Raw genomic sequence first — 60,562 nt, 5'->3', positions numbered from 1 at the left:
GAGTGTGTTGTCTCGTGTCTGGGCGAGACAGAACTTTAGCTTGTTGTTTGTTTGGAAGCGAGTTTCTATCGAAGCGGAGCTGTCTTCATGGAGTTCGTTCTTGCCGGCAGAAACACACGAACAGCCAATCAGCTAACAGACGGGCGGACCCAGCGTGCGGAAACAGCCTATCATATCCCTGGACGTCACCAGTAACAGGCAAACAGCCAATCATTCAGCAGCTGTGTAGTTCGGTTGTGGTTCCATGTTGGTTTGTTTACAAAGGAGTAGCATGCAGTGAGAAGCCGGGAGGAGAGCAGAGGCGGCCGCTATGTAGCGGAGACTGGCAACGGTAGTATAGTAATCCACGGTAGTACCGTTGTGTAAAATTTCTAGTATAGTAGCGACGGTTATAATTTGGCACCGCGGGGTACCGTGTATACTGTGGGTATCGTGCAACTCTAATATATTCAGACTTCATTCAATATATTCAAAGTTTCATTCAATATATTCAGAGTTTCATTCAATATATTCAGACTTCATTCAATATATTCAAAGTTTCATTCAATATATTCAGAGTTTCATTCAATATATTCAAGGTTCACTCCATATATTTAAAGTTTCATTCAATATATTCAAAGGTTTAATTTCCTGAATGGCATGCCATATATATAATATATATATATTATATATATATATATAATATATATATATATAATCAATATATATTATTATTATATTAAAAAATATTTTAAATACTAAAAACTATATACTGTGTGTGTGTATATATATATATATATAGTTTTTAGTTTTTTTGGGGGGGGCCTTTATTGTATAGACGCAGCTATTGTATAGACTGAGCCTTTGTACATGGGAGTTTTAAAGAATATTCTATTGGTGCAATTAGAATTGTTTTTTCTGCATTATACTTGATAACATTTATTATACATAAATATTTACATACATTCAAATATACATATAAATTCCATAAAATCCATCATGTATATAGTTCAATTTTATAATACTGCCACATATAGTGCTAATATATACATTTTGTTTTTGCACTAATTACATTTAAGTATCAGCCATCTATCAGACAAGCATCAGTACTATGAAAGAAATGTTTCTGCCAGATGAACTAAATTAGTCATGCTGCTGAACTGTCACATATATCACACTCTAAATCAGACTTCTTTCAAAAGCACATGTTGATCCCCAAAGACCAATCAATATGATTTCTTTTGACCCACTTTAATATCATGGAATAATGAGTATTACCTTTGCCAATTCACAAAAGCATTAGCGGCAACAGTAAAACAACAATGTAGAATAAATTGGCAGGAAGCCCACAGCAAACACTGCACAGTTAATTTAGAGCAAACAGACTATGTGGGAAAACTATCTTACTGTTCCTTCAATTATTTCACACACTGACACGCAAACATGAAATAAAGCTGTTGTTTGTTGAAAAGGCTCCACAGAATAAGCAGAAAATAGGTCAAACTGTGAAACAGGCAGCTCTCTGAGTTAGCACATTCCTGAGAAATACCAACACTAAAACACTTAAGACCCAACAAATATGCATTTTCACAGACAGACAACTTTCTTACCTTAGTTCTTTTTTCATATCTATCCTGTTATTTTAATCCCACCTTTACTCAAAAGAGCAGAGCAGCTGACAGCCTGTCAGTGGAAGCGATGGGAAACATCTTGCGTGAAAAAAAAACTTCCTGAAACATAGTAAGGGACACATTACTGGCACTGGCTGAACAGGTTTAGTTATTACCTCAGCTTCCTTGTCTGATTTTTATCTTTTATTTGTTTCGCCCCATCTTTTGTATGCATTAAACAAAGACTATAACTTCCCAAGAAGAGGTTATGGTTTAGAGATTGAGATTGAGATTATTTAAGTTTTTCTAAACATTTAAATTGCATTCTTAGAAAGTGGCAGCAAATTGTAAACACAGTTAAAAGGTAATAAGATACCACAAAGTGCCTGGGAGATCATGAATCAGAGTTCCACACAGTGGCAGCAAGATCAAAATCCAGATAAATCCACTGTAAAGTGGAGCAGACCGGACTGCCAGTTAGTGCACATATGAACTACTTCTGGTGCATGCATGCTGAGTTTAAATTGATTAATAGAAAGTGAATACTTAATTGTGTGCTTTAATTAGGAATCCTTTATGTATAACCAAGAAATCACAAGAAAATGAACAAGGTTTGACACCTAAAGATTCTGCTGGGAAACAAAGCCAACCCTCAACATAACTTGCCCTTCAGCAAGACACTCACAACACACAACAGTAAACAGTAAGGCCTGCAATATCTCAACAAGCATAGTCCTCCAATATTCACTTTAGAGCAGACCCTCAGTATTGAGATCATGGCATTATTTTGTGTCATCACTGACAAGTACAGACCACAGAATGTATAAAACATGGATGTTGTGTCAGTGACTTCATCCACAGGTTTCTGAAGAACTGTTGTGAAGCTCACAGTGTGGTGGCTCTGGACACTGCCATCTTAGTCATCCTGCCTCTGCTGCTTCCTGTCCCACCTAAAATTGGACCTGGAATTGTCAGTGGACCTGAGGAATGATGTCTGGTTGCTGAAACAAGACGCCTGTAACTGCATACACCTGTGAATTAAAGTAGCCATGCTATTAATCCTGCATAACTTTAAGCCCTAATATCATTCGAACAGGTGAGTTCTATAAAAATTTACCCTCAGTACAGTTGTCATGAACGGGGAAATTAGCTACAGAGACCAAAACTGTTTTTTGTACCAGGCTGTAAACATGTTTATTTCTGCTGTGAAGTTGAACATTTGAACATGGGGACTTATGGAGACTGACTCTTTCTGTAACCAGCCTCAAGTACACGTTAAGGAACTGCAGTTTTTGGCACTTCTGCATTGTCTTCCTGTCACAGCCACGGAGGAATGCATTCTCCCATATTAAATGTCACATGCCACTGGCTTCTTTTGTTTGCAGGGATTTTTAAATGTCAGTATGGGGTGTGAAAGCCAGCGCACCAGGTGGCAAATTGATCACCTGATATTGTTAGTATTGTATGTTTCAAATTATACTGTATTACTAAAACAGAATATTCACTCTTTGTACACTGAGCATTAACTGATTCTGAAGAATCAGAATGTGAACAAAAACTGCATTTCTTTGAACACTACATTTTGTTGTTTCAAACACTCTCTTTTGTGCATGTCTATTTGGGTTGGATATACTGAGTAACTGTAATATTTTAGGAATGAAATATTGATGTCATGTTAATATTATATAATATATCATATAATATATAATAATAATGTCTAAATAATCCAGCAACTCTCAAATAATTTCATTTTTTTCCCATTCTGTCTTTGTGGTTCATTTTGTGTATTTTCTCTTGTTCAGTTGTGGTTACATACCTCCCTACACTTGTATTTTGAGTGTAATTAACTCATGTTGTGTAATAATTCACTTTCATATTTTTACAGCTATCATAATATCGTGACATCCCTATCCACTCAACTGGTTGGAGATACCCAACCCTCGTTCTTATTTGTCTATAAACACCACAGAGAACTGCCCAGTCGGGGAAATGCTATCATTTGCTTTCATTAGCTTGGCTGCAGTTTAAGGGTTAAGAAGGATTTAGACCTGTGTTGTTTTGGGGAAAATGGTTCACAGCCCATTGCTCTGTCCTCAAAGCTGTGGTTTGCGCTTGTGGTTTAATGGAAACCTTCTGTTCTCTGCCCTGAAGCAGTCACCTACAAGTTTAAAGAGGTCATTATATCTGAGGGTAAACTTAATCTGAGACTGTCCACCCAAGAAAAACCACAGCATCAGCTGTTTTAGTTCCCCAAAACAACTTGTGTTTCAGGTGACAAAGCCGTGGAGCGGTAATAATGACATCATTAAAGTAAGAAGTGACGCATAGGAAATGAGTTTGTTTTCAGATTTGCTTATTTTCTGACTACAATCGTTCCCTAAGATTAACAAGAATTTTTATTGTAACCACGGCAACAAAGGCCACCTAACATTAACAAAGTAGATATCTTAAATTTAAAAAATTATCTTTTCTTAACCCTTACACAGTATTTTTAGTGCCTAAACCTAAACAAACCTTAATCATGGCATAAAACTTTAGTTTTAAACAGTTACTGTTTTGAATGCACATGTAAAATATCCTGCTGATAGAGGCTTTGAGGCATGAGGAAGCAAGTAGCAGACAGAAACATAAATTTTATGATGACGTGCAGCCATTGCAAACATTTTTATTACATAAACACATCTTATCCGTTTTCCACTGGCCTTAACATGTACTCGCTGTTATGGAACGCAAGATAAAGAAGAAGCTATTTACTTTGCACGAATGAACTGTCAGTTTTGATGTTTTGGTGTGGTCTACTGGGTGCAGTGTTGATTGTAAAGTCTGACAGTTTTTCCCCTTCACATGGCACGGACGAAGCGGCCTCTCTCTGAAGGAGCTGCCCAGTCCTGTAGTTATATGAAGAGTTTGCTTTGAATGTGAGGTTTCAGAAGCAAGCAGCACTTTACAACACTTGGCCGAATAGTTAAGCGAAAACTGAAAGGTGAAAAATAAGTTGGTCCTGTAGCAGGTAGTGTCTAAATTCAACCTCTTAATCTGCCATGCGTCCAAAAGAAAAAAAATCCATAAACAGGACACCCCACCCCTACCTACCCCTGTTGTGTTTGGTCAAACTCAGCAACAGACTCCATAGCTGCAGTGATGCTGTACACAGTGTCACTGACATATAGCAAAAAGAAACATAACCCCCAGTCAGCATCAAGGCTGGAATACTTGTTTAGCAGGTTTCACAGCTCTTCCAGTAATAATCTGACACTCTGCGTCTCTCAAACACATTTCTTCTTCTCATGTCAGTCAGTGTAATTTAAAACCAGAACTGCTAACTACTGCTGACACTACTGCTACTACAGCTGTGGATAGTAGTTGAACAATGGTACAAATGGTAAAACACAGAGACAACCTGTTATAATTCTAAAAAAAATTTGTCATGATATAGGAATTCTTGCTGCTGTTCAAGCAACTATTTGGCATTAGGAAATTCCCAGATGATTGACAGGTGCTGAGATGTCTAGTCATCTAATATCACAGAAACACACTATTGTCTTTTTGTGTACAAGGTCAGTGCTTAGAGATTATGATTAAGCATTCAAGATCACAATTTAAAGTTGCAGGTACACTGGACCTACGCAATGGATTGTACAGCCGAATTACTGTGCAATGCATATTTAGCTTAATATAGTATAAGTGAGTCGATATGGTCATGAGTGACTAATAGCAATAATTCCAGCAAAGCAACATTTTACGACAGATTAATATTGATTTTAATATGATTGCTCAGTGTCTTTACATGACAAAAGACAGTCACTGTCACTGTGATTGCAGTTATATTGAAGATATGAGAACATGATTCTATTGCTCAAGGTGTATTTTCAAACAGTCAAGGAATGCCAACAAACTTGTACCTGGTTACATATTTGGCACACTCTCCACTGGAATTAATTTAGCACGAACTCAACCAGGGACACAACCAGTAACTAAAAAAATATAATATAGTTGGACTACACTTTATTTGTTATCCTTTACTTGTTTTAGCCACTTATTCAGCTAAGTAGCTAAAATCCATTTAGATGCACAAGAATCAAAACTGTGCACAGAAATTACTGTATGGCAAACAATCCAATAAATTCAGTTAAGGGCCAGTTTTTAAACTGCAGTTTAAAAAAAAAGATAAGATTTGTTAAAACTACAGGAAACATATGTGCTTTTGGATTTGTTCACTAGCTACCAACCAAGTAACATATGCACATTATTGTAAACTATATGTAAAGTATATATGTTATAATGTGACAATTGCTCACATTTTTACATTTTACATTTACATGTAGCTCATTGGCTGTAGGGGTCATCCATAGAGTCCTGTACTTCTCTTAATGTCTGCCAGACATGCACTTGCTTTGTTTGGATGTTAACTGCTGAATTGTACCATTGAGTGCACAGGGACCATTGCCTTTACTTAGCTAACATTAACTATCTAAACATTCAGAATAGTCACTTTACTACCTGAAGAGAAACACATTACTAATTCAGGTTTGTTTCAGTCAGTTGAGACAGAGTTGTGCATCCAGTAACCTCCTTTGAGCTGTCCTTGGCTACTGTAAAACATCCAATATGGCTGCCAGCAGATATGTTACATTACTTGCCCGCCCTCTATTATACTCTGGTAAATCACAAGACCTCTGTGAATTGGTGAGGATTAAAGGCACTTTTGTGATTCTAACTTTCAACAGGTCCTTAGCCTGTTGTGGTAAACTTACACACCCACACCCATGTATAAGAATCTTGTTTGAAAAACGCCTAAATCAGTGTAACTGGAGACACACTGACCTTTTCAACTGCCCATTGTCATTGAGAAAGTACGAGATTTTATCAGACCAAAGTTCCCTCCGAACAGTTGATGTTGAAATGTATTGTATCTGCTGCTTGAACTCTGTGAAGCATATATGTGGGCTCTAATTCGAGCATCAATAAATTTCTGTTGGTTTTTGCTACTTGCTGTTGAAGAAACACCCAAAGTTCCTGAAATTTTCTGGATTCATTCACTCCACAAACTAGACTGACCACATTTAAATGTCTCTTATGTAATTGCAATTAACATTCAGCTTTAAAAGACGTAGCACAGCATCTGAAAAACAGCATTAACAACATTTGTTTGTGTATTTCAGGGGTGTTCATTTAAAATAAATATTTATGGTTCATTTCAAACTCTTCACTTAAAGCCTGCAATACTTGAGAAACAGGGGTCGGGTTTGGGTTTTTCTGTTAATGATTCTGATCCAGTATCCAGATTGATAGTATTAGGGCTGAGCTGTTAGATGATTTAAGTACAGATTACTTAGGTTATTATAGTTTTAATGTTCAGGATTAAAATTACTTTTAATGTAATGTTGAGCTCAAAGTTGCCTCATGGTGCCTCAGGTAGAACATATTTATCTAGTTTTCTAGTGTGGCTGAACTTTTGCAAGGGCTTGACTATTTAATAAGCAATGCTTCTGTCCCTCTTATCTATCAAACCATATCCAGCATAGAATGATAGCTGCCAAATAGATCGCAGAGACTACACCAGATTATGCAAATCACTCATAAGCAAGAAGAATAGGAAGGCCAGGCTGGACTGTGCCATAAAGCATAGAGAGGAACCTTAAAAAGTTTTATGAACTGATGAAACAAAGATTAACCTTTACAGAAGTGATGAAAAAGCTGAAGTTTGGAGAAAGAAAGGATCTGCTCATGGTCCCGGACATACAAGCTCATCTGTGAAACACAGTGGAGGTAATGTCATGGTTTGGGCTCGCATAGCTTCTGGGATGGCCTTATTGAACTTCACTGGTGATGTAACACATGATGGCAGCAGCAAAATGGACTCAGAGGTCTACAGAAACATTATTTTTGCCAATTGAAATAAACCAACCAAACTTATTGGGAAATCCTTCATCATGCAGCAAGGTAAAGACCGAAAACACACTGCCAAAACAACAAAGGAGTTCATCAGGGGCAAGAAGTGGAAGGTTTAGACTGGCAGGTTAATCTCCAGACTAACCCCCCCAAAACAAACAACAACTAAAAGAGGCTGCGGTGGTGAAAGCCTGAAATAGCATAAAAGAAGAAGAATGCAAATGTTAGGTGATGTCAGTGGGTCACAGACGTGGTGCAGTTATTGCAAGCAAATAATTTGCAACTAAATATTAGGTTTTATTCACTTTAATCTATTTTAAGTCATACTTTTGCTCACATGAAAAATGGTTGGGTTCAAATAAAAGGTGCTATCTTCGCCTATCGTCTTACTATTGTAGTACTTTTGGCGGGACTGTACCCTTCATCTGATATGTGTGCAACCTGAGAGTTTGCGTGTTGCAAGTCAGATGATATAAAGAATGTTCTTACGTGTTCTTTCGATTTCTCCGACCATGGATGACTAGACTCGCCCGTATCACCCTCATCCACGGTGATGACAGCTGCAGGTAGTACTTCTTCTGCTTTGAGCATATTAGGTTTTATTTCATGCCTTAAACTGTGGATGGCAAAACTACTTGTATTTTCTGATCAGCGGGGTGCCCCCTTTTCAATTCTACTTTATTTATGTATTTATTTATTCAGGGACAGTTGAGTGGGAACCTCTGTGGCTGTGAAATAAAGCCAATGTGGTAGTGCCAAATACAAATGCAGTTCCCCGAACGTCTATTTGAGGCTGGCTATGGAAGGAGTCAATCTCCATAAGTCCACATGTTAAAATGTCCAACTTTACAGCAGACATAAACATGTTTACAGCCTGGTACAAAAACAGTTTTGGTATCCAAAGCTAATTTCCCCATTCATGATAAATGTACCAAAGGGGATTTTTTTAATAGAACCCACCTGTTTATATTATATTAAGGCTTACAATTCTGCATAATTAACAGTGTGGCCGCTTTGATTGACAGGTGTATGCCATTGCAGTTGGCTTGTCTGAGTACCCAGGGCCCATCCAGACCCTTTCAGGTCCATCAACCATCCACGTCTTAGCCCATTTTTAGCTTAGCTGGTATATATGATAACTGTTATCATCTTTGAGTATCCAGAAAAGTGCTTTTAAATAAAATGTATTATTATTATTATTATTATTATTATTATTATTATTATGATTATTATTGTTGTTGTTGTTGTTGTTGTTGTTATTGTTATTGATTTAACTTGGTGCAGGTTTACACAAATCTTAAATGAGCTGACAACTACACACAGAGTTATGACAAATGTTTTGAGCTTTAATTGGTTGATTTTAAGAGGTTACATAGTAGTAAACATACTGGTTACACACGTGAAATTTGATGAAATCATCCACTCAAGCCGCATGTACGTTTCACATCTCACCTTCATCCTTTCAGACTTCCTTAGAAAATAAAAAGCAAACACCCTTCAGTTTAAGTCCCCACAGCATCGTGGAGAGTAGGCTCACACATTCTTATCACCATCATCATCATCATCATCATCATCATCATCATCATCAGCACTATAGACATCCAACAATCCACAGCAGCACAACCCTCTTCTTCACTCAGTCTGGAATTCTTTAAATAGTCATTAATCCGGAGGTTAAGACCCCCTGTGTCAGGCCAACTGGTGAGAGTTCACATCTAGCACCACTGAAGCTTTGATAGTACATCACTTGGTGCTCTCATGGCGCCTGCAAAATCCTCTTCGAACGTGGATGAGTTTTTGGTGGTTCTTTTCAGTTCTATTATTATTTTTAAGAATGTTGAACTTGGAAGGAACTGAAAGAGTACATTATTTCTTCCTCATTTAAATCAAGTAACACAAGTAGACAGACTTCAAGTAGAGTATGGAATATGCATATCTTACATCCCAGCCAGGTCATCTTGTCTCGCAAAGGGGTGGGGGGATACATGTGAATGCCCATGTCAGCATGAGATACAAAGAATTCAAAATGATAACAAAGAAATGCTACAATAACATAATAAATCAGACTAAAAGTAGAAAACATAACAAAAAAATCAAATATTAGTTAACAGCATTTCAGGGTAGAAGAAAGAGGAAATGAAGGACACAATACATGTCTGTCTCTCCAATAGAAAATAAGATTAGTGCATCATTATTACATTTTAATATCAACCACAGAGAGCGCAACACTGCATGAAAGAAAATCACTTGTAGTCTATTAGTATTACTATAGCACTGAAACACTCAGACGCCCACCACACCGACATGAAGCTCCAAAATGTATCAGGAACACTTTATCAACGCTACATTTGTTAAGGCGAGACAGGGTTTAGCTAGCAGAGATCTGAATGTGCGTACTGGTAAAAGTAATACCTGTTGTTGTATACTGTCCATGAGTCCAGCAGTGAAAGAGCATCCAAAGCAACGTATCTAAACTGTTTTAGATATATGGCTTTGGTTCCAGATAAGCAGGCAGGTAAATGCTGCACCCTTCCTGTTCAGTTCATTTTCCCTTTTGGAACCTGTGTCCAAAAGCAAACAGTTCAAAAACAAAGCCATATATCATGATATATACTGTAATATTGGATCATTTTGATGTTTAATCCAGTATTTTTGATATATGGCTTTGGTTCCAGCTGGACAGCCCTCTCATATTACACTGCCCCCTGCTGGTCTGGTTAAGTGGTTACGAGACCCACAGATGGTCTGCTCCAGGTACAAGCAACTAGAAGGTGTGGAAGGGCCAAGAAGGGCAAGAAGGGGAAGAAAAGGGGACATATAACAAAATCAGGCACATGACTTGTGGGTCAGTTCACACCTGGGCTAAATACCTGTGAATGTGGTTTACAAGGACCTTGAACCATTCAAAACCCCAAGAATAATACCAGTGTCATTTCGAGTTACAGCTTATTTACTATCTCGTCTTAAGTAGTTTCTTTTCTTGCAATGATTTAGCAACAACCACCATGTGAAATGAGTTTTGTTTGAACACTGACATGATGTTAAAGGCAAGGGAAGCCTGTATGAATGGCACAACCAGCAAAAAACGCCGGTATTATCCTTTGAAGGTGAAGGCATAGGCCAGTTAAGATAAACAAAGTGCTTTTTGTGTTTTTATATGTAGTCAGCTTTTCAACAGACCAGCTTTTTTTGTTTGTTAAGGTCACAATGCTCACCTAAAACCACTTTAAACAAGGCTCAACATACTTAGGTAAAGTGAAAAGAAAAAAGTCCTTGTTGTGACACTCAGAATGCTTCAGTTACATTGAGCTTTGACCCTGTATCATGGTAGAGGATGAAGGTGTTTTCAAGGAGTAATAGTGTGTGCACACAAGACAACAGAAGAGGATTGAGAAGGTTGAAGGGTAGTACCAGTAAAGATTTGAAAGAGGACCTTATCTACAACACCAAGCTCAAATTGTGTGACAATCAGATCAAATACCAACCCAAACTTCATTTATCAGATTCATTCCTCCTACTGAGACATTCCTTTGTTTTCCTGTGCCGATTCTCATTTGTGTGGTTTCTTGCTCCTTCCTCCACTATAACAGGTCAGGGAGGTGGCTATAGACCGAGTCCAGCAGTGTCTGGCTGGCCTCCTGACTTTTGACTCCTGCTATCTCAAATAAACGGTCTAGCTTGTCCTCGGCAGCTGGGATTTCCTCGATGATGTGGAGCTCCTCTGGGTTCAGGATGTGCAGCATGTCGTCGAAGATGGGCTGTAGGTCACACGGGTCCAGGCGCACTTGGCGGAGCACAGTATCTTTCTTTTCTGGAGGGGAAACACGGAAGGGGAAACATTGAAAATCAACTGACTTGGTACAATATGAAAGAGGTTTGCTTGTGGTCAACTCTGGAGTTTACCTCAGCTCTATGGAGCATTTCACCATCCTTCATCTCATTTTTGGGATCCTTGGACCCATGACATAACAATTTTGGTTTACACTCAGTGTGCAGTGTATATGTAGTGTATGTATATGATGTTAACCATCACAGGGTATAAACTGCTCTGTGAGATAGGAGTTGATGGTATAAAGACGTCTTTTGAATACATTTATAGTTGTGCTAGTGACTGGGCTAACTAACTTTCTAACTCATATTGCTTCATAGTAGCTATAAGAGCTATTTCCCCATGTCAGACACTTGAATTAAATGACTGATCAGTAAATAGAACCCAAATAAATATAATTCTGTTAACTGTATTTAACAACCATTTATCTGAACAGGCCAAACATACTTATCTCTGAATGAGAGCCAAGTTAGCATGTGCAACTGCTAGAAAACATAAAACAAACCTACAAAAGTGTGGATAATGTTTATTTTCCAACCTCTTTAGAATTGAACTTAATTGCACAATTAAAAAATAAGTATAACATTCATTTATCATTATTAGACAAAAATAATAGACAATAATAATCTTTCTAATACAATTATCTGTTCCAATAGTCCCCTGTCAGCTGTCACTGATTAATGAAATAGGGAATATGAATTAAAATATAGCATTATTCCTAACACAATATTAGATTTAATAACAATACTCAGAGTGACCATCTGAGGGTAGTCATCGTCCATATGTCAATGTTTGAACCCAGTGCACCCTACACAGTCACATCATTTTCAGACACATCAGTGAGCGAATAATTTGCTGTGGGCCTGGAGAACGTGAAACTGCTGATTCTGAGTGTTTACGCAGGCCACTGCCAACACACCGAGTGTCTCAGAATAATTAACTGGCTCCGGAAATGCTTTGTCAGATAAAAATGGGGGACATTTGGAAGTGAGCCTCTAGACATTTGGGATGTTAATAGTTTAACTGTCTCTTTTAACTAAGTTTGACATGTTATGAGTACTCCTGAATAACTGACATTGATGCTGTATGCTGACAGTTTCCTTACAGACACCTGTAGCATTTACATATTTCAATGAAAGATACAATTAATGACACTGTTCATGGGAAAAGTGATGAATCACATCGAGTCCAACTCACATAAAAGAATATGTCAAATATAAAACCCGGTCTGCTTGGTAAACACTGTCAAACTGTGTGTAGTTTATTGATGCCACATTATAAGGCATCACTGGTGATTCAGTCTCAATGTGTTATATTTTTCTGCCAGGTGGGGGCGCCAACATACAAAAAATGTTAACCCAGCATGAAACATTATAAATCCTGAGCTGAATATCATATATGCTAGCTATATAGCCTAACTATATAGACTAAGTGAGAGTTATTAACATAGTTATTTTGTTTATCCTGTTCTATTGTACTCTACAGAATACATAGATAAACAGATTTAGTGGTTTGCTTAACTGTGGACAAATTTGGAATGTCTGCTTTGTTCCTTTTGGTTGCTTTTTCTTTTTATAATCATCTGTGGTGAGTAATTAAATTTTGTACAGGAGAGTAATTTAAGATTACTTACAGAAAAGTAAGTAACAGTAAGAAGTAAGTAAGAGAAAGATCATGAAGGAATCATGTTCTTTTTGAACCAAAATGGTGGAGAACACATGCTATATTCATGAAAAATGTGCACTAACCAACTGGGCAACAAACCCTGAGCTCTGTCAGCTTTGCTAATTTAACTCAAATTTGTTAGGGAACTTCATCACTTAGGACGTATCAGCTGACATGCGTGGGTTCTTCTTAATCATCTGATTTCATGAAGAGGGGCCCACAGTCTCGTTCAGCTTCACTGTATTGGGGTTTTTGTGCTTACTGTTCATGTTGCATATTTTAAATTCATGCGTTTCACCACACAGCAAAACTGGAGCCAGGTTTTATTCTATAACAGAAAAAACTTCAACAAAAGGGAAGAACTTGTGGTCAATCATGAGCCCAAAAATGTTCTGCTCTGGAGCCTCCAAGCACATTCAGTCTGGCCGTGCCTGCTGCTCAAAGTAATGTCAAAGTAAGAGATGCCAATTTTGATAGATGATGGAGGGTTCTCTACTGATGATGCACTCAATCAGTGATTGTGTGTAAGTTTGAAAATGTTTGCTGACAGGACTAATGAAATGGAGCGTCTTTGGTCTTTATGGCTGACTCGCTCACCTTTGGTAATGAACGAGCCGTTCCTGCTGAGGGCGGAGTCTTTGCTGGAGGTGGAGTCGCAGCGAAGCAGAGGCTCCGATTCGTCGGGAAAGAAGCCTTTGGTGCGGTCCACAGGCGACTGCTCCACACCCACACCGCTAGCCCCACCCACGCTACCACCGCTGCTGTTGTTGCTGCCGGTGCCAGTGCTGCTGGGAGACTCGAGCGGCTTGTGGATGGGACTGAGGCTTTGGCTTACATTCACCAATGTCATCAGCTGGTTGATGTCAAACTAGAGATAGAAACAGAGATGAAAGTGAGGAGGGGAACAAGGGGAGACAAACAGTGTGTGACACACAGGCTGTTGTCTTTTGAGGTGTGGCTGTGTTCATGTGATGCTTTCGGACACAGTATTTGCTGAAAAAGAAGATTTCTTGTAAAAGAAGAAACAGTAATACAAGAGGAGTCCGGGGACATGCAACGAGAATCAAGTGTCGGTTTATGCAGATAGAATCGAAGTGTGAAGTTGACATATACCAAATGTCAACTTCATACTTATAGGCCCCAAATACACACACACACACACACACACACACACACACACACATTTACAGACTTGCAAACGTAGACGGATGGTGGACTGATAGGCAGCCATGTAGTAGTGTCCTAGGAGAAGTTAACATCTATCTACATCTATCTACTGTATCTATATCTATCTTAAGGATTCGGCACCATGCTCAAGGGCACCTTGGCAGCGCTCAGGAGGTGAACTGGCGACTTCTTCAGCTACCACTCTACCCTCCATATCTGCTGTTGAACCAGCCATCCTCTGGTTCCCAAGCCAAGTCTATATGGACTGAGCTACTGCCGTGAAATACAACAAAGTGAGACATTTTACTCGTACAAATAAAGGCACTTAAAACACAAATGGACTGAACTGGCAGTGATTCTGTTTAGTTCATGCTGAAGATAGAAAAGGCAGGATGGGACGGGAAAACGTGAAGACTTACACCATTGATAAAGATAAAGTAACACACCTTCCTCTGGTAACAGGACATAATCAACCAATAAACAGTTTGCACTGTTGCTAAAGATCAATAATAAACCAAAGCACACTGAAATGACTTCATTGTGACTTCATTAGGGCTCCTAATAAAGTCAAATATGTGAAAGGTCATACAGTATGCGATGAATGGATGAATCCACCCTTTTCTGCATCTGGGTACATACTGACTAGTACATATTCTTATTTTCTGGCATTTAAAGCTCCCATCCTATCATTTCGATGTCAGTTTTGTTGCTGTCATTATTCCTTTCCTGACTCCTTCAACTATATCACTGTTTCTGTCTTTTTTCTGCTGTCTCTATCTCCAATCCTTTTTTTCAGTCTCCATGTTCACCTAGATTTCTTCCTCATCCGCTCATCAACTCTTTCCCCATTTTGTTTCAGTTTCTCCCCCTATCGCTTCATCTTCCTGTGTCTCTTTTTCCTCTCTCTCCTTCCTCTTTCGTTACAAACCCCCTCCTCTCCCCCCACTCTCTCTCTCTCTCTCTCTCTCTCTCTCTCTCTCTCTCTCTTTGGTGTGGTAATGAACCTGTGGTTTGAACCAGTAAGGACTGGTTTGGGGGATGAGATCATGAGAGCACATCTTGTTTTTCACAGCGTGAGCCCAGCCGGGCCTAAGAGGTCGCAACAGCAGAGAGGTCATTTCATTCAGCGCACAAACTGGAAATGGAAAATGGAGCTGGAGGAAAATGAGACAGAACAACAAACAAACAGACAGACAGAAATGCAACTGGGCTAAAAACTTCTCTTTTGTTGAAAATCCATTTTCATGCAGTGGTGCATTGGATGTGTTATTATGATTTTCAGTTCACTCTCAGGCCGAATGAATGAACTCCAACAGGACATGACACAGAAACACCAGTGCTGTTCTCTGTCTCTTGTGTTTTCATTCTCTCTTCCATAATGTCTGGGTCACTGTGCTGCAGTGTGACACAACTTGTGCGTGATTCTGACAGAACAAACATGCTCTGTCTCACCCACAAAGGCGTGCATACATACATGCACGGAAGCACACAACACACCGTGACAAAGACACACAGCAGCAGATGTAACTGGAATAAATATTTTTTAAAAGAAGATGCAGAAACCCCCCCACAGATACCCATGTGGGATGACACATTTAGCAGCCCCAGGAGACAGGAAGTCAGTAATATGTGAAATGCACAGTTATGCAATCTGATATTGAACTGTGCGGCAAAGAACTGAACTTTTTGCAGTTACTAGTTCTTCACCATTTTGGCTCAAAAGGAACAAAAATGTGTTTTCAATCAAGATAATGTTAAATTATTCTCCTATAAATTTTTTGGGGGAAAGTCTGCCTTATAATTTCTTGCCACAGATGAACCTAACAAATTAGGAAATCAACAGAAAACCGTTTTAAACAATGTGAAAAAAATTACATTAAATTGACATTATGTAACTTTATAACAGCATTGCTACCATCTGACGCTATACTGACTTGTAATTGGATGAATGGTGCCTCTGTCATTGACTGTACGCTTGTCCTCGCACTATGCAAGTCACACATTACCAAAATGTTATATTCATATTCATATTTTATAGAGAAGATGTTTTCTGGTTTTGTCCTCTGGCTGTTCCACCTCAACTCTCTGTGATTTACAGTTTCCTCATGGACTCTAAAGTAAACTACTGCAAATTATAGCTGCTGTTAGCTAATGTTAGTTAATTCAGTTAACCGTAATCATATTGCCTATCCTCAGTGCTCAGAGCACCAGCAAGCACAGGAACTTTGGACCACCAAGAGGAGAAAGTTTGCAGGGCTGGTAGGCATCAGTGTCAGGCCCGGAGCTGGGCAAGCAGGAAATGTAACTGGCCACAGTAGTTTCTACGGACATAGCTAATGGCAGAGGCGAAGAGACCAAAGAGGATGACAACAGGATGCGATGCTTTCCATTCAATTGAGTGGTGATCAAAGAAATATTTCCTGATTGTTTCACAGCAGTTACCTCACTGCAAGTATGTATGGAGTATGTTTGCAACTTTCCAGCAACACGCATCACATTCATCCATCTCTAAATATTCACCTGCACAGTGTAACTCCAGTTTCTCCTGCCTTCTAACAGAAACAGCCAAGCCAACCTTGTACTAGAGCTGGATCAGGTGCTGAGGTCAGAGGCACATCTTCCTTTGGATCAACTAAGTTTAACCATCAAGTATTAACAATGATTAAGAGGTTTACTTAATTGGTGATGGGATAGAGAGATCAAGACCTTTAAAATTGTCATCAGCATGCAAAAATAGCAACAAAACTGCTGAAAATGTGCAACAGGGCTTATGGTTGTAAAAAGAAGTCTCAGTTCTGCTGGGAACCTTCCAGTAAAACACAGCCTGTTGGAGTCTGCTTGAGGAGGCTTTGTCAAGAGCACTGGACAGTAGTGGAGGACAGTCACTTACTTGCTTTCCACAGACATATATTCACTGTGAAGTGAAACCCTCCTGTGGTACTGTAAGTACACTTCTCTAAAGAGTCTGTTAACACAAATTACAAAAACACCTCATGTGCTGGTATCTGTCCATGCAGGCAGTTTTGGTTCTATGTTTGAGGGACTGAGATGTACATATATGTCTCTGTCTCCACATCATTTCTGTCAGTGTCACTCATCAATGCTGATACTCTGTATTCATTTGAAGGTGGAAACCTCAAAGACAAATATCTACACTAAAGGAGTTTCGCTGTTCTGACCTCACCCTTAAACATAACGTTTCTGACAAGGCTGTGATTACGCTGAAATTACATTACCAGCCCGCTGCCATATGAAAAACTCTGTCCCTTCTGCCCACCCAGGTAGAGCCACTCTGTCTGAGAGTCCCCACAAAACACCACACAGAATCTGATTTCCTGATGCTGGCAGCCTTGAACAGCTCTCAGCTGAGCTACTGCGGAGCACAGGGGTCACCGGGAGGAAGAACAGCACTGCTGTTCCAGAAAGTTCCTGTGTTTGTGTGTTTTTGTGAGAGCGAAAAAGGATCAGGCCGAGTTGCTGACTACTCCTGTCAGCACAGCACAAGGCCCTGCTGGGGACAGGGACTCAGACAGACACAACACACACACACACACACACACACACACACACACACATGCAAACACACACACGGAAACACACACACCTAGGCACACAGCCCGACGCTCATATGTACACACACATACAGACTGAGCCAGCTTGCTAGCCTCGCTGGCAGAGTTAGCAGATTGCTGCAGTATGAAGGACACAGGGGACAGACAGGCACACTGGGGATATTTTGATTAATTAGAGCAAAAATGTTTCAGCAAAGAATCTCACTCAGCTGTAATTATTCCCAAAACAGATGAGCTGTTAACTAAGATGCAGCTAAAATGGGCACAGCATCAGCCCCACTGTTAGAAACACATGATGTCATGCTATGTACAGCCTTTTATTGCTGATTCATCTATGACATTTAAAGCAGATCTTCAAAGGATAAGCCTGCTCCCAGACTGCATTAAAGCATACTTAATGTCAAATACAATTGCAATCATTTACAGACAATCTCTCTGAATTCCCTTAAAAAGAATCAATCAGCTTCTGGGAAATTTTTGTCTTTTTTCTCCAGAAAGTACTGGATGTGGTTTCATTTTATGATTTCATGAGGCTCATTATGGAAGGACCGAAAGGCGTCTAATGGGATCTGAGTCATTAACACCCAATTAGGGAAGAAATTGCATTTGGTTGTGCATCATTGTGGCAGGAAGGCAAAATGACTACTGTATGTAGTAGTGTTTTTGTGCATTCAGAGAGTGAAGAGAAGAAAGAGGAAGGAATAGGACAAACAAAAAGAGTAGGTGAAGGAGTATGTTTGTCTGACTCTTGCTTTGTGTGCCTTCTTTGAATAATCTAATTACTGAAAGCCAGGCCTCATTTCTTAAAAGCACTGTATAATGCACAAGACAAAAAGTTGATTCTTGAGCTGCTTAGACTAAACCTTACAGCAACATTGTGTAACTTTTCGACCATAAAAGTCTCACACCTCCAACTATTTGACTGATTTTGGTGAAAATTGATCATAAATATTCTCTGGCTTTCCCTCTTATGTCCTTCAGTTGCTCGACTCTTACAGAGTTTTCTGACGGACAACAAAGTAATCTGCTGCCAACTGTAGCTGCTGTTAGCTAATGTAAGCTTGGTATGTTATCACCAGTGGGGGGGTTATGGGCCCCTTCAGGCACAATGCGATCTCAGGCACAATGCGATTTGCAGTGTGCTCATCGCTGTTCAGCACACTCCTTGGCCAAAGCTCAACCAGCAGTGCACAGCACACCACCGGTGTGTGCTTTGCTTGATGCAGGGAATCAATTGTGGCACAGCATAAGCCACTGAAAATAATTTCAGAGCACTGTATAAAAGGGCTATTAGGGCTATTATTTGCTGTTGTCTGCTGTTAAAGTGCCTGGTCATCTTATTTTTCTATCTTAATAATACTTTATAATAATTGCAATGTCTATATCTCATTTTATTTAATTTTCTGGCTTTTGTCCTCTTTTCTAGTTCATTTTAGTGAGGCTACACTGAGAAAGGCCATTGCATATTAGTTATTTGACAATCATATTGTTGGTTTGGCACTGTGTGGTTGAACATTGACATTTGATTGCACTTCATTTTGTAGCCTTAAGGTGTTTTGAAAATGTTTTATCTTAAAACATCATAGCACAACAGTACTCCATTCCTGCCTCCAGTTTGACTAAGTCTAAGCTCTGTAGACTTTGAAATTCGCAGAAATCATTAAAATGATGTAGAAGCAAGTATAGATGTGCATTTACACAGGCTACAATGTTCCAATGATGGGAGTCTTTATTTATTGTATTTCTACCACAAAGATTGGCCAGCTTGCCTTCCTTCTCGCATAAAATCATAACTCATAACTGAGTAGTTGACTGCCTTCAGCTGTTGGTCATTGGCCATCTTCTAATGATAATTACCTGGGGTACTTCTTGTTAAAATACAGAGTGAAATTATGTTTTCTGAGCCAGAATTCTCAGCACTTGGCCAAGTAACCGTTGAGTCATTAGAAATGACCAACAATCTCATCAACAGACTGCTGCAGTGGTTTTTGTTTCTTTTTGCTTTAGACCAGTAAAAGTATTGGACCCTTTCAAATAAGATAAAGAAGATACCGAACAGTTTCAACCCATGCTTCACCATTCATCACAGAATGCCACCCTCAGGTATAATACTTGGTCAGCACCTTTGACACAAGTCAAACAAAGTTTACTGCCTAATAAATACATTAAATACATTTTACCAGGAACACTTGTTAGATGTCGACTCTCCCAAAAGCAACCATGACTTACAACCACAATTTTTTTTAAAGGCAGAGCACTGTGTAAATGGGTAAAGAGGTCTGGACTGCAGGCAGGCCAGTCTAGTAACTCTTTTACTACAGAGCAAGGCTGTTGTAATACGCACATAATGTGTCCTGGCATTGTCTTGCTGAAATAAGTAGAGAGGTTTTATGTTCAGAATTCTACAGCTAGTCTTGCGATGACTGTGGACACTGACCAGCCCGTTGTTTTTGGGAGTTGGCTTGCTAGCCTCCCAGAAGACCAATTAGTCTTAATTGGTGAGTTTGGGAGTTCTTGTTGATGCAAAATACATTCTAGGGTACTAGCACTGTATCCAACGCAAACACACATGGCAATCATCTCGAGTCCACAAAAGCCCTGCCTCCAACCCAGCATCCACCTGTGGGCTCTGAGTCTATTTTCTAGTCAGCACTGTAGATGTACATGTATATTTAACATGACCCAAATATTGGTAGTGAGAAGAAACGTGAAGCCTGCATTGACTCATACAGACAGATTTATCTCAAAATTTTCATGGTGGCCTGTTATTTCTTTGCCCTTTGAATCTGACATTTAGAAGCCTTCATACATTCTTGACTCTTCTTTGTGTCGATAAATGGAAAAGAAAAAAACCCTGAAAAATTTCTACCCCGAACCTGTTTTTCACTCCTCCCTGAGGACAGCGGCTCTGCGTGCTGCAGTCCTTGACATCATGCATCTATTAGCCACACACAGGAGACTTATCGAAATGAAACAGCATGGCTGCTCTTTAATCAGTTATTTGTACATACTGATGCAAGGGTCAGAAAAAAGCAAGCAAGCACAGCGGTATCGCTATTAAACATTAATTTAACATATGAATAAAACATGTGTTTTTTGACTTTACTGAATTCGACTATAATGCCACGAGTTATGTAATTTTGTCAAAACACATTTTGTCGCTTTCTAAGTGCAAAATTAGAAACTACATTGTAGCAGAGCTTTTGGTCTTTGATAAATGTGTTGCTTTCAACTGGATACAGATCAATAGCATTGTGGTGATTACATCTATTCAAGGTTGTATTTTTGATCTCAGAGGATGCCTCATAGCTCATAGTGAGCAGCAGTCACAAGCGAGAGGAAAGAGAATGAGGATCACATCTGCTGTCTGGTTTCAACTCTCATGCAGCAGCACAGATAAAAATAGAAACATCCATCAGACAGCTGACACTCCGTCAGATGGGAATACCATCGATACACCCAATGTTTCTTTTTTTCAACTGTGTTCAAACATCAATGCCATTGTCGCTGTTCTGTGAAATATGCTTCCTATTGGTAAATCACATTGACCTGGTGTGAAATGAGTGAGAGCATCGACTGAACGTGACCTTTTTAAATTACCATGCACTGTGTGTCTTGCAAAAATGCATTCTATTTCACTCCCAACCATTTCTCTTGTCGTTCCGCTGCTTTCTCGTCTCTAACTATAGCTGTGGCTTGCATGAAGTTTCTTTCACAGTGAGGGCAGATATGGGTACCATGAACTGGTCTTAAGTTGGTACCAGCTCCTGATTGGTCAAACCATAATACTGTTAACCTCCTGCACATTCGGCACTGTTGTCAGTACTTGAACATGCAACATATGTATGCAGTGCAGTGCAGTTGTCTGTTTCAAGATTAATCTCCTGTACCATCCAGACTAAGATTGGTCGATTCACGAAAAGTGACATTGACAAGCGCATTGACTGTATGAAAGTTGAATCTGGGCTGCTGTTCTAACCCTAGGACAACTTCATCAACCTTAACATTGTTGACTCGGTGGAGCTGAGCAAATGTTAGCAGCCTCTTCCTCAGTTGCATCACCTCCAGTACTTGACTGTTTAAATAAAACTTTTTGGCTTTTACTTTCCTCCCTGACATATCACAAAGTAGCTATGTCACTGACTGCTTGGCTAACTAGCTAAAGTTGCTAATGACGTTAGCTTGTCATGTTGAAATATGAAAAACACCCCCAAACCAAACCTACACTTTCCATCTTAAATCATGTTTATTAAGGATGAAACCCATCCCTAGATTGTTCCACTAGAAAGACTCCCACTTCCTGTGTTCCCTCTTTCATACACTGATTACTACATAATCACCATGCCTCCCCCTCAACAAACAATTTTCATCATCTGCTATCTTATCCACCATCAATCCAGCAAGACAGAAAACTATTGCTGCACATGAACTGCTCATTATTAAGTTGTGATGAAAGGTCAAATTACTGTTCAATGACTAAAGAGCTGAGACACTGAGCTCAGACAACCAGAACAAGGCTGTAACTGTGCAGCCTTGACCTTGGAGAATGAAGTCAAGGACACACGTCTGAATCATTAGAAAGTTAACAGAGGGCAAGAAGGAGGAAAGTAAACAGTGATGAAGGATTCTGTGTCCTCTGTGTCCCCTGTATTCCAGATTTGTTCTATGATTCAAAACAGTGTTGTGCTGAATCATGGCTGTTAGAAAATACCACAACAGAAGGTCGGATTAAGAATAAGGGATATCCTGTTTCTACTTAGCTAGTTACCAAGCTACATTTATGTAAAATAGCAACAGTAATATAGAGACAAGTGTCAAAGGACATGTTTCCTTGATCAGTGTGAAATGTGTCAAAGGTCCAGTGTGAAGAATTTAGTGGCATCTAGCAGTAGAGTTGTAGACCTCAACAAAATAAAAACTGCACAACACATCATCCCTTTCCAAGCATGTAAGAGAAATTACAGTGGCCGCAACATGTGAAAACTTAAAATGATCTATCTAGAACCAGTGTTTCTGATTCATTCTGAGCTACTGTAGAAACATGGTGGTGAACCTGCTCCCTCTGTAGACAAACTCATTCTAAGGTAACAAAAACATAACTTTTTTTTTTTTTACAGGTAATAATAGAAAAATATAAAATAAATGACTGTATTCCATTTTTTTTATTATTATATATATTTCTGCCAATAGGTCCTAAATCTTACACACTGTCCTTTTAAATGCTGCCTAGCATTGGCTACTGAAACTTCCATGTTGTCTGAAAGTTGCAATACAGTGCCGAACACAGTGTCAGGCTGAACAAATTAAGTGAAACAAAACAGCTTATCAGGCTAGTTTGTAGTAGAATTAGATTTTCATATTTGTGCCTCAGTGTGATGAAGTGCCTTGATTAGTCAGATATTTAATTTGGTGGAATAACTCAAACAAATGTTCCTTTTCATCCACAAAATGTTCTACATCCCAAGAAGTATCCATAATGTGATAAAAAGAAAAAAAAAAACACTTCCACTTCCTCCAACAGTAACTCACTGACTCATCCCAACAAGCATTTCCATCTCTCCAAAAGAGAGGCAGCAACAGTGAGTGCAATTACGGTTTGAACATCAAATTGTTCTCCTAAAGTGAACTGTTGCTTTAATGTGAGGAATGCTGCTAAACCGCAGGGATTGGCTCCTGAAACCAGACAGCTTTCCCCACAGATTAGATTTCAGTGGAGAGAAATGCAAAGAACAGGGTGTACTACAGCTTGTGCCAGTGATGTTGACAGAGTTGAAGATGGAAACGATGTGAAGCCAGGAAAGGTCAAAGATATTTTCATGCTTGAATAAACATTTAAATTTCAAAACATGTCCATCCAGCCTACCTGTGGGTTGTCCTCCATGACACAGCGGATCTTCTCCACCACGTCAATGCGACGCTGTCGGTGCAGGGCGTTGATCAGCTTGGCTAGGTTGGCGTCGCTGTCCCGGATAGTCCAGTGTTGCAGCGCGGCATATGCCCGCTCATGATCTGATGAGTAGCCATTGGAGAAGGCGGCCACCTCCCTCTCTGTGGCATTGGCCAACGACTGATAGATGTCGATCCACTGGGTGCCCACCTGTGCTGCCACCAATTTCAGGATATCCACCCCTGAGCAGAGAAAGACAAAGAAAGGTTTGAGAAGATGTTTATAAATGAAAGAAGAAGGCTTGTGATGATTTGTTTAACTGCTAATCAACCATTCAGTGTAAAAAAGGGAAAGGAAATGAGACTCAGATGATTGTTGGATTTCCTCTTAACTGAAGAATGTAGGCCAGTAGCTGTAAGCTGCGATAACTAACAGGATGCCGCAGCAAACAAATTGCCTCATTTCTAACTAATGGAGCCCTCATGCTATGCTCCACACAATACACCATTGTTCTCTTACTAAACATCTATATGGTGAGTGTATGAGAGTGTGTCAGTGTGTCTTTCAGCGTATGCAACTAGTATCTCATATCATGAAATAGGTAAATTCAACTGTTCACTGTGATGAACACAGTTGAGAACTCAATCTCAATCAGTGCATCTCAATCAATGCGTCTCAAGCAGCGTTACCTATGTCAATAGAAGTTCTTATGAAGAAAATTCATGCTGTTTGTGAGATTTCTTTTAAATGTAGATGACTTCCAAAGATTGGTTGGAAAGTATTGATTTGTTTTGCCTCACACAATCACAAGGAGCCAGCCTGTTTTCTCGCTAAGATAGCGTCTTTAACATGCTGGGTTCAAAGGGGCACTTCTAGAAATGTACATGTCCAACTCATGTCTCTAGGTGCAGCACTACTTAGCCTATGAAAAACGTTGTGGAGAAATTGCTTTAGTCAAAGGTCAATGGTGAGGTCAGGAGGGAAGAAAGTGTTCAGAAGCCTCTGATGTCTTATGCTGTAGTATTTATTGACACTTGGCCAAGGAGAATTAGAGACACTCTCAAAGTACATCAGGAGTGTCTGAGTTGGTCTCACATTCTGGCAAACTCATGCTGGTGGTCATACTTTAATCCCCTTCAGATAACACCACAAATATTATACGCCCAGAACTATTTAAAGAGAATGTATTTACCCATGTTTGTGTTACTGTCAGCACATTCTAGTCTGGAGACACTGTTGTCTGTTGTCTGACACGTTAATGAAACCTCAACTGCAAGCTATCTATTATGTCTAGGAAGGCAACATTAGGTTTCTTCAACCCTGGCCACCACAGTGTTGAGATCAAAGCCAAACAACCACTACAGCCGAGGACCTCAATGCCCACACGTGACCATGTGTAACCTAAGGATAAAAAATGCCATAATACTACTGACCTCTCACACCACTGTAAAGTTCACATTTGTAGTTTTGAGTGAAATATCTTGACAACTACTCAATGGATTGTCATGAAATATTGTACACACATTCATGTTCCCCACAGGATAAATTGCAATAACCTTGGAGATTGCTTATGCTTTCATTTACTGCCATAGTAAACTTGTTTATGACCAAATACCTGCAAAGGAATTGTTAGATTGGAACTAATAAACTAATGGTGAACATGATACATGTCCTGAACATCAGCATGTTAGAATTGGCATTGGGAGTTATTGTTAGTATGTAGTTCTAAAATAAAGTTCAAGCAACAAGGTGGGAATGCTTTGGATGATTAAAATCATTGGACACTTCCAGACATGAACTACATTTGCTTTCCTCATCGGGTTGTCCAGTTAAGTCATGAGGACAGTGGCACTCAAGGAGCTCAAAGAATCCACTCGGTGCAACAGATCCACCTCTTACCCAACACCTCAACTTTCCACCTCACATGTGAAGAGGTTGCACATGCACACACACAAGGTGATGCAAGAAGCAGCATGTCATGCCATTAGTCTTGGATCTCCCTGAATCAGGTCAGGCAATCTCCTATTTTGGTATGCAAACACACACCTGCTGGAGGTTTCTGAGTACATGGAAGCATTCATCTTAAAAGCAGACAGCTATTGAGCCACTGCAGGATCTGATTCTCAAAAGCTTTTGTGAGTACACCAAACAGGTCAGGTTGGATCTTGTTCTAATCAATCGCAGTGGAGAGTGGTTGATTTATCTTCTTGTGAACCTTTCAAGCAAGAATCCACTTGCCAGCGTTACATGATTTTTGAGCATGTTTCCTTTTTTCCTGTCACATGTTGTTCACACCATCTCATCTGTTTTTCAAGGAAAATCAGGGCTTGTAAATAAAAAGTCACATGGACTCACAAGTGTTTTCTCGGGTAACCAGTACAGGAAGTCAAAGATGGTATGGAGAGCGGTCAGAACAAATACTTTCCAGTCCCTGCTGGGGTTGATGGACCTGTTTACACTTGTCTACTCTGTCATTCATCTGGTACTCATATCACCTAAGTATAACTGAAGAAATACCAAAACGTGGGCATCAGGAATGACTGCCATTTGCTCTTGTAGCATTTTGTTGTGATAGTCTTCGTATCTACATCTCACAAATCTACATGGAATTATATTTTGCCCTTTAAGGGCGTCAGTATCTATTTTAAAGAGAAAGGCCCATAGTTTGGATCCGTCTTATAAATACTCCTTCAAAGTGTAACTATGTCACCAAGAGGTCTGTAGAAATAACCACTCACTTAGCCCAATCTCTACTTACTCAGGATCTGTCCTCTGGGATATTGGCAGCTGAAGCTGTCACATCCTATAAATCTACAGGAAGAAAACCCCTAAGAGCTCAACACGTGCGGTTTGGAGCATTTATCTGATCCCTGATCAGTAGGAACACTGCATGGAAGCATGCTTGAGTGAGCGTTGATATATATGGAAGAAGGGGTGATGTGAGAAATCCACGTGTTTACATTGGCTTATAAAATTAGCTATAGATAGATAAACTGTTATAGTTGGAACTAAACTGCTGGATTGTGTGGTTATTCCTTTGGCTTTGTTGGCAATTACCAAACATGTCTAAGAGCATGATGTTTTACCCTGGAACAGGTGAAATGTGCTAATGGTAAATATGGCAACTATCAAGTCATTCATTCATTGCAAATTGAGAAAGGTATATTAACTTGTTTTGGATCTACTTCAGAACTTAATACAATGCATGGGTTGACTGAAACTGATAGCTTGTTAGCATATACTTCCCAGCATGCACTGTAAGTAAAAAATTCCCAGATATCCTTGTTTCCAATCTAAGAAACATTATGATTGAGGTTTGTCTCCCTAATGAGTCACATAGTCTTTTGCTTTGAACAAAATTAAAATAATGCAGACTATGATCAAGATAACTGTCCACTTCAAACACTCCCTATACACTTCAGTCACAGATTCAACTACACAAATCTGCAACCTCATGTTTTATTTGCTCTGGTAGATGTGTCTGGTCCCTCTCCTGTTCAGACAGATTTACACCCCGGCCTGGATCTAATCGAATACAATGACTGTGCAGAGGAGCACAATCTCGTTGGCCATTATGTGGTTTTCTAAACAACCAAAATGGCTGCCACTGATCTGAAGTTGTTTCTGTTGAATCTGCTATCAAATCAAACAAACTGGGCGATATATTTTATCTAAAAGAAGTACAAACAGCTGCACCAAAAACTTTTGTTCATAAGGAAGATGTGTTTGCCATATTTCCTAATGAGAATTTCATAAATTTAATTTACCAATTACACAACATTACGTTTCATTGCTCTGATTGGTTGTAGGTCTGCACCCATTGATAAAGCCCCTTAGAACTTGAAAATAAACTGAGGTGCTCATATTTAACATCATGTTCCACAGATTGATGTTTAAATGTGTCTGTTAACAGGCACTGGGAATCAAAATGGCAGATTCAAACATGAAAATGCTTTACCAGTGAACATTTATCAATGAATTAGATACTAGCTCTTGAAACTATCAGTACTGCTCGTCTCAGCTCAAGAGTATAACTTAAGGTGACATAACACAAGTAACTCGTCCTTGCAGCTGTTTTAATAATTTATTTGGGTTTTCTCAACATCAAATTTTTTGCAGTGTACTGCACAGCCTGATTTGCATAATGTTTAGAAAAATATGGAATCAAATCAGATCTGTGATCTAATGAAGACAGATATATGTGGAAGGTATAAAGTGAAGTTACACTTGGCCTAAGCACAGATCATTAATGCCACCTGATTCTCTTTTTGGGTTATTGGTCCAGTGTGTTAAGATTTAGGCTCTATTTACAGAATATATATGTGTATATGATACATAATATTACTCTGATCAACCTATCTCAACTAAAATGTCTACTATATTAGAAAAAGAAACATTAGCTGTAACTTGTTAGCATGTGTTGACATTATTCTGCTTGTCTTAACTTCCAGAACCTTTATAACAACGTGGCCAGGAAGTGGCCTCTGAGGAAGCACACATGACCATTTAAATTAAGATTAGGTTGTCACAGTTGTATCTGATTACTGGAGCATGTTAACATGGAAATACAGTGCTTAAGATAAGCTGTTTGTCAATGTACACATGTCAGCAAATTTTCATGAATTCATATTTTTCACAAGCAGACATTCTGCTGCCTGTTCACACACTCTGTGCTGTCCCTGACTGTTGTGTGACTTGACAATGACTGGGCTTGAAATATAAATGCAAACTCATCTGTTTATCAAACAAAATTATACCATCTCAGTTGCTTTGTGTGAAGCATAAAGGGCTATGCTGATATTTGCGTGTGCATCATTCATGCTTTTGTTGGTGCACATGTTTTTATGACATATCATCCACTGAGGCACACATGACACAGAAACCCAATAATAATTAGTGATTGATGCGGTTCATGTTCATGCAGCATGAACAAAGTATGCCTCATCAGAGGGTTTGACATGACAGGATTATGTCTTTATCCATTGATTATTATAGGAATTAGGATGGTGGTGACACGAACAAATATGTTAGGTAGCATCTCTTAACACAATTACCTGAATGGGTTTTTGTGTGTTGCGTCAAAGTGTTTCATAGACTGATGCTTGTTCAGATTATACTTATTTGCTGAAAACTATTTACACCAAATCCTGGTATGAGCTAGATATTAACTAAACCTGCAATAAGCAAGACTTTTATTTAACTTCCACCACACCTGTCACCTATTCGAGACGGATAGCCGTGGGATCCAAAATAGAGGAAGCTATCGTAACTTATAAGCTGTGTAATATACCCTTCACTTTTATTTATCCTCCACTGTTCACATAAAAATTCAAAAGAAAAGAGCGTGATGGTTTGATTGGAGCCGATATTGCAAATATGTCTTTTGAATAAACTACATGGACTATTACTGACCAAGCTAAGCTAACAAGCTAACCAGTCTGCTAACTGACCATTAGCAAACTAGCTTGAAGAATTCCTGTTCAGTAACTTGTTATTGAACAAACAGTGGTAGAAACAAAATGCTAGGGGAAGCAAGTGAATGTCACTTTGTGTATTTTTAATCGTGAACATGAACTCAATTCATGGTGCGGTTATGTATGTACGTATAATTTTCGACATAATGCTCGTCACTTCTCCATGATTTTGTGTGTTTCTGCTAAAGGTCATTATTGCTGTTTTTTATCTAATGTAAAGCCCTTTGAGGCATGCTCTGTGATAGTGGGCTATAATAACCTAACTTAACTTAAGACTTAAGACTGTCAACAGTATTTCTGACACAGTAATTTCAAAAATCAAATGTTGAAATGTTCTTATGTGAAATACACACATGGACCAGCTTTTGTCTTGTCTTTGTCTGCCTGCATATACGTTGTTTCCTGTGAAATGGGTGTATACTTTAAATCCCTGTGGAGGAATGGCAGATTCTGCAAAATATGACAAAATGTCATGGAACAGCATACAGTTTATGTGACTTGCACACACATATGTGCATATCAATATCTGCAGAATATAACTCTTAATATCACCAAGTTTATTCTGTGTATGATGCCTAAATATATTCCTAACCAACTTTTCATCCAATTTAAATATAAAATGTGAATTTTTCAAATTATGGAAAACCAAACTACATTTTACCCACTGAAGCTTCCTGTCATTACACTCCCACAGCATCAATACAAAAATAATTCCACCACTTTCGATAAGCATCAGGTTGATCCCTGATTACTGTTCCGTGTAGCAAACATGCTAAGTGCATAAATCCAGGATGAGAGATTAAATGGATGTAAGCCAGTGGTTGTAATACACGGCTCGACACACACATATATACACTCACGTGTCCAAATGTACACACAATGAAATGCAAGCAGGCTCAAGCCGAGAGGCAAGTATAAACAGACATGTGAAGCCTTACATGCTTACACACACACACACACACACACACACACTGACATGCCACACAGGCTTCATGAAAACTCTACCCTTCAAACTCATTCTCCTCTTACAAACCCTCACATGAACCCTCACCACAGCATGGTTAACCTTTACCTAAACTGAATTCTTATTTTAACCCTCAACCCAAGTCCTGAACCTGAACTAACCTTACCATCAACCTTTACCCTGAAACTAAAGAACCCAAAACCAGATCGAGCCCTAATCCTAAACTGTTGGAAATGAAAACCAGCTTTATCTGACCTCATTTTGCAAAGTGTCCTCACGTAAAATGTCTTAAAGACTAAAAGGTAACAACAGACACATACACACACAGTCCCCTACCCATGCTCAGGATTAATAAACTCGCGTGAATGCCAGAGGGACCCAGAAGTCCTCGCGTGCCGGCCTTCGGGGCCGAGAGCCTGTCGACTCTCATCCGCAACACACAGCAACAGAAGAGAAATCCCCTTGCTCTGCATGCCACACTGTTAGCTGACCACGCTCAAATGACCTATATAAGTCTTGTGATGATTCAGTATGTCAGCCTGCGGATGTGTTTATGCATCTGCATCGGGATGTAGTAGGATGAGTGAGTGCACTTGTTCTTGCATTATGTGTAGACTTTAAAGCTCACCAAACTATAAAAAAACTGAAATGTCAAATTGCTATTATTGATCCAAACTGACATGTTTTGTCAAACTGTCATATAAAGCACGGTACAGCTGCCTGGAGGGGACAAACTGTGAGCTATCCTAAAGTGCGTCACAGAGGAGAGTCATTTCTGCATGTATTCTGCACATAGGGACTTGGTTTTTGTTCCCATTTGTTGTGTTGAACAGTAATACAAAAGTGTCTTTTCCTACTCATCCCCATTATGTGTTGAAAATGACTCATCCTATTTGGCAGTGCAGGTGATAATGACTTCTGTTGTGACACAAATTGCTAAGATTTTTTTTCCATCAACCAAGTAAAACTAAAGAGAGCCCAGAAGAGAGGGAAGCAAAGGAACTATCGATGTCCTATTGAAAGCAAGAAGAAAAGAAGGCCAGTGGATACTCTGTCTATCTTTGTAGATAACTGGCACAGATTAACAGTGATGTCCTTGTGTGAATGGGTTTTTAATATGCTGAGTCATTCAACACATCCACTTCTTCACAACTACAAAACTACAACTGCAAAAGTACAAATATTTGTTATAAAGTATAATTTTTTTAAATCTGTTGGAATATTCAGTCAATCATCAGAATATTGAACCAATAAACAACTTGTCCTTTCAGTCATGTATCAAGAAACAAGACTACAAGTTTACAACCACACTAGCAGCTCTGTAAAAAAGAAGATTTATTTTTTATTAATCCTTCAATTTTTACACATATAGGCTTGAAATACAACCACACACACCCACAAAGAGTTTGTAGACATGCAAATGTGGAAAGATGGTGGAGTGATGGGCAGCTGTGTAGCGGCACCATGGAAGCAGTTAGGAGTGAGTTTGGTGCCTTATTCAAGGGCACCATGGCAATTCCCAGGAGGTGAACTGGCACCTCTCCAGCTAACAGTTCATACTCAATGCAGTGGTCCTTGCTGGAATTGAACTGGCTACCCGGTTAAACTAAAAATGTTAGCAATAAAAATTTATATTTTCCACAACTGCTCGTCCTTTACCAGGGTTGTGGGAGGCTGAAGCTGCTCCCAGCTGACATTGTGGACAGGTCGCACTTCATCACAGGGCTGACACATAGAGACAAACAACCATTCACATCTATAGATCTAAATATTATATAATTATATGATAATAAATATTTCATGGTGATCTATGCACCATCTCTCCATAGAGATATTTTGATCTGGACCAAAGTAATGGACCAACCAACTGACGAAAAACATTAGAGTCATGCCGCCAGCACTGACTGAGAATGCCCAACATTTGCTGGTTCCTGCTTCTCAAATGGGAGGATTTCCTGCTTTTCTCTTTTTTATATCACACCGAATATTTGGGTTCAAACTATTGGATGGACAAAACAATGTGGGAACTTTATAACAGCTGAATAGAGGAATAAATACACTTGTGTGGTGACGGGGAACAGAATAGACATACAGTTCTCAAAAAACAGTGACTATATTTAAACAGCATAGATATGCCTTTGAATATTCCTAATTGAACCTCATTTTGTAGTAGCAGTAGTAGTAGTAGTATTCTGAATAAGACATGTGGGATATGCTGATATTATACTGGATTTACGTGCACATTTATACAGCGCATTCAGAATATGCGTCTTAGCCCACATTCCTGGTCAGACAGAGAAACACACAATGTATACTGTTGATTTTCTTTCTCCACAGCACATAGGTCTATACACATGGGTGTCCAAAACCAACCAAGTAAAAACATTTGACCCAACCTCCAACTGCAATACAGAACTCCCTGTTTGACTTCAACAACCCACCTGGTTATCTCAGGTCATTGATCTCTTGCATCCCGACAAGAAAGCACTTCTCCTCTGTAATCACTATCGCATTCACCTCTGCTATTGCCTCATAATTACCAACATCAGAGAAAAGCTTAAGATTAAGTAGATGCTGCAAGTGAGTTTGGATCTCACATGCTATGAAGGAAAAATTCCAGGTAGCCATGTCCTCCAGCTCTTCCTGGGGGAACCAGTGTTTCCAGACATGTAATCCCTCCTGTGTGTTCTCGGTCTGCCTCAGTGTCTCCTTCCAGTTTGATATGCCCAGAAAATCTACTAAGGGAAGCCTTAAGGAGGCCTAATCAAATGCAAGAACCACTTGAAGTGGCTTCTTTTGGCGCAAAACACCCAAACTCCTTCCAGATGTTTGAGCTCAACACACTATCTCTAAGGCTCTCTGATGCCTAGCCACCATGTGACATAAACAAATTTCAAACAATTGTAACCCATGATCACATTCTTTTGGTCATTACTATGTGCTCAGGACCACAGGTGACTTTTAGAATGTAACTACAGCAATTTGTCTGTCAATCTCTTCTTCCATCACTCTTGAGACCCCATGAACCCCTTTAGTTTATTGTTTTTGGGTAACTAGGTAGACACTTTAAATTCTGTTGCCCACTCTGGCAACACATCAGTATTATTTGTCAGGAACAGAGATGAACCCTTTCATCTTGCTACATTGTCTGAGACACTTAATAAAGATGTTTTGTTTCAATGAACTCAACCCAATGAACTCTCACTCAAATGAGAATTTTTAAATGAGGAAAAAAAAACATATGAATCCAACAAGTGTCTTCAGCCTGTTATTGTGTGTAACATGATGGGAAGCAGGGTGCTGTGTGCGTCAGCATCTTTAAAAATACCATTTTGTTAATCACATCACGTGGTCCTCTCGCATTCGTTACGATTTGGGAACACACAACATTAAATTGGTGAAACGTGTGTGTGGCTTTGTGAGAGCACAACAGGCGCTGTATACCACCAAACAGGCAACAACCCCCAACCCCCTCAAACCCTGCTCTTCACAATCAAACCCAGGCTGAACTGAAAGCAGGCTACCTCGGCCCACCCTGGTACTGCACAGGGCAGTATATTCTAACACGTGGCTCCCCGCTGGGCTTGGATGAGGAACTCGGCATCATTAACAGTGTGGATGTTTAACGAGGGAGGATGGTGGGCAGGTAGAGTGTTGTTTTCCTTCATGTTTTCCTCTGCAATCTGCATCGTGCTTTGGAAATATATGTTGTAAATAATATGACTGGTGACCACACCAAGCACAACCTGTACCTCTATCTGATGTTCTCTTCAAGGACCATTATGATGTTTTTCCATGTTTATGACCATTAACTGCAAACTGCATACAATCGACATTACTGCTGAATGTTTTCCAAAGTATACCATAATGTTTTACGAAACGTTTGCTACTTTCAAGGCTGTTGGTGGTTTTGTTAATTTCCTGAGGTGTTAAAATCAACTTGGAGCCAATTAATTTACTTATTGTCCTTATTTTGATGCTTTTTTCTGTTTTATATTGTCTTTATGTCTTTAACTACAAATGCTCAACAGAAGGTTGTATCATATGATGATGACACCTTCACAATGAAGAAGTAGTAAAGGTATGACGGTGTGCTGATCATTGATGAATGAGATAAAACTGCTGCTTTACTGGACCACCACTTCGCTTACAGTTTACCTTCCAGGTTTCATTTTTGGACAGCAAGGCTATTAAATGAGCAGCTGATTCTAACATTTGTGATTTTCCTGTGTCTCTCCAACACGCCAACAACAAGGGCTAACAAAATACTCCCCGCTTACAACTGCATCACCAAGCCACAACGAGTAATGTTGTGGAAAAATGTGTCCACTAAAATGTTCACTGTGATGGATTCCGATAACAGACTCTAGTCTTAAAGTTGAATTTCATATTATGGTGAGATTAGGAAGCAACTGATACCTGAAATTTGCAAATTATTCTTGAAATTGAGGCTGCTTTCAGACCCAGTGTAGCCCTGCATGAAGAAGTGGAACCCTTTCATTAATTTGAATGACCTACCTTTCGTGGTAGATCACTTTGTTGCACCTTGCAATCCTTTTGATGATGAAATTCTTGCTGTCATGATAATGTTCAAAGTTGTAAATCCCTCTCTGTGAGTATTATAAACTGCTGTGTCGTGTTTTGGCATGTGATGAGTCTTAAACTCATGGATCTGTTACTCAAACTTGATTTTCCGGATCATGTTCTATGTTTCCTCGGCACATTAAACGACATACCCCAAAGCAACCTCTTGCGCTATTTTAACACAAGACTGTTTTCAGTCTGCAACCAATGCTTAGTCATGTTTATGCAATATAGTTAACAGGCTGAAACATCTTAAACCAGCAGCATGGTCCATTAAAGCTTCAGTATGCTCTAATCAAGTCTATTTATATCTGTTCCAAATGGCCACACTTGAAGGCAGTGTAAAAGAGCTTGCAGCCTCCACTTGGCTACGTCTTACTGTGTCTCCACGATCTGTCCAGCAATTCTGTGTTTTTAGTGTGTTTTTGTAGTCTTGATGCAATGAATAACTGTGGATAAGGAAGTACACTTTCTGACAGTCTCTTCTTGAAGGCATCCATGTTGTCTACAAATCTACAAACAAAAACTGACAGGAGTGGTTGTGTTGAAAACAACAAAAAAAGACCTTGAGAGAGAAGTTGAAATTCTTGTCTCCTTTTATATCTCTGCTCACCTGAGCAATCACGGAGTAAAGTGGCTTCATAATGTTACAAACGTGTCTGATTAGGTTGGGGTTGGTTAGGTTTAGGAAAACATCCTGATGATACATTACTTAAATTATGTGCAGAAGTTTTAAGTCAACGGTGACTTTTGGTTTCACACGAGACACGAACTGTGATCTCTTGGGTGAAAGTCCTTTGTTTCTTTGTTTATTTACTTGTAGCCTCAAGCTGACCTTTACACAACATTTTTGTGATTCCCTTTAGATTCCCTTTTATTTAATTTGACTGCTGCACCCTTGTTTCAGATAAACAAATACGTTTTTTTCAGATCCTGTGCAATAAAAACCTGGCCCGTTGCCCTGGAAAGCCCCATTCAGCCCGGCTGTGGAGGAGTAGCAGTTTTCACTACTTCCTGATGGGTTCTGAGCAAATGCCAGGTACTGTATGTGTGTGATCTGTGCTTTGACGTTTCCCTTCCCTTTTTTTTCATTTATTGCCTGAGTGTTTTAACTGCTCTAGTAAAGGGGCATTACAACCTTCAAGGGGAGCCAGCCATGCACCTTGAAAGGATTAAGAAGCTGTTTTGTTTTAGCTTAGAGAGTAAATAGTTGTGTAAAATGGCTATTGGGGTGGCATGTGCATACATACATCCCCACATAAATACATACACATGGGCACACCATTACTCATCTAATCAGGATAACACACATGCACACACATACAAACATGCACGTACACACACACACACACACACACACTGAAATGTAAAAAGGTCAGTTTAAAAATCAGTCAATAACTGATCTTAGTAAAAAGAGGCAAAGATGGCCATACCCACCAGCACTCGTCTACAGACATGTTGACATGCTGTGTCACAAAACCTCTGACAGTGTGTATCCATTTTCAGTTAAATTGATTTGACCCAACTTTAAAGCAGCATTCATTTATTTTTGGGCTACTAGAAGAGACTGTAAACCGAACACTGACAATGACTTGATAAAATGATCATGCCGTTGAACACGTGCAGTGCTGAACGTAACTACTATGAAACAATCAGAAAATAACTTTTTTTTTGCTGATGCACTGTCTTTCTTGATATTGGCACTCCCTCAATCTCATTCACTGTCTATGTCGCTCAACCAATGCCATCTCTATCTCTTCCTTAAACTATATGAGACAATCCGAAGAGAATTTCTCTGCTGGAAATGTTTAAAAAAGCTAGAACACAACAGGTTTGGTCAGAGTTTGGTCCATTAACTCAACCACTTGCTAGGTTTCAGTCATATTTCAGGCTGACCGTGTAGTAGTCTGACTGGTCCGATCATCTGTTTGGATGCGGAAGGGTGATGTCAAGTCTCAACCTAAAGTCTTAACCTGCATTTTTGCCGCAGATTTGGTTGGAATCAGGCCTAAAGCATTCTGTAGAGCTGAGAGGAACTGTTGGATGATAATTCTCTGGGTGCTCATTGTGACAAGTGACACATAGTGTAGTGTTAATATACAAACATTAAACAGCTTTAAGAAGAGGTTGTTCAGTTCAGTATACAGTAACTAACTTATGCACTGTCCCCCCTTTTTTTGCAGTTTATAGGCTGGTGAAAACCTGTACTTATCTTTTATAATGTCAAAAATGTATTTAAATTTACTCTTCATACATCTTAATAATCCTTATACCGCTCTTTGTCAGACACACAAGTATCCGAGCTAACAAGGGCTGCTAGGTAACGGCAGGAAGCCCCTCTGTGGATAGGCAACAACAGTACAATACAAGCCCCCCACCACCACCACCTCCCACAGGCATATACACAACTCATGCACCTTCTCACTCTCTCTCTTCAATTCCTTCTGTCTTTATATGTCTTTGTCGCCCTGTAAGAGACCCGATTGACCCACTAATGTGCCTTGCCAACCAAACAGCAACCCTGATGCAGCTGAAACCAGATTATTCCAGTTCTCTGTGGTGAGGCACTGAGGGAGCAGAGAGAGGGTGGCGGGTGGCTCAGCTTTATCACACACACACACACACACACACACACACACACACACATACATACAGAATTTCAAAGTGGAGAGTCGAGTGCCTCAGGCAGGAGGTGTCCCTTGGGTTTTGGTTGTCTTTCTGTGTGAAATCAAGAGCTCGGCTGTGGGGGAAAACATACTCTACCTGTTGATAGTTGATAGTCACAGTGTCAACAGACAGGAGTTAAAGAGGAGTGCGGGGGGTAGAGGTGTGAAATTCAAAATTTAAAGCACCAGGCAGAGTAAATAAAATGAGGTGAAAGGCATTAAAACAAGGGTTAGAGAGAGGTAGAGACACAATGTGGCCAAAGAAGGTGTACAAAAGAGATATAAAAGCTGGAGACCGGAAGAGGTAAAAATAAGCCATAGTGAAGAATGAAACAAAGAGGAAGAAACAAAAACACTGAGTGAAAGAACAAAACAGGAAGAGAAAATGAACATAAATAAAGGTGATGTGACAGAGGAAGAAGGAAGCAACAAAGAACAAGAAGCGAAAACAAGAAAGGAAAGGAAGGAGACACCAAGATGAAATTGAAGAGCTGAGAGCAATGAGGAAACCTGAGTGTGTGTGTATGCATGTGTGTGTGTGTTTGGAGTGGATAGTGACAGCAGGGTCGTACTACAACAGGGTCATGTCCTTGCTCGTGTAACTACTGCCCTCCACACCATGTGCTGTGGGGCAGAATTGATTGGATCAGATACCCACATGGGTTTTGCGATCACATCAACAGATGGTTCTACGTGGCTCAGGAACAGTAATGACATTACACTAGACTGGGACATGCAGAATGCAACTAAACTAAAAGTCCATGACCTTCCATGTGGCTGCAGATGTAGGCCATATAGAGCTGTGCTGAGATTAGAAAAACACCATGGCAGAGCTGTGATTGGACACTTCCTTTGAGGGTATAACATAGTCTTGCATACAGTTGTGGACATCACTATGATGTTAATATTGTTTTAAATATGATATCATCATGTAATGCAATGCAGCTTTGTAGGAGCTTTACTGGTAGAAATAAAACCTTAAAACACCACTTCCCAACCCAACTTAACACATATCATCATCTCCAAAACATGGAATGAAATCTTTTGAAAGGATACTGTTCATACCTCAAGTAGACCTCAAGAATCTGTGCCAAGAAGCACTGAAGCTCCGGAAGCTTGTGGTGGCCAGATAATTGTTGTTTCTCTTGTCACCCATTTGTATGTCAAACCAGTTTTCTATAATTTTTCACTTTTACTTGTTGAAATCAAAGATAAAGCGGGCTTACCCTGTCCGTTGGAGTAGTAGATCCACTTCTCTTTGACCTGCTTTGGAGGCGCTGATGGTTTCTTCTGAATTGCCTTCTCCATGATGCTGCTAGGGTCCTGCATGGGACCCTTCTTCAGCACACGAGAGCTCCGCTTCACACTGCAGATCACAATCACCACTAATACCAGCAGGAGCAGCAGCACTATCATCCAGGGGAGGTGCTCATTGATGTCAAAGTCATTATGGGTGCTGGGTCTTGGGGATCCCCTGCGAGTGGGCCTGTAGTAGCTGGATACCCCACCTCCACCACTTCCGCTTCCCTGCCCGGCGACCTTGCTGACACCCGTCCCAACCCTGACTATCTCTGCACTCTCCAGACCCTCCATTGCCCTCTTGCTGGGGCCTGGCACAGGGTCAGAATTGGGCTGCCCCTGTTGGTACTCATGGTCCATCAGTTGCTTGCGAGCTGGAAGCGGTGAAGTCCTAGAGGGATAAAGATTTGGCGGGGTAGGAGAGCCGGACTGGCTGAGGAGTACCCCCTCTACATGGTGGTCTTTCCCACCCGGGTTACCCTTCAGTTGAATGGCTGCTGACTGGCTGAAGGTGTCTGTGATGAAAGACAGGGGGATCAAAGGAAATCAATGGAAAGATAGAGCAAGCAAGCAAGTAGAAGAGAGATGAGAGAGAACACAGAGAGAAAAGAGACGAGAGTAAAAGAAGTATGAGAAACAACACAGAGAGAGGGAATTAAATTCACTCACTTGATTTTCTTAACTCAGACAATAAAAACAGAAGGCATCACAGGAGGGAATCCTAACACCTTAATCCATGCAATCTGGCACACAAACAGAAGGAGGAATAGCTTCGTCCTTCTCCTCTCACTCATCTGCTTCCCCTGCTGACTTCCTGCATCATTGGGTAGGCAATGTACTCCAAACTAAAGCCAGACTGATACTGGATTTTTGAGGCTGACACTGATATTTGAGAGTTACAAATTTACAAACCGAGATGACAGAATTAAATTTACAAACCATTTCACTGACTGATTGTGGTGAACAAAAAGGCGTATAAATCTGAAGGAGTTCTCACAGTTGGGTATCACTCTAGACTTGCATTAGTGACTTGAACTTAATGCTATTCCTACAGATTTCAGATCATTCAAAAAGGTTTTACTGTGCATGCTGGCAGCCCTGCTAATCGGGCGTTACAGTAGTAGAGGGTGATGATCTTTGCCTGTACAAGGAGTTGGTCCGGAAATATTATGAGATGGTTCAAGATAAGCAGTTGACAGTGCTAATTCTCCAATCTGGTGCTATTAAACCAAATATGACATGAACTCTATACCAGATGGAGGAGCATGTTCATTACAGTTGGATAAATTACTCTGGGGATCCACAAATAAAACAAATACCTGAAAACTTGCATGATTCTGACATGGATACCTGTGTTATAATAACTGCTCTTGACTGCTCTGTATAATCTAAAATTATGCCAAAGTGAAATCATCTACTGGAGACGTCAGTGTTTTATTATGACACTAAATCATTGGTGAAACAAAGTAAACTGCAAAGAAAGTGCAATCTGCCTTTACTCCTTCCACCAAAATGAGGCCCGGTTGTGCTCTATCTCCTAATCTCACAGCAGATGAGCTCTGAGTTGCTCACACCACAGTCTGCTCTTTGATTAAGCTTAATCTAGGGCAAATCTAATCAGACTCAGGCTTCAATTGCAATAATAATTAGAAAAAAACTTGAAAAAGAGAACTCACAGCCAAACAAATCTGTCGTCTGTTGAAATTGGGGAAAGGACAAATTGGATTGTCCCGTTTGACAGAAAACAACAGCAGGAACAGTGTTTTCCAGACATGGGAACAAACTGTAAAGGTCAGTCGATATCAGTGCGCCATTACCCCTGATTATCAATACGGCCTCTATCACCTCCCTGTCATGCCCGTGTTTCTGCTAATGGGATTGGTGTTGTATAATGACATTAGATCATAAATGGGCTACTGCTTTTTTAGGATTGTCACTTGGATGCATGTTAATCCCTCTTATCCTCTCATCAACAAACAGGTACACCATGACCAGAGAGGACTTCCTCGGCTTGTGGATATGTGCACATCCAATATGTAGTGGGCCAAATGCAACAAAACATTCACACTAATGAAATAGTCACATTAAATGTCCAAATAAGACGCAAGATGCTGAATACACACAAGTTTCAATACTTTTCTTTTTTAATTAATGACATTCAAATCATCCTAGGCTGTTTTTAGTCAATTCTAGCATATCTAAGCGCTTAAATATATCTTGCTTTTAACACACTGTGTTAAAACACTGATTTAGTCCAGTGGTTATAAATAGAAACTGGTTTGACCTGGCTAAATCGTGCTGACCTTTCTTTCGCTAAAATTCAGCTTGGATCCTTTTTTGTTAGTCACTTTATACATTATTATTAATGATTGATAAAAAAAAAAAAGAAAGTGGTGTGGGGGCATGAACTGTTTTTGGTCTCTGAAGGGGGCAAAAGGGTTGAGAACCACTTGTTGGGGGTTATACTGAACTGTTTCACTCCTTAAAACTTCTAAACAGATTTTATTATTTGTCAAATCTGCACTTTTAAGGTATGAATGAATATACGTTGAAACAAATTCCGTTCTGTGTTTTTCTGCCTCTGCTGAAAACAACACACTTGTTTCTCCACCTTTTCTTCTGATGAATGTGGATTCACTAACATGGTGCTGTGTCCAGTCCAGTTGTGGTCACTGTTTTCCAGGTTCTGGTATCCCCCTTTTCTGGGACCCATTTGATATATATTTAAACATTCACACACATTCTTTGCTGAGCATCAATGGTTGCTATGAGATTTGTGATATAACTTAAAGCCTCGTTACATCAAGAGAATTACATAAAGTGAAATATGTTGAAGAGAGTTTCTCTTTTATCACAGCTGTTATTGTTGTATAACGTGCTTAAAGACATGTTGGTGTATTACAACAGTATCTTTGTTCCTTTTCCAAGGCGGTCCTTCCCATCCTCTTAACTGACAGTAAAAGACGGGTGAAAAATAACAGTCATGAGTGCGTAACACCCACACCCGCCCACCCCCACTTTCCCTCTTACAGCGCAGACAGGGTCAAATTAACTGGCTGAGGAGCCATCGATCCCATGGTGACACAAACAATGGTGACAGTATTATAGGTGTGGGTGACTATGTGGAGAGGAGGGGTATAGTGTCTATAGATGGTTGATTCTGAGAAATGACTGGCCGAATGACTGAGACAGGACGGATGTTAAAACAACAAAGAGTGATGACGAGGGAGGGAGGAGGACAGAGAACGGGGGACAAAAACTAAAGGGAGGTATTTTTCACATTTTTTCACAATACCCATAACTCCTCCTGACCACAAATAGTAACATTCCTGAGACAGGGAGCTGTCACCAGTTTGTTTCCATGTCTACGGATCTCCTTCCTTTTCGGAATTCCAACAGGAAAAAAACCCTGCGTGTAATTGATGTAATGATGCTGCGGCAGCAACTTGAGCAATAATGTCTAAAGAGGTGTAAAGACAATCTAAACCTGTTATCAAATGATAAATATCATGTCATAGTTATTCTATATCAAACTGATGCTAGTTTCTTAAAAGGAAAAAGTATAAATGAATGTTATACTGTCAAGACAGGGATATATTAAGACAGATTCATTCCTATGGAAGTTGCTCAGTGGGACATGAAGCCAGAAAAAAATCTAATTCTGGGCATAAAATTACTGAAAACTTTCAAATATGCTTCCACATTGCGCCCCATAGAGCATGCACACCTGAAACATCTGCCAGCCGTGCTACTAAGTATAGCTCTCTGCTAACTGGAATGGTGATAAAATGATTTAATAATTCAATTCTTCTAGACTTTCCAAATGTTATTTGACTGAATTGATGTAATTCTGTCATCTCGTGTTTGTTTTTGAGCTTCAAATAGAGCGAGGCTAGCTGTTTTCCCCTGCTTACACTGTTTAAGCTAAGCTAGGTTTATAGCCTCCTGACTCCAGACATGCGAGATGTACCTACACTCAGTGAAATTCCCAAAATGTCATCAGGAGTAATAACCCCACTGTTTGATATTGAGCAATATGAATGATATGGAACACATCTTCACTTTAATTGAAGGTCCAGTGTGAAGATTTAGTGGCCACTTGCAGTGCAGTAGCAACTACACTAAACTACAATTGCAACCATCTTGGTTCACCCTCTTCTTTCAAGCATGAAGGAAAAACCACAGTGGCCCACGAAATGTCCTATCTAGAGCCAGTGTTTAGTTTGTCTGTTCTGGGCTACTGTAGTAACATGGAGGTTCAATATGGTGAACAAGGAAAAGGACATGTGGTATCTGTCGCTATAAATGTCACATTCCAAGGTAACAAGAACACAACAATACTTATTTTCAGGTGATTATACACTAATGAAAATGAATAATGTATGCCATTTATATCACATTCTTTAAATAGAGCTCTATAAATCGGACACTACATTAACTACTAAACAGAGTAACAGTGAAAAAACTGGGTTTCACCTTTATGTGCAGGTTCAGTCAGTGATAATGATGGGGAAGATGAAGAAGTCATGGGTTCCTGTAGATGCACAGCCTGTGCAGGCACCAGTAGGGTGGTTATGGAGACAGATGAAGATGAAGAGGAGACTGTAGATGCAGGTCCACAGACATTATCCGAATCTTTAGTCCCTGGTGTGAGCAACACCAGCCCCTGAGCTTGGCAGTTTGTGTGGGTTCGGCACTTCATCTCATTTGACTTCACGCCTGAGAAAGTCCCCTTAGTGCACGGCCTACAGAACACGTCTTCTGTTTGAGTGCCCCGCTTTTTCACCCTGGTCCCCGGAGGGCACAGTGAGTGGGGCTTACACTCTGTGCCACCAGCCTCAGACAAGAAGGTGTTGGGGGGACATGTGCAGATGCGGTCCTGGGTGGCTGTGCAGGGCGCTTTCTCAATGAAGCCCGCAGGACACGGAGGCCGACAGCGATGGCATTGCTGGACCCCGTTCTCGCCCCGTGTGAAGGTTCCTTCAGGGCAGGGGCTGCACTCCCTCACAGCTGCCAGGGAGCAGTGGACTGACACGTAGGTGCCTGCCGGGCACTTGTCGCAATCCAGCTGGGTGCCTGAGTCGGGGTCAGTGTGCTGATAACGGCGGGGAGAGAGGACAGCCTGGTCAGCTGGGCTGTTTGTGGTCAAAACGCGGGCTGAGACCAGCTGAGCCAACACTGTATATAAGAGCTGAGAAGAGAAGAAAGCATGGAAGTTAAAGAGAAATCTAAAAACAGACAGACTTTAAGATGTAGACAAGATATTTATGCAACAAGACTAAAACCCCATGTTACATTACTCACTAAAACCTGCAATAACTGATTATTTGGTCCACTTGGAAGCAACAAAAACAAGTGCTGCCTTCCAATGGGGTTGTGTTTACCATGTTTACAAGTAGAATCTATATGAACGTCCCCATTTGTTGTACTCATGTTCTGAGTTCATGAGTTTGTGTCCACAACTTCCCATGTCGTAGCCACAAGCTCACAAGTTCCATTTAATGGAAGCAATATTGCCATTTTTTAGGTTGATATGGCAACCCTGTTACAGCAGTTACAGTGCAACAATATTATTCCTTTAGAGATGTGTTCCTGGTCATGGGATACATATATGTTCACTCTTCGTTTAGTTCTGTTTGTGGTCTTTACCATCTCCTGATCAGAATGTAGCTAGTCGCTAATTTTGGGCATGGCCAACATGAGAATCCACAGCAAATATCACAGAAAAACAGCCATCGGTTATCATGGGTAAAATTTAATTGGGGCCATGAAAGAAAAGTTGTTGCAACTGTCCACAACCACTCAAAAAATAAATGGGAACTTAAGCCAGATGCTAGAAGACAATCAAGAAAAGAATCATCATCTGGAAACCATAATTGTCCACTGTTTTAATAGCACGGGTTGTTAAGATACTGTATCTTGTTCTTGATGAAAGGGCTGGATGGATGGACAGACAGATGGACTGACGGACAGATGGACTGACAGATAGACAGCTGGCTTGACAGAGAAAAAGATAGAAAGACACAGCAGTCTAATTGAGACTCCTGTTCACTCTGTTTGCCCTAATTAATTTTTAATACTGGCTTTGTACACTTATGTGGTCATAAAGTACCCACAAAACTAAAATCATCCGAATCCAGAACTGTTTCCCGACCAGCACTGAGCAAGCCTTACGAAGACACCAATTTCAGATTTCTCACTGTATAATTTGGTCTGTGACGTCATAGGTCAGGCTTGCAGACATGAGTATATGGTGTGTCAGATTACATGGATTCTGGAAAGTCCAATTTTTGATGCTGCAATTTAGGAACCCAATGTATGAGGCTGCTTTGATGAGAACTGCAGGGGAATATCTCTTTCAGGAACCCATTTAATCCACCGTCATTTTATTTAATGACTCATTCTGTCCCTCTGAAGTTGAGTGCCCAACAGTGTATTAACTTTACTACTACTACAGAATTTCACAGACATATGATGCAAAGCTGCCTTTCAGTTTTTTTTGTTTTTTTTTCCAGGCTCCCCTCTCACCTCTGCTGGGAAGTTGACAGCTCACTGGGTTTAAGGGAATAACCCACACATGTCTAAGTTTACACACACACACACACACACACACACATACTGACTGAGTCATGTCAGAGCAATAACATTAGGCAGCCTGACTGGTGGAGTGCCGTCTCCAATAACAACAGAACACTGACAGAGCTTTACTGTGCAGTTCTGTGCCACAGTTTCAATCAGCGCACAAGTTTGCAATCCCTCTGTTCATCCTGTGTTGTGTCCCAACTAGTTTAAGCCAGAGTTGTCAGCAGGAAGAAATAGTTTCAGCAAACTGTATGAAAGATCTGAATCACAAAGTGTACTTCCTTTAACGTTGAGACAGGATACTTGTAACACTGGCTGCAATGGCAAAATGAACTGTAATGCTCATAGAACACTGCAGTCATTAAAGTGAATGATGTGTCATGACTAAACATAAAATGAACCAGGCTCCTCAAACATCACTGTAGAAAGAAAACACCTTTATGGAGGTCAGCGCTCACTCTGAACTTCTAGTTTTATTTTTTTGAGCATCTTTCAAATGATTCTAGGTTAAATACCCAAATAGGCATTTCACTGCTGTGGGGACTTGACAGTACATTGTCACTGTCAATGTCACAGAATCGCTGCAGTCACTAAAAGTCATAGCTAATGTTAATTCTGTAAATTGAGATTCATTCTATATTTTATCCATTTTGTTGTTTCTGTGTGGAGTTTGCATGTTCTCCCCATGTCTGCATGGGCTCTCTCCGGGTACTTTGGCTTCCTCCCACAGTCCAAAGACTTGCAGGCTAAAAGTGTGAATGATTGTTAACTTGTTCAGGGTGTACCCTGTCTCTTGCCCAATGTCACCTAGGATTGGCTCCAGCACCATGCAACCTTGATAAGAGTAAGTGATGGATGGATGGATGGATGGATGGATGGATGGATGGATGGATGGAGTATACTCTAAAATAATTCTTGTGGTAGTTTTGTTTTGTAGAAGTTTCAACAACTTGGTGGGAAGACAAAGCAAAATACCAGAGTGTATCTGAGAAGACCCGATTGTGATCAGACAGGGCTAATGTTAGCTGTGGCAGCAAACAAGCAATCATTATTGTAACTAATAAGTCAAACTCTAAACAAGTTGCATTTGTCACCCATCTCCACATTCTCATCTGACATTCCTCGGTTCTGCATATGTTTGAAATGGTAGACAGGTCCTGTTCTAGGTTTTACATTTTCTGCACTTTTTTGGGGTTCACGCAAGAGTTTTTGGACCCTTGAAAACCTCTAGCACAGAGCACATTTCAGTGTTCAGCTGTAAATATGGCAAAATAAAAGAGTATTTCATTTCAGTAAACCAGTGCAGTTTGTATGCTGCTACCAACAAACCAACCATCTTTCTAGCTACCTACCTAGTGAAGATGAATGCTGGGAAAGCAGGGCATTGAGGGTTGGCAAAAGCACACGGCGACAGACGGTGAAAGGAAAACACAGACATGGATGGAGACATGTCAGACAAAATGTGGATCTGTGTGCAGATATGTGTGTTTAAGTGTGTTCTACCCCGTGGAGTGTGTGTGTGTGTGTGTGTGTGTTCACACAAATGTGAATGAAGATTAGCAGTGCGCGTGTGTATACAGAGCAAATAGAGCTGGTGGTTTTGAGGCGATGCACTGAGTAATTTTGCTGATGACGCATGTGAATGTTGGTCATCCATGAGCACTGATCCAAATCTCCCACTGAACAAAAGTATTAGTTTAGGGTCATACCAGTGTAGTGTGTTTGGACATATGACAATTACTTGGATGTCCTGTTTGAATACAGTCCACTGCTGAGGGATCGTCAAGGAAGATAACGTCTTAATTAAAGAGCTAAAGGAAGACAAACCCACTTTATGAATATATTATATATATTATTATATATAATTATAATCATAATAAAGCTGTCCTTTCTTTCACCACTCTTTTGCCCTTTCACCACACCACCCATACAGCTCTTTGTTTTCATTCCCAGAACCTCATCCATAAACATCAGAGCATGTTCTCGACATGCTGCTCATAACTCTGTTGCGTCACTAACATCAATGCATTCATTCACATCAATGTTCAAAGTGAGCCGCTGGTTGAGATCGCACGCAGCTGTAAATGGGAACATTCTGCTTGTTACAGGACAATGGATGGTACCCCCGTGGCTCTTTCTGCTTGTTTGTAGAATTTTATTATTGGAACAGCATGCTCCGAACATTACCATAATTGAGGTGTATCACTCACTATTTAACACGAGGCTGTGGACGGGAAGGCATGCTGTGGTATTAAACAGGAACTTTGTGATTGCTTAGTATAGGACATACTTTTCATGCCGTTACCCACGGTGCTGACTTTGTTTTGTCTGGAGAAGCAGGCTCATTAACAAATACCAAGCATCTCCTCCAAGAGTCGAGAGAAAAGAGCTTAATAACCCATTTTGGGGGGGTAAACAGTGTCACAAAAATGCAGCAGCCCCCTATTGCTCATTCTGAAGCCTGCTTCTGCATCGGAAAGTTCATTAATATATAGTAACACTTGAAGAACTGTTCTTGTTGTTGCCTTAGTCTCACTTACACGTCATTTCTGTTCTGTCTGCGACCTATTTGATTTTGAGATTTGCTTTTGATTTTTTTAATTAGATATTGCATGGTCGCATTCATTGGATTTAAATAAACCTTGTGTAGGACCTGAGCGGTAAGAGTTAGGATAATCTATTGGTCAAGCATATCCAAGGTCCTGAGGCAGGTTTGTAGGCAAGATGTTTGGGCCTGAGGTAGACCAGATTCTAGGCAATTAGGGTTAGGCAAGGAGACGAAGTGGTTAGGGTTAGGGTAACCTATTGGGGAGGCATTAGGATCGAGGGTATCCGAGGTCCAGAGGCAGGTATGTAGGCAAGATGTTTGGGCCTGAGGTAGACCAGATTCTAGGCGATAAGTGTTGGGCAAGGAACCAAGGAGTGTTAAGGGTTAGGTTTACCTTTTGGGATGCCTTGGGGTGGAGGATTTCCAAGGTTCAGAGGCAGGTCTCTAGGGTTAGGCAAGGAGACCAAATGCTTAGGGTTGACCAATGGGTCATAATGGCTTAGACCATCATCCAGAAACTAAATTGGCAACGAGAGGATATGCATTAGGATACGACTCTCATGTCTGTACGCTAAATATGCTACCACTAGCAGATGGTTAGCTTGATTTAGCATTAAGACTAAAGCAGGGGAATCAGTTGACCTGTTTCTGGTTCCACAAATTTGTGGTTGTACTGGGAGTTTTGATTTCACTAACCCAACTCAGCCTGCTTTGATACAAAGTTAGTTTAATGTTTAGGTACATATTGACCAGCAGACTTTGGATGTTGTAATGTCTTAATGTTTAATGTTAGCAGGTTAGCAACAGTAACCAAGAAGCCCATTCTCTGCAGCCCTACACATAGATGTTAATTATTAATCACTTATTTTCTACATAGTGCATTGTGTATATTGAAGTTACACCCATTTACTGTTCACACAGTATGTATATGCCATCATGATTTATGCCATTCTTGAAATATATTACAGTAAACAAAGAGTCTATATGTGTTTGCCTTCCACTGTAACATAGCTCAGAGGACATAATGACATTTTAAGCTAATGAAAGGTGAGTGAGCGAAACAAACTTTTTTTTCCACCAAACCAGCCCAGCTCTGTCTGCAGCTACGATTTTAAAGCCAATGAGGATAATTACTGCAACGGCTGCTACTCAACATGTCAGGGAAAGAGTGCACTAAGATAATGGCTGCAAAGTAGAAACTCACATTTGGTCAGTGTGTGTCTTTCTGTGGTTCTGTAAGTATCCATCAGTACCATTCAGACGCAAACAACCAGTCTTGTGTAACTGCATTTCCTGTTCGCCATTAGAAAAATAAAAAGCCAACAAAGACACAAAAAGCAGAAGAGGAAACAAAATGCAGTGCTGGCACTTTGTCAGTACATTCCTGCTTGCACACACGCACACACACACACACACACACACACACACACACACACACACACACACACACACACACACACAGACGACAGACACTGTCTTGAGCTACCTCTCCAGCTCAGCAATGTAAGAATCAATTTCACTTCGTGCTGCCAGCCTTCCTCTCATTATGCCAACTTTTTCTCTGTCTTGCCGCACTGCCCATAAACCATATCATCTGCCTGGTGCACAGGCCAGACAGCCAATCAGACAGCTAGACAGAGGTGATGTGACAGGACTGGGCTGGCATGTCCAGTTCTTTATACAGTGCAGTCTTTGTCACTGCTAACACCACTGATTTCTTTGGGGGAGGTATACAGACCCATGTGCTACCTGATACCTGCTATCAGCAGCTACTTCAATTGACCTGTCAGTGATGTGCTTTACTATAAGGCGGGGGAGGTTCACACTAACCCCCACAACAGTTCTACCACCCACTGTGCAGGCAAATGAATCGGCTATGTAGTGATGGATAAGAACCCTTGCTAGTTTCCTCGCACCTACTCCGCCTTACTGTGAAGAGGTTAAAGGGGTACTAGATCAGCCTGATGATGTCATAGAGATGTCACCAGGGTTATCTTGGGTTTGGAGATACAAAAGGTTTCGAGACAGATACAGAAAACACGTGTTTCCAACTGAAGGTGTCGAGTATAAGGTGTTTGCCACGCAGAGAGGGTCCAATAAAGAAGAGTTTGGACTAATGCTGCATTCATGTCACACCAGAGTTATTATAATTATGAGCTTCTGACTTATAAACATGTAAACATTAACCACGATTGATGTTCAGTGTAATCAAAACCAACTTGTTGCCAGGAGTTGGCAGCTAATCGATCATCATGGTCAGGACAGAATGGACCTCCTGCACTGTTGAGTAGATGCACCCTTCTTGCTTTAAAATGCTTACATTGCTGGCTGACATAAAACACATCAATACTCCAGCTGCTACAGAGACAAGATTTTAAAACTGTATCCTGTAAAATATTCTGGCAAAAGATACACCAGGACCCAACAGACATGTCTCTGTCACGCTGCAGCCACGACACTGTTTTGGTCCTTTCTCGTCGCGACACTGAACCCCATCAGCAGTGTTTTCAGAAGAGGGCTGTTCTGCCAGCCAGACTTTGTTAACTTGCTCAGATTTGGTCATTTTCTCTGGTTTATGTGCTATTACCATGAGTAAGTATGCTACATAATCAAATAGTTTCCCTTTTGGTTGTTTTTACAATCAGAGGTCTGCACTGGGTGTTTCATTCTGAAAATGCCGTTTCTGTGTCTGACTTCCTGCCAGCTCAATCTACTCTGTGCTGATTGACACGTATTCATGTATTCACATGTGAACAGCCACTTTCCCCAGATAGGGGAAAAAACATATTCTTAAATGTGGATGATTTGAAACCAACTATGTCAAATGCACATTATTTGCTATCATCAGCTGGAACATGGCCTTCTGAATAGACACACTACTGATGCTGTGTCAGACATAATCAGATCAGATTTTAAACTAGTATGGATCTATTAATGAATAGCTGGTGCAACCCAACCAAAAGGACTTTTGCTGTATGTTGAGGTTTATTCTGTTGGAGGGGATCACAGAGGACTGTGTGGCTGATTCCTCTGTGACACACTGACAGAGTAAAGGACAGAACGCAGGGTAAAGGCAGAGATCTGAGGGTGGAGTCCTCTGTCAGGCAGCTCTTGTTTACATCATATAGGCACCAGTGTGGCACCACTGCACCACTGCAGAGAAGGTTCCTGTTGAGCACACCCACCCATAACACACACACACACACACACAGTCTCTCAATGAAACAAACACCTCAACCCCCCGACTTTGTGACTCCCCGCCTGCTGGTTGACAGGCTGAGCAGAAGACCCTGTAATTCTACCTCCAGCAGCTCCAGCAGCTAAAGGCCGTCCAGAGTCTCAGGAACCAGTTTAGTAGGCGCTGGAACGGGAGTGCAAGTGATAGGTCAAATCTTTTTATAGGTGACAGACGGCTCAACCTTAACCTCTTTCACTTCCCTGTTTTTGTGCGTGAGCATAAACTGTTAGTCGCCTGCACATTTATGGTATGTGACCAGCTGTACGCTTCAGACAATGTGAGTTCTGACAGGCAGAGATGGGTAAAGACAGTATATTAATGCACGACTGTTTGAGCAGGTGTGTTTACTTTTAATCACACACATATCATGCACCTATTTTTGTCATGTGCATGTGTTGCCTAGAGTATTGTTTCAGATCATCATTGTCATATCTTAATAGAATGACAGTAAACAGCCAAAGTTTCTGGGGAAATATTATGAATCATGGATTTATTATTAACTCTGTCCACCGACTTTTTGTGCTTGAACCACAATATACAAATTGTGGCAAGTGTTGAGTGGAGCCTGGATAGAGCACACCTGTCAATAACGCTAACATGACTCAAAAATACACTTCTCTAAGCCTCAAGCTAATTATATAAATTAGATACAACCCATTTTTTACTCTAAGGGTGTATGTACTGGCTTTGTATTTAGAGAAAGAGGTTAAGGGTTTTCCCATTGATTTCAATACAATGGGTGTTTTCTTGACAATAGAATCTAGTGGCCATTAGAGGAATTACAGATTAAGGGGACACAGTATTCATTATAGAGGAGCAGTACCTGTAAAAACAGTTGTAAAATGTCTTCTGCGCCTCTGGAGGAGCTTTGACAAGTGTGGAAACGTACTGTAGCCCTGATGATGTCGTCATGGTTATCTCAGGAACAACAACAACAACAAAAAACAGAAAATCATAAAAACGGAGGTTGTGGAAGTGTTATTACGAATCCCACTGCTTCATCGCAAATACCTACTCTAGCATTTGATTGGCTAAACCTAACCCTAACCCCACCCAATCCAAAACCTTAACCAACGGAGGCAATGACTACTAGCCAATCAGAGGTGTTTGAATACTACACCAGGCATGTCTTATTAAGAAAGGAGTGGGATTCATTATAAAGATACAGGCCTTTGCCAGGCAGGGAGACTCACAAACAAACGCTATCAAATTGCATTATGGGACATGTAGGATCCATCTTGAGCCATATAAGGAACTAAAAATCAGGATATCTCTGTCTCCTGCTTTAATTCCCTCTAACATTCTGGAGGTATGATACTAAATCTCATACAACCTCAAGGCACTTTTGCTTTGCTTCAGCATCCACTCAGTGTTGTTGTTTTTTCTGTAAAATAAAACCACATTTCCCATAAAACCTCTCTCCTAACAGAGAGTGCAGCTTGTAAATAATTATAAAGTTTTCTCTTTAACGTCTCTAAAGAGGACACCGGAAGCTTTTCATGGGTGAATGTTTTTGTCAGTGCTTCTGTCAAAACTGCTGAATCATCCGAGTCTATTTATTCTTTGTATTATCTGCTATTGTGAGAGGTTCTGACACCTGCAGCTCGAGTGAAAGAGGCTCCTATTGAGCCTGCTGTGTACCACACTTGAGCATACAGTATCTAAAGCACACAAAGGGGCAAAGAGAGAAGCCACCACCTGACACCTGATATGGACAACAGACGGAGGCACCGTGCCGTATGTTTCTTCCTAAAATAAGCAGTGAACTTGCACGTGGACAGACCAGCCGCAAAGCCTGTCAACATCACGGAGGAGCCGACTGTCTGCAAGACATCACCACAGTTTGTGTGGTGGCACCACAAAACTGAACCCAGCCTCAGTGTGTGACACGACTTGTGATTCATGCTCAGCAGCAACAAACTGTACCACAGACTGAGATGAGGAGCCTTAGATGTCTCAGTTCTTTCTGGTTTTTCTGGAGTGACTTAATCAGCTGAACACGGAGAGGTCATGAGAGAATACAATCAAGCCACTGTTCAAGTTTTTGCCTGTGTTTTGGGACCACAGTGTGTTATATAACGAGATGTGTGCATACATACACTTGGGTGTGGGTGGGATGTTTGTGTTTGTGTGTGTGTGGCAGACATTAAGTTGTAATTACTATCCAATTAAAGTGGGGCCCACCACAAACACACACGCACACACATGTTCACCCACACAGCAGGCAGCGCAGCAGCACCTGTTGCTGTGTGTCGCAGCTCAATTTGGATTGTCTGGATTCAGTTGGGCTGAATTTATCGCTGACAATAAGCCGGGGGTGATTACTTGTGTAGATGTTTGAGCTCACCGTGGCTAACGGGAAGAGCTGAGCTCATTCTTCATGAAAATACAACTCGCAAACGCCAGTCTCTATGATCTCGGGCTAAGGCTTTGGATGGATTCTCTTTGTTGTGTATTTGTAAAGAGTTTTGGATCTCAAACATTTAAAAGCTATTAGAACTAAAATGATACAACTAATTAGAAATTGGCAATACAGGTGATGGAAGTGAATTCCAAAAACTGCAGTTCCTCAAACGTCCACTTGAGGCTGGCTCCAGAATTGAGTCAGTCTCCATAAGTCCCCATGTTCAAATGTCCAACTTCACAGCAGCAATAAACATTTTCACAGCCTGGTACAAAAAACAGTTTTGGTCTCTATAGCTAATTTCCCCACCCATGACAACTGTACTGAGGGTGAATTTATATACAACTCACCTGTTCAAAATAGTAACGTTATGAATAATTAAGAGCGTGGTCACTTTGACATCACAGTCTACAGTTTGTTACGTTTCAGATATAATGTAACTTGTGTGCCTTTTACAGCAGAGATTTTGACTTCAATGATGCTACTATATCAATGTTGGCTCAGATCCAAATGAAATTCAGTCATCATTCATTTTATTAATTACAACAGTGCTTTCTCTGCTGTCACGTGTCAAAGTGTCTGTAATGGAAAAGACAAATATCTTAACCTGCATGCAACCATAGCTTGCTCAGTGTGGAGTGCAAAATAAGTGGAACCCATTAGCCAAAACGCAATCTCGGACTCCAGGAGTGTACAAAGATATCTTTATAAATTGTATATAAAAATGAAAAAGCCCAAAGCTTTGTGCAACATCTGGTTCAAAACCTGAGTTTGGATCACTATATATATATAGTATGTGATGATGTCAGAAATGGAATGTTTTCATAGTCGAAAATGAAAAATCATTCTATTTTTTAACCTTTGAATATCTACAAATGCCACAGGTCCTAATTTACAGCGTCCATGTTGAATCATAATGTTTCTACAGTAGACCAGGACAAACTAAACACTGACTCCATAGTGTTACTGACTAGATAGTGTTTTTCGCATGTTTCATGGGTACCTGAGTTTCCTCTTTACACTAGGAAGGAGAGGGTGACATGAGTGGGTTGCAATCCACTACACCACTAGATGCTCTTAAATTTTTCACACTGCTCCCTTAAAACCAAAACAATAAACTCAAACCTCTAATTTTCATGAAAAAAGTCATTCAAAGTGAATCCGATGTCTGCATGACACTGAAAACAAACATACAGACTTGAAAAAGTCTTCATCACCACAGATCGACGGCTGCCTTCCTGCACTGAAAGGAGACAAAGGCAAAGTCTTTGTGCTGGAGCTTCATCTGATTCACTGGGGATGATGAGAAGCTCGAGCTCCAGCAGCTACTGAGCCAACCGTATTCAACACACCACAGTCTGAACAAAAGGGGCACTTCCACCACCATGTGAACCAGGGAAACCCGGTCAGGCATCATGTTTACTGGCACAAAAAACACTTAAGTTGTGTTGAAGATAAAAATGTTCTCTTTGTCTAAGCAAACCATGCGTCTGACAGTCAGTTGACTGACAGTGTCAGGAGTGTAACAGGGTAAACAATAGACTGCTGAGTGCCCTTTCTTTCTCCATCCTTCCACTGGTGACTCTTTTGTGTTGTTCACCCACAGTGGAAGGAGAGACATGCTGATGAGATGTTAAATCTAAAGACAAAAAAAAAAAATGTTTATCTAATAAACTTTTGGGAAATGATTTGATTTGAAGTTCAGTCTGGGACGAATAAAAAAACAGGCACTGTCCCTTTAAATGGAGAACCTGCTGGAGGAGTCCTTAGAATAAAGAATCAAAACAAGCAGGGAGGTGAACAAATGTGATGGACTCACCACTGCGGACACACACATGGCAGGCATCGTCCTGGTTTAGAAAACACAGATGAGGGTCGAGCAAACGTCCTTGTCCAAGTTGTCTGCTGGAGAAACACTTCTCATCTCCTAGATCATCATCATCCTCCTCCTCAGTTTACAGGAGGAGAGAAGCTGAGCCGGGCTCTGGTGCAGCGACACTCTCAACTGCAGTGTTTTATAGTCCGTGTCTCCAGGTGGACCGGTTTCAGATAGTACGGGATCAGGGCTTGGTTCAGAAAGAACGCTGTGGTAATTCCCATAGCGATGATGGATGAGGGCCACACTGGGATCGCCGCCTCGCCCCGTCCAGGCTTGTCATCAGTGTGCAGTGCGGCTCTCCTTCAACGCTGCTGCGGAGCGCCGCGGACAACTGCCGCGGTGACGTAGGGGCGGAGGGGCGGGAGTTAGCGACGCGTCGCGGCCAATCGCAGCCCCTCTTAAGATATCCACGTGTGTTGAGTGTCTTCTGGATGCAGAGGGGGGAGGTGTCCTGCAGGTGAACCCAGGTTAAAGCCCAAAGTGAGTCGTCCTTGGTTTGCTTTATATATACATATAGACACCATTAATGACACTGTGAGTGTTATTTTAAAGAAGTTATATATGGATATCTACACCAATCTGCCATAACATTCTGACCACTGACAGGTGAAGTGAATAACACTGATTATTTCATTATCATGGCACCTGTCAGTGGGTGGGAGTGAACGTTTTGTCCTCAAAGTTGATGTTAGAAGCAGGAAAAATGGGCAAGCATACAGGTTTGAGCATCTCCAGCACTGTAGCTCTTGTGGGGTGTCCCTGGTCTGCAGAGGTCAGTACCTATCAAAAGAGGCGAACTGGCGACAGGATCATTGATGGACAAGGCTCACTGATCCACAGACAAAGCGCAGGCTGGCCCATGAAGTCCGATCCAACAGACCAACTACTAGCCAAAGTGCCCTCAATCCAGTCGAGCATCTGTGGTATGTGCTGGACAAGCAGGTCCGACACCCTCTCCTTCCTAATGCGACATGAAAACTACGGCAGCTGTGAAACACACAAATATCAACAGGTTTTATCTAGTGTCAGTGTTTCATTTGTCCATTCTGGGCTACTGTAGAAACATGGTGGTTCAACATGGTGTCTAAAGATAGAAACATTGTAAAGTAACAAAAACATGACAATTCCTAATTTTAGGTGATCATACGCTAAGGAAACTATAGTTTTGATTATATTTTGTATAGAGCCCCCCCAAATCTCACACACTGGACCTTTAGAGGATCTGCTGTCTGTCAGATACTACAGCACACCTTCAAATGGACAGAGCGACAGAATAAATCAAATGAGAAGAGGTCTAAAATATGCTGAGATTTCAGATTTACGGGACTCTACATGTGTTTTCAGGTGATTCAGTTATTTGCACAGGAATGACAATGGATGTATTGACTGAGACAGCACATGTGCTACACTGCTGGATGCATAGGTATATTGTTCATGTTGGTATAGGTCAAACCACTTCAGGTGTTTTTCTGTCTCCAGCACACTGAGACAGTTTTTTATTGTGATCACAAAACCTACAAGTATATAGCACAACTCATCACAAGAACAATACCACAACTTCAAAATCAAAATACCCACAGTACAATACATCATGTATAAAATATATTCAAGTATACAGTAGTAGAACATTGTATCCTTTGTTATTTGATGCTTTTTTCTTTGACTTTTACTTCTTTAAATGAAACTCAAACAGGGATTGCTTTAAGCTTCCTTCCAATATCATGAATTCATCTGCTGATTATATTCCCTTTTATATTAGATGACTAATTTTGTTCTACTAACTGTCCAACCCTGAACATTCACTTTATTTAAAACACACAAAAAAGCAGCAAGAAGCAAATAAAATGGTAAGTTAAGTAGTTGTAGTCCAGTAAATAATTAAAAGTAACTAAAACGATGAATTGAATTGATTAATAATCAACTGATTATTTTGTTTCTCAACACAAACTGTATTTATGATGAAGTTTGTGCTAATCATCCAGATGCTGCATTAATGATTACAGTCGAGGTTCAGGATGAAGAATGAAGCCAGCCATCCTTAAGAAAGGAAAAGAAACACTCACTGCTGTTTGGAAGACATTTCTAAATGCCTTAATTGTTCTCCTATGGTGCTGGCAAGCTGAATATTCCATGCAGTGTGCAGTGAAGTCGATTTCAGGTTTGTTTATGTGGCATTTTATATTTTGTAGGGTGAGATCAACACAGAATATCCTATTCGACTAGTGCAAAGCTTTTTAAGGGACTAACCCACTGTAAGAATGAGACTTCTATGTTGTGGTTGTCACCGGTGTTGATCTACAGGATTTTGCAGCATTAGTTTGGTCAGTTAAGTCACTCAGTTCGATTAGTCAGAGAATCAGAGTTCCTTTAAGATTGATTTAGTGATGTTTCAACCCAACTCTGGTTTTCTCCAGGTGTGAGGAAGATCCATAAGTAATCAGAAAAGAGAAAGTCTGTTATTAAAAGATTGGTTTCAAAGCTGTGATGGCTTTTTTTTAGCTTGGATATTCCCCATCACACTATCTGAACTGTGATACAGCCTGGATTCTCCCACAGGCCTTGAACAGGACTAACCAGGCCTTAATCATCAGCCTGGTTTCCATTGAGGATTCATTCCATTATGCTGGACTGTCATTCTGTCCCCCCTCCCATAACAGCATGAGGACGGTCTTTGTGTGTTTTGCTGTTTTTTAAAAAGCGCTTACTAATGCTCAACGTATGAATAATTAAACAGCCCTTTTGATCCTGTGCTCTAAATTTCAGCTTTACAAACAGCCTGCAAACCTTTATTTCCTCTGTGGAAAAGAGGTCATTGTGATCTCTGTGAGGGATTTCATTGTTGTCGCAACACAGATGCAGTTAGCTGTCATTTTCACAGTGGAAATGGCTAACCTCTTAGCAAGCTTGCCTTTTTACACACCCAGCAGAGATAGAAGAACATTAGCATTCATTTGAAGCAATGTTTGAATCCACCCGATGAAGGTAAATCCAATATTCACTCTTTTACACAACTGGGAAATATCTGTCTCTTTAGCAACTAAATTCTCTGCTATGTTCACCAGCTAGTCTAGCCTGGTGAAGAAAATGGGATTGATGTGAGATGTGAGACTGAACCAGAACAGAAAGTCTAGCAGCCCTAAAATCAAAACAATTAGCTGAAAGAAGCTAAAATGGTCTGCCAACAGTCGACATATACTTTGAAGGCAACATTTCCCTAACCTTAAAGGAATACTTTGGCATGATTTCCTTTCTTGATGAGATACATCAGTGTGGAATGTAGCTTCAAGTGGTATCAGCATGTATCCAGGGTCAGATGATGGGACTGATACCACTGTCTGTTCTGTTAGATATAACAACAGTCAGTTACATTAGCTTAGCATTAAGTATGGAAGCAAGGGGTAACCACTATACATGCTCTGCCCAAGGACTGCCTGCCAGCCCTTTTAAAGGTGTTTTGAAGGGTGCAATAACTTCATAGAGTTTCCATTTGTAAATGTTACCTAACCTGTTCATGTTGGTTAGTGGATTTGTCCTGAGTGTATCTCACCAATGCTAGCTGGGGCTGGCTCCAGCCCCCCACAACCAGTAGTTATGGAAAATGGATGGGTGGATGTTGATTAGTGAACTTTAGATGTGCTTCTAATGGATTTTTCTTACCTATATACTAAGCTAGCTGCTTCCAGCAAGAAAGCAGATTTTCCAGATGATTTCTTTAGTTTGAGTTGCTCAAACCCAACCAAACCCCCACACTTTCAGAAAGGAAGATTCTATTTTGCCATGTCAACATGAGGACTTGTTTGAGATGTTTGCAGTCTTAAACAACGATCCACTACACAGCTACCTGGTCCAGGTTTCTACTGGACTGATCTTTCATTATGGTATCAGGCACCAGCTGTGGGACTGCCGCTGTCTCATATGTGTCAGTGGAGCAGACATGGAGGCTTGAGTGGCTCAGGTCATCTGTTCCGAGCAGTCAACCTGTCATTCGTTTATTTACCACCCTGCTGTCGAGATATCCAGACACAGTGTGTTGGCCTGTCAGGCGGATTAGTAAACAGTCTGCATACACACACAAGCTGGCGTGCTCACGGCCTCAGGCGTTACTGCAAATAGCAGCAGCCAATAAAAGACCGGAGCACCATCTGCCGTGCACGTGGAGCGGAAGTGAGTGGACACAGAGCAGCAGCAGAGGGGTGGGGGAGTGGATAAAGGGATGAAACGTGCCACTTTGCTTTTGCTGGTGGTGGAAGAACTGAGCAGAAGTGGGTCAGTGACTCAGTCGTGACGGGAGAGGAAGGGAAAATCCTCGCAAAAATTAAGAATGAAGGCATGGATACGAGGCCTCGGTACAGAAAGGTATGACTAAGGAAAGACGGAAAGAGTGATTCCAGAGAGCAGGATGCAGAGGATACATCACACATATGTCCTGACCAACACTGCTGCTCACTCACTGATGTGACGTTCAGTGGGTCAAACAGCCTGAGTGGCTGCAGGGCCACACAGATCCTCAGACTGCAGTCACAAGGAGAAACTGCCTGATATAGAACTCTAGTAAAAAAACAAACAAAAACAAACAAACAGGTTATTTAGGGGAAATATGTGTGTGCATGTATGAAAAAGAGAGCAACACACTGAGCAGGAATGAAGGAGTGTGTGCTTTCACACATACAAAGTCCTCTTAGCATGCATGCAGCTACCCACAAGCAGCAGCCCACCCTACGCACAAACATGCCACTTGGCAAACATGTTAATCACTGCTGTTGTAATTCTTTTTAAAGGATAATTCCAGTTAATTACAACTTGGGTCTTATATTTTTTATAGTTTTGGCGGGGCTGATAAAAAGAAGGTAGACGGGGGGCAAGGCACACGAGCAGTCAGACGACCATATAGGTTGTAAACGAAACCCCAGGTTACTCAAACTTATTTCGAAGAGCAACCCGAAGGAAAACAGTAAAACTGTAACCCAGAATTGAATCTAGTCCAGTTACTGTGTTTTTGCACGCACAGTTTTCCTGTGCTATTAAGGAATATTTCCGTCATTTTTCGGTTTTACCTCCAGTAAATGTGGCATAATCGGCAGCGCCCTGTGGGCCATGGTGCCTGAAAATAAAATGCAGTGACCTGTGGCAGAGATTCAACATTTGGAGAAAAGCAACCTGACGACATGCTGAAGTGGCCAATCAGACAATGCGAATGGTCATACTACTAACCCGAACCTAACCCTAACCCTAGCAGAACCTGTTGTGTTCTGGTTTGGAGCCAGTCATGGTCAAGTATACAACTTACACAGGTGTGAAGCAGGAGACATCTTGTGTTCTGATG

The 60,562-nt window shown here is 40.6% G+C and overlaps 1 protein-coding gene across 1 annotated transcript; it reads right to left on the bottom strand.

The window, feature by feature from the left end:
• Positions 1–8,806: 8,806 nt before the first annotated feature.
• On the bottom strand, positions 8,807–55,544 carry tnfrsf21 (tumor necrosis factor receptor superfamily, member 21). The gene is made up of 6 exons (XM_027284466.1): positions 55,180–55,544; positions 43,065–43,779; positions 38,516–39,103; positions 23,578–23,843; positions 13,573–13,843; positions 8,807–11,292 (listed from the first exon to the last, which is right to left on the bottom strand). Exons 1-6 carry the CDS (start codon positions 55,204–55,206, stop codon positions 11,063–11,065), a joined length of 2,097 nt encoding a protein of 698 aa, XP_027140267.1. The 5' UTR covers positions 55,207–55,544; the 3' UTR covers positions 8,807–11,062.
• Positions 55,545–60,562: the final 5,018 nt, after the last annotated feature.

This window comes from Larimichthys crocea, chromosome XI (assembly GCF_000972845.2).
Source record: "Larimichthys crocea isolate SSNF chromosome XI, L_crocea_2.0, whole genome shotgun sequence".
Lineage (NCBI taxonomy): Eukaryota > Metazoa > Chordata > Actinopteri > Sciaenidae > Larimichthys > Larimichthys crocea.
This window is presented reverse-complemented; position numbering and strand designations above follow the sequence as displayed.

What these genes read in the sequence shown, in the direction of transcription:
- tnfrsf21 (XM_027284466.1), bottom strand. Translation starts at nt 55,206, where the DNA reads ATGCCTGCCATGTGTGTGTCCGCAGTG. An exon ending in CTACTACTCCAACGGACAGG is followed by an intron (nt 23,844 to 38,515) that starts GTAAGCCCGCTT and finishes TTCTCTGCTCAG; the next exon opens with GGGTGGATATCCTGAAATTG. An exon ending in TCATGGAGGACAACCCACAG is followed by an intron (nt 13,844 to 23,577) that starts GTAGGCTGGATG and finishes TTCTATCTCTAG; the next exon opens with TTTGACATCAACCAGCTGAT.